At 37.1% G+C, this 72,089-nt stretch overlaps 1 long non-coding RNA gene across 2 annotated transcripts; it reads left to right on the top strand.

Annotated features, from left to right (window-relative positions):
- Positions 1-7,607: 7,607 nt before the first annotated feature.
- On the top strand, positions 7,608-35,744 carry LOC117063022. Of its 2 annotated transcripts, none has more exons than XR_004428674.1 (4): positions 7,608-7,679; positions 12,806-12,928; positions 16,057-16,203; positions 35,584-35,744. It is a non-coding gene; the product is annotated as an uncharacterized LOC117063022 (long non-coding RNA). The 2 variants fall into 2 exon arrangements; XR_004428673.1 differs by lacking the exon at positions 35,584-35,744 and adding an exon at positions 24,036-24,127.
- Positions 35,745-72,089: the final 36,345 nt, after the last annotated feature.

The following is a 72,089-nucleotide window of genomic DNA, read 5'->3' on the forward strand; positions in this document are numbered from 1 at the left end:
AAATACGTTAAGAACAGAGTTGCCTCTGCAGTGTTGTCTGAAAGGATGGAATTTTCCCCTTGTAGGTGACAACAGAGCCATTTCTTCACTGTGAAAGATCAAGTTTCAAGTGCACCACTGGGAGAAGGGTGAATGAGACCCATTGGTGGTGGAGTCACAAGAATGAGCTGGTAGGGGCAGAAGAACCACAAATGAGGGAGAAATCTGCTCATTTCCTTCTTTCTTGCCCCAAAGCAAAGCAACAGAATCTGGTCCAAAGGGCTGGTACAGATGGTGGAATAGCACAGCATATGCTCTGCAAGTACTTCCAAGAACCACCTATATCTTGGCACTTAAATGCTTCATAACAGAGAAAATGTGCTGATAATTTATATATTCAATATGTGTTCATGTGTGTACATGCCCAACATTCACACACACAGAGCCAATGCTCAGCAAACTCTGCATCACTAAAACTTAGCTTATGGGTCCTGCTTCCATTTCTTATGCTTTCCCTATTCCTAGTATCATTGTACTCTCTTCTTTCTTCAGTCTTTAGCCCTGTTCTTAGGATTGTGTTCTTATATCAGTTTCTTACCCCTTCAGTAAACTCCAGGGTTCTTAGGGAGCCCAATTGCTAATCCCCATTACATATAATAAAAAGACCTTTCCTCTTTTTAGAAGAATTTCATGCATAACTAAGTGTGGGAGGGAGACTCTTTTACTGACCTTGACCTCGTAGTATATAGTCCGCTACTTAGTAATTTTAATACTTAGTTTCTGTATACCTAAAGCCAGGCATAGTCATGCGGAGGTACACTGGCATATACACACTCCACCAATACCAAGATCTGTGAGTTAAAATAGACTGACAGAAATGCCTCCTTGTATTCTCCCTCTGCTTCAGTCTTTAGTCCCCAGTGGCTCTGGTAAGTAGGACAGTGGCCATCACTTCACCATAGCAAAGCAAACAAAGGAAGTGACACTAAGGGTACCCTAGATGGGGATTGCCTGTCTTCAGGTTTTAGACTTCTGATTTGGATTACTCTCAGAGCCAGTGTTACTCAACGGACTTGAAAACAAACTCATTCTGTAGTTATTTTCAGGAGGAATCTGTATCCTATCTCCAATATCCATGTGACTCTAAGCAGGTCACCTCTTCTCCCTATAACCTCTTCTACAAAACATCCCCAACATCATTGTCTGCTACAAATTTACACTTATTGTAATAAAGTAGACTAGGCAGTGAGTTCATAAACCTCTGAGCGTCTCCATCCTTTGTCAGCAAATTCTTGCCAGCACAACTGTATGCATGACAACTCCCAACTCCTCCTCACACACTGATGTATAATACAACACACAGATACCCAGACCTACACATTCCCATTGTCCCCAAGACATCCAGAACTGCACCCAGTCCCACATGGATGCATCTGTACACAAAAATGCACACCCTGGGTGCAAACATAGTCTCCACATATATTTATGCAAGTGTTTTATAAACAGCAAAACCTTGCTAATTCACAAGCCTCTTTGGCTGGCGGATTAGTGGAGTGTGCAGATTAGAATTAAAACAAATGATTACAAAGTCAAGGATAGCCCATTGCCAAACACATTCTGTTCTTTTGCTTAGTGTTGTAGTTTTGCCTTAATTTATGGTAATCTTACCCACGCTGCAAGCTAATGTATGGCTGGTTCATAAATGGAGTGCAATCTACTACTCCATTTTGGCTGGGAAGGAAGAGAAGACCGCCAGGTTTTTAAACAAGTCTTTAAAAAAACAAGAATTACAGTTCTGCCACATATTAATGTGAGAATAGATGAGATTCCTCACTGTTCATATATATGGTGTATGTGGACAAATATATATACTCATAATGAAGTCCCAGTTCTGTGAAACTCTTAGAACAGATGTTGAGTTTAATTTCTGTCATAATATGTGATAGTTTGGTTTAATATAAAGGAATTTACAGGCTTCAGTAGCTTCATGTGCAAGGGCTATATCTTTGTGCCAACTGTCATTTATTCCATCATGTCTCTCCCCTTCGTTTCACGTTGGATTTCAGACACATATTGAGTCCTTGACCCTTCTACTCTGTCTTGTGGTTTCTTCTTCCATGACAGGAACTAATGAAACTCTTTAATTGTGTCTATCTGTCCATATATTACACACAGAATTCAATACAAACTCAAAGTAGATTTTCACCAGAACCTCACGCCAACCACTCTTTCCTTCAATTTCCAGCCAACCTTGCTTATACTTCAATCTAGGAACATACCATAAATTTTCTACTTTCTTCAATTTCCTGATTCATTTCCACTGAGTTCAAACATACATGAATTTTTCTTAGCCTGAGTTTTTTCCTTGACTAGAAACAGGTCATAATTTATCTTTCCCATGCATAGAATTTCTGATAAGTAATATATATTTCTTCCCACTGGAAAAAAATCCCTGTTATACCTGAATCCCACCCATCTTATGGAATAGCATTGTTTTAAAACTTTGGATTGAGATATAATATATCTACAGCATGGTACACAGATCATAAGTGTTCAGCTATTTGAATTTTCAGGATTGGAACACACTCATCTAAGTAACTCCCTAGCTCAAAGGAAAGAATATTACTAGATCCATTGAAATCCCCCTGCTGGCCTCGCAGTCACTATCTTCTATTCCAGGAGTTGATAAAAAACTAACCTATTGTCTATTACCACCAATTCATTTTGTCTTTTTGGGAACTTTATATAAGTGAAATAATGCGATATTTATTTTTTCATGTCTTGTTTCTTTCAGTCAATGATGTGTTTGAAAGTCAGCCATATTATTGTATGCAGTTGTAGTTCATTCATTCCCATTGCTGTGTAGCATTCCATTGTATAAACAAACCACATTTTTGTTCCCTGTTGGTGGATAGTAGGGTAATTATTTTTCACGGTATTACTAATAGTCCTGCTATGTACATTGTTATGCAGGTTTTTTTGGTGAATATATATAAATTTTATAGGAAAATATAAGAAATGGAATTGCTAAGTCATAGGAAGTACAGTGTATGTATGTTTAACTGAAGTGCATACACCCAACAGTATTTTAAAGTCAATGACTCTAATAATGTAAGCCCTCATCATCACTGTCTGAGTGCCCCAAGGTCCTACACATACACCAACACACAGTGTGTAGGATCATTTTTTTAAAAAAGCAATGTTGATGATAGTGTAGTGGTATAAACACATTATTACATTTTGATTAATTCACATGTCCCTGACTGAACACAATTTTATACATTTATTCATCATTTGACGGCCTCTATTGTGAAGTGCCTAAGGATTTGAAATTAAGCACCTTTTCATTTGTTTATTGGCTATTTGGAGATCCTCCTTCAAGGAGTTACTGTTCAAGTTTTTGCATATTTTCCTACAGAATCATCTGCCTTTGTATGTGTGTGATTGGTAGGAGTTCTTTATATTTTCTGAATAGGAGCCCTTGGTTGGATAGGCGTATTGTGAATAACTTCTCCCAATTGAGAGTTGCATTTTTTCTCTGTTAGTGGCTTCTTTTGATGATATGAAATGACATGTCAATCATAATACAATTCATTTGTCATTTTAACTTTTATGATTAGTGCTTTTTCTGTCCTATTTAAGAAACTGCTATGGCCTCACTCTAAGGCAGGACATTTTTAAGTTCTTTTATATCCTGTATTTAATTTGATCCTCAGGACATACCTGTGAAGTAGGCAGAAGAGGCATCATTTTGTCCATGTTACAGAAGAAGAACATAGACTCAGAGAGAATAATGAATAAGACAGTTATCAAAGTAAGTCTCTGACTCCACCTTCTGAATATCCTGGAAACCAAAGTATACTCCAATCTCTTATGTTTCCTAAACTAGGGTCACTATTCATGCCAGAACTAAACCTCTTCATGGCATGGCCTGAAAGGATGCCGCTTGGGAAATGTAAAGCCAAGAAGAATGTCATGGTTATGGGAATTTATAGCAAGTGATTCACATTAAAATATGATGGTATTCCCATCACCTAAACCCAAGGCCTCTTCTCTACAAGAGTAGATGTAGAAGTTTTTAAGAAAAAGCCAAAGTCCACTTCTCTTTTAACCATTGAATGAGGCAGAGGGGAGCGAGATCCCTCCTGTTCTCATTACAGCTATTTATTTATTTATTTTTAAATAAGGAGATGAGGTGGTAAAGAGAGAGGGAAATAAGTGAGAGGTACAGAGAGGAGAATGAAATAAGGAAGAGTAGTACAGAAGGAGGGAAAGAGGAGGAAGAGATTAAGAAATGTGAGAGACAGTGAGTCAGAGAGAGACAAAGATGAGTAAAAATGAAGACAGCAGAGATGAAATAAGAAAGATTGAGAGAGGAAGGGAAGAGGAAAAGAGAAAAATAATTCTTAAAGAAAACTAAAGAGCAAGAGGCTTGTCATCTATTAACAGTGCGATCTTGACCATACTGTTTTATCTCTTTAGTTTTCACCTCTTTAAAATGGAGATAATAACACATACGCACTGGGGCTGCTGTTGGAATGAAAAAGAGATAATGCAGGTAAATGTATTAGCTCAATCACCACTCTGTGATGGTGGCTTAAATAAAAAATTTGCTAGACAAAACTACTTTAAAAAGCTTCAAGACTAGCCAAATCATGAAGTCAATGATGGATGGTATGTTTACATCTACAGCCTACCAAATAGAATTCTTCGTTTTGCCATCAACAAAAATTGACTTGATGACTCCTTGTAGATAGAAATCCATGACTACATCTGGAGGTATCTGGACTCACTCCATGCTTAGCTTTAGGGATGATGAACAACTTTAAATTAAGTGCCAAAGCTCAATAAGCCACTGAGTTTCATTAACTCTCTTATTAATGACGAGGTTACATGCTAAGCAGAGAGATAATTACTTTCTTGATGACAAATAGGAAGATGTCATAATCACCAGGTATAAAAAATAATACCCCCAGAAAAAAAGATATGAAAAGGGACCAAAGTGTAGCAATTTTCCTTCATCAGACTCTTAGAAAAATTCTCAACTAAGTAAGTTTTGGCACATGCACACACAAACACAAACAAAACATCTTATTATTCTAGGAGAAATGCCTTCTCTTACAAGGTGTTTGAAATAATTCTGGAATTTTGGAAACTTCTTGGAAATGAACAGAGTGGACTCTCTATGGCTTGATCACAATTTCTGTTTTCATAAGACTACCACCTTCTCTCTAGCCCTGTTTCATTTTTTCACTTTCCTGGGCTCCCTATGTATTTGTCTTTTCTATAGTTGCTATCTTTCTCCAGAATTGTTTCATTCATTTAATCACTGAAAAATTATGTATGATTTAATAAACAATCCTGAGCACCCTGTTAGGATTAGAAATATGAAGTTGGAGGAGGGATGGAAAGCTATGGCAGATCTTTCTTGGTGCTCAGAGCCTAGCTCAGTTGTCCATTCCTGAAACTGATAAAGAGGTAGAAAAGCTCATTCAAAGAGAAAGCAAGGCCCCTTGTTGATATTTTGCAGCTCTACTCCTAATGGGGAATAGGAGGTGTTTTTTAAAAGCAATTTCAGAAGCCTCAGAAACCATATCTTGACCTCCATAAGCATTGTTGCCTGGGGCAACAAAAGTTCTCAGACTCAGTTCTCCTCTATGCTCAGGGAAATAATAATGCCCTATTATTCTGACGTACAGAACAACAAAGAAATGTCTTTGCATTTACTGTTTCTGATGCTTACAAAATCTTCCCTCTCTCCCTGCTAATTCTATTTTCAGATGATAGAAAGAGGGATTAAAAAAAAATAACATATCTTTAAAAGGTCAAAGGACAACCTGAAAAACTGGAAGTCACTTGGAGACATCTAAAGTCTGCTTCTATACATGAAAGTGCATTTAAAAGAGTCTATAAAAGAAATTTTAAAAAATTAGTATATGCAGCTATTAGGAAAACATTCCATACCTTAATACTGATGTAACAGTTGAAAAGTGAGACTTTTAGATGTGCTCAGGGAATACACTAGGGAAAGATGAAGAGCTGCATACACTGATCTCTAAAGCCAAACTTAGAGGGGTCATTGGGGTCCTAACCTCAATAATCCAGGCCAGAAAATGTCAGACGGGGTCATCTCAGGAAAAAGTTGTGTTCTATTTGGTGTCTAGGGAGACGCTCTCTGAGGGTGCCTAGGGAGTAGTATAACTTTAAAGGGGACCCACAGACCTACGGGGAATCCTATAAAAGTGAGGAAGGGATGGAGAGCTATGGTGGGTAGCCTTCCCCATCCAAGTTCCCAGAAGGTCCTCTGCCCAGAGAGAAGCCAGATGGAGGGTCTGACTTCACGGCCAGGCTGTCCTTAATCTTGACCATAGCCCTACCCCACACAGTGCTACCTACAGTCCTCTCTCCCAATGCAGTCCTGGCTCCCTGCTCATCTCTGTGCAGGCAGCACCAGAACATAGTACTGGCTCCATTCTATTCTCCCCAGAAATTCCCCAAATTGACTCTGATTTGCAAAGGTCTGTGAGATTGAGATTGAAGTTACCCTAGAAACATCTCAAAGGTGAGAGAAAAGGAATGAAAAGAACGTGAGTGGAAATTTGGGAAACTTAAGCACAGCATTTGTGTAGGTATTGCTTGTCTATTTGCCTTGTGGTGTCTTGAAAGCACAGTACTCTCATTCTCAAAGCTATCAGGGGCCCATACACACAGTTGCACTCTCTTCTTGTGTATAAACACACAACACACTATTTTTCACACCAGACAAAAGCATCACATTATAAAACTTTTTAACATTGCTTGTGGTGAGTTTTCTATAACTTAACTCCTTTTTGTATACCTACTGATAATTTGTTTTGATGTACCACTGCTTTTTCCTTTTTTAAACAAAGATTATGCCTCTTGATATGGAATTGTTATCTCTTCTTCTAGTTCCACAATGAAGGACACACCATATTGTCTTAAAGGGGAACTAACATCACTTTATCTAACACATGAAAAAAAGATTAAGTTCACAATAGAGATTAAAGAACTTGGGAAGTTCTTGAAGGGAAGTTCTTGAATGGTTTGCAAAGCCAAGTTTGGAGGCACAGAGGGTATATTTTTGGCACTCTAAAGCTGCATTCAACTGACCACTACCTTCCAACCCTGGAGGCTACATCCCTGAAGTAATTACACACTACCACAACTTTCTTTCTGAGATGCTGACATTCAAAACAACCTCCCTTTTCTCCACTATAGTTTCTGCTTTCCAAAGAAAATTTTCTCTGATAATTAATTCTTATTTCTTCTCTATACCAAAACAGAAACACTACCATCTTGTTTATTAACTTTTCACCAGGAAGGGAGGATGTGAGAATCTTCCTGGAAACATAGGCTGGGGGTGTCAACAGGTGCAATCTAGAAAGTAAACATAGGTTAATGAAGCACAAATAGTGTTTACAGCTAAGAATGTCCTTGGGACATTTTAAACCATATCTAAGGAATATGCTTACTGGGAGCTCTACCGGTCTCCTATCCACACAGCTAATATCACATAGGTCATACTGCAGGGTTAATTTCACTTCTGCCAATTAAAGATCCCCCGCCCCAAATTCTAGAATCTCAGCATCATTACATCACACTTGTTTCTTCTCTGGCCCCTAAGGTTAGGCCCCATGCTAGCGACCTCTCTGCTTTGTTCCATTTTGAGTACCAGTTGTGTAAGTAGATACTTGCCTGGTGACTTTTATCAGAGTCTCTGTGTATAATTCTGAAAGAGGTAGGAGCTTCCTTACCTGGGCCCACTTGCCATGCTAGCCTTTCTTTATCATAGAGTATGATGTATCTTAGTGTGATTTGTCCTTTTATTTGTCCTTCTCTAGTAAAAGTCTGTTTGGGAGTTCCCCAGGTAAGAAATGGTGTTTACTCATTTCTATCCTTGGCCCCCAGATTGTTTCTCGTATGGATGTAATAGTCTATTATTAATCACTTTATATATTAACTTTTAATTTATTTGACCCTACATAGCCATCAGCTTTTGAACTAATTGACAGAAGAAGTTAGATCTCACTCACTTCAACAGTAATCTTCAACTTTGTGCTCAAAATTAAGCATACTCCTATCTTATTTAGCAAAACAACATTATAAAAGTACATACTTTAACATCCATTTAGAAAATATCTATGGCCAGAAATATTTGTGAAAGTTAGAAACTCACGTGCTACTTTATTTATAACTTTATTTCATACATATTGAGCCCCTGCTATGTGCCAGACATTGTGCATGTTATTATTTTATTTAATGTACTCACTCCTGAACCTTTCAATAATACAGTGCACTTTTTGAATACAAAATAAAGTTTTATAAGAGAAGAAAACTTCTGGACATTTTAAATACCTGGTTGTCAATGGCAAATATATCAATTTAATATCAAAATTGAGGTAGGAAAAACAAACACCATTAAGGAATCTCATTTTTCATTCCTTTTCCCACCAATTCCCTTGTGGCCTACTCAGGTATTCCTGACATGAATGGCGTTGGAGTGGTCACAGCTCATAAGTGAAGCCTCTCCTATCCAGATTTCACTGTCATTAGAATTTACTCTATTGCCAACAAAGAAATACCGCTGATGGTTGGAGAAAAACAATTGCCACGGTATCCAAGTGTGGGAAAAAGCTTTGTTTGAGCTGGACTCACTTTTCGGAAGAAAGGATAAAAGTCTGCAGAGTTCAAGTGCTCAGGACGTGCCTCGATTCCTGCAAGATAGGGTGCAGAACTCACGTACCTAGCTTGTTAAGAAGGCTCTCCTAGAACAGCCTCCCGGGAGAGTAGTCCTTTAGTGAAAAAAGACAGCATAATATCTCTGAGTGGCCATCCCATGACATGCCAGACTCAGAGAAACAGTTTCACAGGTTGCTAGTACAGTCAGGCACCACCACCTGTTAACATTGTGGTCAATGACGGACTACATATATGATGGTAGTACCATAAGATTATAATGGAACTGAAAAATTCTTATCACTTGGTGATGTAGTAGCCATCATGAAGTCATAATACAATGCATCACTCACATGTTCGTGGTTTTCTGGTGTAAACAAACCTACTGTACTGCTAGTCATATAGAAGCATAGCACATGGAATTACGTACAGTACATAATACTTGATAATGTTAAGATATGACTATGTTACTGGCTTATTTACTCTACTATACTTTTTATGTTATTTTATAGTGTACTGAGTCTATTTATTTTTTAAAAAATAGCTGTAAAACAGCCTTAGGCAAGTCCTTCAGGAGGTACTCCAGAAGAAGGTGTAATTACCTGAGGAGATGACAGCTCCATATGCGTATGGCCCCTGAAAACCTTTCAGTGGACGAGATACGGAGGTGGAAGACAGTGATATTGATAATCCTGACCCTGTGTAGGCCTAGGCTAATGTGTGTTGTTTGTGTTTGAGTTTTTAACAAAAAAGTTTAAAAAGTTAAAAAAACTAACATTTTAAAAAAAGAAAAAATCTTACAGAATAAGGACACAAAAATATTTTTGTATAGCTGCACAATGTGTTTGTGTTTTAAGCTAAATGTTATTACAAAAGAGTCAATTTTTTTGAAAAAATTAAAATATTATAAAGTTACAGCGAGCTAAAGTTAATTCCTTATTGAAAAAAGAAAATAGTTTTTATAAATGTAATGTGCCTTATGTCTATAATGTTTATAAAGTCTGTGATAGTGTGTAGTGTACAATAATGTCCTAGGTCTTCATATTCACTCACCACTCACTAATTCTCCCAGAGCAAATTCCACCCTATACAGGCATACCATTTTTTTTTATCTTTTATACCATATTTGTATCGCACCATTTCTATGTTTAGATACACAAATACTTATCATCGCATTATAACTGCCTGTAGTATTTAGTACAGTAACATGCTGTATAGGTTTTTAGCCTAGGAGCAATCGACTGTCCCCTGCATCCTAGGTATGCAGTAGGCTACGGCATCTAAGTCTGTGTAAGTACACTCTACGATGTTCACACAACAATGTAATCGCCTAATGATGCATTTCTCAGAACATGTCGCCATCGTTAAGCAACACATGACTGTATCTCATTGATTGTGTCAAATTAAAGCCGACTAACCAGAACTGACAGTGATTCATTCAAAATAAAGTGTCAGGAAAAATCAAAGCTTGCGCTTCTTTTTCCTGCCTCTAAGCAATACAGACTTGCCTATCATTTTTAATATATGAGAAATGGGTGGAAAAGTAACCTTATCAATAACCAGTGAAAGGATGAAAGATGCCTCTCCTTAAAGTTTAGAAGTCTGCAATACTTCCCCACCCCCACCATCTAAATGGTACAGTTTTAAAACCTGCACCTTTTCTTAGTATAAGGCCCTCCACAGTCCCCACCCTCTTCCCCAAATTCAATACGAAGCAAACAAGTCATCTCCCTGGAATGTATCTCCTCTCCATTCTTATAATTGTCTCTGTTCCGCTTAACTTGCAAAGCCGATCTCAACACATACCTTCCTATCGTCACTATGCTGACCACAGTATTCACTGAGAACTCACTTTTCTAATTTGTCTAAGCCACTCTTAAACTACCAGGGCAGCCATTGCCCAATACTAGGTTCTGTAGATATGCTATCCTCTCTAAGAAGGTACAAGTCTTTCAAAAGTAGAATCTTCTATTTATTCCTTAGGGTTGGCATAACAAAATTCTGAAACCCAGACATCTTAAAACAACATGAATTCATTCTCTCTTCTTCCTGGAAATTAGAAGACCAAGATCAAGATATCTACAGAGCCAGGCTGTCTCTGGAGGGTCTATGGAAGGATCTGTTCCATGCCTTTCTCTTTAGTTTCTGGTATTGCTGGCAATCCTTGGCATTACTTGTTTACAACTGCATAACTCTGATTTCTACCTCCATCTTCACATGGCCAACTTCCCTCTGTGTCTATATCTTTCTAAGCCCTCTCTTTTTCTTATAAGAACACCAGTCATATTGGATTTAGGTCCCATCCTATCCAGTCTGTCCTCATCTTACCTTGAACAATTACATCTGCAAAGACCCTGTTTCCAAATAGGGTCACTTTCTGAGATTCTAAATACACAAACATTGGGTGAGGGGCGAACACTATTCAACGCAGTACAGAGCTATACCTCATCCTGCTTTGATGCTTAGTGTCTTCCTTCCACTAGAAGAATTCAAGGACTCAGCTGCAACGATGACACTATTTGTGGAGCACGCATTGTATGAGGTGATGTGCTGGACTCTGCAGTCGACCCTTTATGTACCAACACTGACACAGAAGGGCAATGAAAGTACCCTGCCTAGAAGCCTTGATTGTGCTAAGAAAAAGCCAATGACTTTGTTATGATAATTGCTTTTGACCTGCTCCTCTGGGAGGCCTCTGGTAAGGTACAATGGAGTTCACTTAAGCAAAACTTTAGTGGAAGAGATCAGGAATAATTAAGGCAGGGAGGGTGGGGAGAGGAAGCAATCATGGAGAAGTCCCATCTTCAAGCATCGGAAATGTCAAGCTGGATTCACTCTGTGTAAAGGTCAGCCCTAACATGCCAACCTTTTAAATTTTTATTTGAAGGACTGTGTTTAAAATACCATGCTACAAATTTGCTAAAAAAAAAAAAAAAAAAAAAACCATTCACTCTAAGAGAACCATGTATATAGCCACAGAAGACAGAGACACCACATTAGGGCATAAAACTAAGTAAGAACAATGGAAATTCCCCGAATTTTTAGGGAAGCAAATAAAAGAGCAGAGGAACTTTTTTAAACTTGTAGGAGAAAATTTTGGTGAAGGAAAGCAAGCAAACGACAAATAAAACTTCACTTCTCTTGGAGCCAAGAAACTTGTTTTCCTGTTTTAGTTTGCTATTTGCTGGCTTTGTGATATTCAGCAGATAAAGATATTTCACTTTTCTCTACTATGGAGTAACACTTGGCTTACACACTGTAAATGATTGCTTTGTGCAACAAAATGAGTCAAATGCTTTCAGAAATCATTAATCATTCCACAAATACCTGTGATTGTTTTGATACTTTCAGATAAGTAGTTATGTATTATCTTAATGATTACCAACATTGCAACCAAATGTTGTCTGCCATTTTGAAATAATACAAATCTGTTCTTGAGAAAGGTACTAAGGGATCAGCCCAAACTGGTTGCCTAGGAGAGGCATTTTACAAAAGGTTATGCAAAATTGAAAACTACCATCAGACATTTAAGAATAAGGTTTTAAAAGGTGACCTGGTCAGTGAACAAACAGACATGCTTATTTAATACCTACTATGTATGGGTGCTGCCTAGGATTGAAGGAGAAGCAGAGCTGAAAAAAATCAGTATCCCTGAGCCTAAAGAGATCAGAATACAGCCATACACTATTACAAAATGTCAAGGTAATATGTAAAGAAAACAGAGGTAAGGAAAAATAAGAACTGGTTGATTTTAGAGTCAAAAGAGATCCCCATGAATATAATAGTTAAGGACACATTGTAGAGGAAAAGTGGCAAGCTAGAGAGTAAAAGATATCTTGGTCATAATTTTGATTCCATATAATAGAAAAAATACTTAAACACTTGGATGCAGTAGAGGTTGGAAAGTATGAGGATGAGGAAGTAGGGAAACAGAGAAAAAAAGGTTTAGTTTTAATCCTAAAGGCATTACCAGTTTAATCACTTCTCTGTGACTGAGGTTATTATCCACAATATCAGGGTGGACCCTCATGTCAGACTGAAGCCAATGGGATTTTAGCAAATTACCCAGACCTAGAAGAAAACTTAATGAGAGATGTTAATATCTTTGTGGTCTGTTCATTCCAAATAGGAAAGAAGATAGGAGGTGAAGACTGAACCCACTTGCCTTTGAGGGAGCAGGACACTTGGAGAGCATTCTCACTCTTTGCGGCCAGATGAATTAATCCATCTATTTCTTATCATCTTCTTAATGGTAAAATATCTGCATGTGTAAAAAATTATTGTTTTATATATTTACACATACACATATATTCAAATGAATGTATGTAGATATATGACTACACTAGTATCTGTGGGAAAAAGAGAAAAAAATCCTTTATGAGAGATGAAGTATAAAAAATCAGAATGGAATTGAGAGTTGCCAAGTGGATGTTTTTTTAGAAGATTGAACGGAAGAAAATGATCAGACTGAAATTAGCTGGATTGGAACAATGCTTTCTAAAAAGTGACCTGTTCTGAGATGGGAAGATCATACCCCTTCAAGAAGAGGCAATCAGCTTTTGTGTGTTATGTCATTGTAAAAGCCACTTCCAGCAGATAGAAACGCAGCCCAGCACTTGCTTTTGAGAGGAGATGGTAAGACGACAAAACGATGAACTTTAATGGACTATCAGATATTTTTAAATAGCAATTTTCATTTTAAATGTGGATCCAAAACCAATGCTTATAGAACGAGGGCTGAAAGCTTTAGTTCAAACCAGCAAAGCCTTCTCCAGTATCTGCACCGAAAGCTCTGACAAGAATATACTTGATTTTCAACCAGTAAGAGACTAGTTATTCCATTTAGGGAAATGACATCCTGATGACCTAAAATTACCCTTGCAGTTTCTGCAGACTGTAGCTTCAGCAATGTGTCTATTCCAGGTGGCAAAAAAAAAAAAAAGAGTTTCGTTACAGCTTTTGGAGAACCCTTCCTGGGGGGTGTCAGGCTTTTCCCAGCTTCTTTGCAAAGGTGACATGAATGTCTATCAACATGGCACTTACCAGCCACCAGGGTTGGTAATTCATTCATTCAGGAACAGTTTGTGAATGTTTACCATGTGCCAGACTCTGTGTTAGATACTGGTTATACAGATTAAAAATATAGTGTCTGCCTTCAACAGCTTACCACCCTTTGGGAAGAAGAATCAAGTAAACAAACAATTAGAATACAGCAGAGCGATGGCCAGCTAACTGGATTCCTGAAAATGTGTTTGACTTCATCCTACCCTCTCTTTCTTATTCATTTCCTAGCACTGCAGTCTGGCCCAGGCTCCTGCCTGCTACTGATCTTCCAGGACTACACAACCTTCCAATCCAATGGTCAATTTAACCTGCACCACACCCATTTTCCAACAGTATTTGTCACTTGCCATCACCCACTAATTTTCTCAATTATCTCTTTTCTTGGTCTGCAGGACTGTGCAATATCTTGAATTTTGTCCTTATAATTTTGAAAAAAAAGTTCCTTCTAAATTTCCTCTTGTAGAGTCATTTCCATTATTTGGTCCCTAAACGTTAAGACTACATAGAATTTTATTCAGTTCTTTCTATATATGCTTTCTTTATATAATTTCATCTCTTAGCCTCCCAAACAAAACAGAACCTCCAAATCACAACCATATATATTCCATTGTCAGTTTTGTCCATGAGATTTTGGAAATGCCTCCAAGCTTTCATTCAAGATGGTAAACAGAGCTTATATATTTAACTACACCATAGTAAATTTCCATTTATATTCACAGTGTTATGTAAAAACATATACATTTTAGAAAACTGCATCAGTGTTACCAAACAGGGAAGGATGCCATTCACATATTCAATATTGCGAGGGTGTTTTTCCAAGATTTATTATAGGTCTTGGATTACTAGATTGAAAAATTACTAGCCTATGATTCAATGCCTGGGAAGGCAATCCCCCAGATCTCCAAAACACTCGTGGTAACATTGGAGAAATGGGGAAGACCTAGGCAAACAAGAGAGTTCAAATCTCACAATTTGAATGACTTCAGCATGGACATCAGCAAAATCCCTGAGAGTCCCAGGCTTGGACTCCTACTCTGGGGATCTTTGACGATAGATAGTCTCACAAGGAATGCCAAATAAAATGGGGACATTTTCCCAACAAGCCACTGACACTGGCCTGGCTACTCTGTTCTATTTCCTGTACTTTTATGTTGCCAGAGAAGGGCACCAGTCCTTGTAAGTGAGGAGCAGGAAGGGAGCTAAAGTTATAGGCATTCATGCATTGGGAAGGTTTGATTCTTCTGACATGGGTTTATTTCTCTGTTTGCGGATGTTTGTCACTTGCATTTGTTGTAGCAGCCAAAATTTACCAGGGCCTCAGTTATTGTTTACTGGACAATGCAAATGCCCATGTTGTGAGACTCTTACAGGAAGGCTTTCTCCAAACCAGGCACACCAACAGGGCAGGCTCTGTGTGCCTCTGTCCACTGTCTGCTCCAATTACATTTCTAAAAGATCAAACTTGACCCCAGTGCCCCACCTCTTCTCCTCCAGCTCCTGCTGCCTGCACTGATGGACCCTACTGCCTGGTTGGCATATCACTTGGTTTACAGCAACTGGAAAGAGGAATATAATGTAACAAACCTTGCTGCTATTTACAAAATAGTTGTTTCTTTGTTTTTACTCCCTGGAGTAGGTTGTAACACTGAAGTTAGTTGGGCTACTGCCTCTTCTGCCTAAATGACTTTGCTCATTGCTGTGGTCTGAATATGTGTGCCATGGTTTGAATGTGTGTGCCATCATCCCCAAGTTAACATGCTGAAGCCTAGTCACCAATGCGAGGCTATTAGAAGGCAGGGCCTTTGGGAGGTGATTAGATCATGAGGGTGGAACCTTCATAAGTGGGATTATGTCCTTATAAAATAGACCCAGAGGGCTGCCTTTTCTATGTTATCATATGGGGACACAGTGAGAGGATGCCATCTATAAATCAGAAAGCAGAGTCTCAGCAGACACTGAATTTGGCAGTGCCCTGATCATGGACCCTCCAGCCTTCAGAATTGTGAGAAATTTCTGTTGTTTATAAGATACATAGTCTATGGTATGTTGTGGTAGCAGCCCAAATGGACTATGACACTCATCGACAAACCCTCTTCGGTAAAGTCCTACTTTAAATAGTGTGCACCCTATGCCATGGTGTATCAGCAGTTATTACCATAATCATTTTGTATGACAAACAATCTCAAGATCTTAATGGATTACAACAGCAACTACTTATTTTCCTTGCTTCTGTGAATCAGGTATGGCTTTGCTAGGAAAGGATGGGCTTGGCTGCAGGTCAGATTTGCATTGTTGCAACCATTTTTTCTTTTGCAGGCAACAGACACCTGAGCCATGTACTCCTCTTGATAGATCACAGGAGCACAAGATGGTAAGGCGAAACACAGAATATATCACAAAGCCCATCCTTGAAACTGGGACACTGTCCATCACCTACAAGCCCTATGATTAAGTCCATCAAAGGTGAAGTAGATGGAACTCCATATAGACAAAAATAAAGAAGATAGGAAATGGTTGAAGTGGGTGGGATAAAATTCTAACCTTATGAATAATTTCAGGAATATAACAAGTGTCTTTCCAAGTTATGGTTAGCCATGTATGATAGATTTATTTATTTATCCTAATTTTTCCCTCCCTCCAAGCTATGGGATTGTACATTTACCCCTTTTGTAGCATGGCTTCTTAGTTACTGGATCTTGAATTAGTCTAACCTGCAATTTGATACTGTAAACAGGACATTTTATACTGATTCTTTTCTTATCTATGCTGATGCAAATTTCTCCTAATATGTATCTTGGTGTGATACACACACACACATTATTTGACACCCATATGTCTATGTATATATGTATATGTCTGCATTTATATTTGTGCAAACATAAATTTGTAAGGGAAGGGAATTGAATGCACAAGGCTCAAACTGCCATGTTGAACTAGAAGACCTTCGGGTATAATTTTTCCATGTTGTTTAAGTGTGTTTCTCCCAAAGAGACTGTATATCATCCTGGTATCCTAAGCACATAATATTGTTCCTGGACTAGTCATATATTTACACACACACACACGTATATATGTATATACATATACATACACATACATATACATATATACGTGTGTGTGTCATATATGTGTGTGTATGTATGTGTGTATATACATACTCAACAAATGTTCAAATTAAATTATTAATCAAATTAATGATTTGGCTACTCTTTCCAAACATTTTATGATGATAAAAACTTAAATCCCGTACTAAAATCTTGCATCTTTTCATCCTATTCATTCTGTGACCCAGTAGCTTAATCCTGCCTTGCTCACCTTGTATATTCTCTGGTTCCATGATGCCTCCTTTGAGGTGGGGTGAAATAGGTAGCAAATAACTCAGGAGTAAAGGCACAATTGTCTGTTAACAGAATTTAAGAGATATGAGTTTTTATCAGAGATGGTACATAACAAAAGTTAGTATCAGTAAACTGTAGTTCTGTCTTTTCTGCTACCATTGGACTTTTTAAACCTCTTCACCTCTCTAACCTCAGATTTCCCAAAACAAAATGAAAACACGTTTTTAGAAGCTGCCTTTCCTCCCCACCTTACCTGGCTATATCAAATGAAATGTTTGAGAATATGCTATGAATAAAAAGTGTTAGAAAAATATGATATAGTATTAAAAGAGAAATTTAATAAATCCAGAGACTATTGTTTAGAAAGTAATTGTGACTTGTGTCTCTCAGGGCAAAGAGAAGAGAACAGAAAGATATGGAGAAGCTATTTATAGTTCACCCCTGCCTAGATGAAATGACTTTAAACACAGTATACAAAACTCCTCAAGATATAAAATGCTCCCCATATTACCTCCCCCACCACCCACATACAAGAATCCAGGATGGGGGCAGGTAAAGGGGAAAGAAGATCAGCAGCTTCAGAAAGAGGTCTCTATGGGAGGGCATTTTCAGAGTCTGTCAGCCTCACTCAACCTTCGGGGTTCTGGCTAATGCATTTTGACAGGGAAGAGAGTTGATTCTGAATAAATGAATCCTTTCAAGTAGAGAACTTCTGGGGAGCAGTGCAGAGTGAGAAAAACCAACACCCATGACTTCCTCATGTGGAATTCTGGGCTGATGCTCCATCTGACTCCAGGTAATCATGGAGCATTTCTTTCAATGCCATCCATATTCCTGGACTGGAAAAAAAAAGTTTCAAAGACTAAACCCCATGCTGAGGAGCTGATTTCTTATAACAATAGTTAACGATGAGTGTTCTTGAAACCCCTTTTTAATAAAAGGACAGGGATTGTCAGTGCAGATATCACTGTATTAAGGCCAAACTAAAAGCCTGGTCAGGGTTTCTATACTGTAGATAAAACTACTAATAAAGGCAGCTCTAAGATATTTCTGTGAAAGATTCAGAAAGAACACTAATTAACTCAGACAGGGAATCTTCCAAAGATATATTCCTTCTGCTGAAGAATATCCTGTATTGGCATTTTTGTGAATCATTCTTGACATTTTGCCAGTTCTGCTGTCAGCTTTCAAGGGATACAGAAATAGTGAGTAGATTTTTAAAAGCAAAAATCTATAAAACAAAGTCTGATTACAACACTACTGGCTGGCTTAAAAACAAAACACAGAGATGATCATTAAAAAACAAAACTTCTAGCAAAGTCTCCTGTGGTAAAATAGCTTCATCTGGTTGGTCTGAGACCATGTCTGAAAGAGCCAACTTAGATTGAATTATAGTATTCTCTAGACTACAAGTGTAAAAGTGTTTTGGGTTATTGTTTAGTGAACATGTCTGGGTGAGCAGTCATACATATGTACATATATTCATTCAGTGAATATTTATTAAACACCTATTATGTGCCAGACACTGCTCATAAATTCTTACAAGAGCTACTGTTATTACTTTTTATAAAATACTAGTAATTGTTCTAAAAAGAATAATTGCTAAATGTTTAAATGTTTATTTTATGCTTCAAGTAACTGAACATTGTTAGACATAAGTAGTATTTACAAGCTCATTATTAAAAAATTAAAGTAGAATATCGACTATTAAAGTGGAAGTAAAGTATCTATTCATCAGACCCTGACTTCCATAGCCCCAATCACCACTTTCTGTGTAAATATTATTCAGATTTAAAGAGTATTACTCTCAAACATTCTTGCCACCCAGAATTTGCTAATGACATTGAAAAGTGATGTAATACAAGTCACATTTCACACTTGTACTCTTTCTCTTTATTTGCATAGTACATATACTACTCTAGAAAACAGCATTTTAACTCCCTCACTTTAGCCCCTAATATGACTGAGAATAAGAGATCAAAGTCCCCTCCCCTCCCCTCCTTCCCTTCCCTTTCCTTTCTTCCTGCCACTCTCCCTCCATTTTTCTTTCTCATTCTTTCCTTTTTTACTTCTTTCCTTCTTTCTTGTTATTGTTTTTAAATTACATGCATAGGCCAATGTAACACAGACACAAGTTTGCGGGTTGTCAGGAAAATAAGAAAGAGGGCATTTTGCCTAACTCCAAACTGAACCAGAATAGAGGACACAGTGCATTTCTTTGTAACTTGGAAAGTTGGGTTACGGAGAAGCTACTGTGTAAAATATGCATCTAAAATTTTGGCATTAAAGAAGACTCTTGCTCAACCAATGACATGTGGACTGCCTGGATATCCTCAAATTCTGATTCCATATTTGTTTTTATAAAAGAAAACAAATGAACAAGCAACCACCCCATATTCACCTGCTACATGCCACAAAACATGGGCCTGAGAATTTATGAGCAAAGGCAGGATTTTTACTTTAAATATGTTTGTATAGCATTTGGAATCCTCAGAGAATGGGGCCTGAGTAAACAAAACACTACTACTAATAATATTTCACAAAGCTCGGTGAGAGTGTGGCTGTGGACCCTGGACCTTCCCTGGGCATACCCGCCTCTTATCAAACTAGTATCACAGTCTGATGGGGTGTCCCTCTCTCGCGTTTTCCATTCAATAACCCCTGCAAGTGCAGGAAAGAATGGGGATTTTAAGGAAGGGTCAGGATTCTCTGCCCATCTCCATTGTTCCGGCACTCAGCCCTGTGGTCACCTCCCGCAACTAGCATTGTGCAGACCGTCGTGGAAGGAAAATGGTCCCTGGGCAGAGTCTGTCAGCAGGAGTTTAGGCCAAGGAAGAGAGACAGTTCTTGTTCAGCATCATATTTCTTTCTCTACCTTCGTAATAGCCAGAGAATACTGGAAATGACTGGCTGAGTAATTTGCTTTTGGAACAAATGTGCTCCCTCCCACTGGTCTCCTCCTTCTCTTTTTTTGGTTTCTGGCTCTCTCCCCTGCCTCCTCATCTCTTCCTATCCCTCTGTAAGCAGGAAAATCTCTCCTGTCTTTCAGATGAGACAAAGCTACTGTCAAAGCTCAGGAAAACATATGTATGTATATGTGTAATATGTAATGTTTTCCTAACAATTCAGGATATCGCCTTCAGCTTTCTTGGTCATGAAGTAGGTATGGTCTAGGTCAGAAAAGCCATCCATCTTCATATTCATGTAGCCACGCCAGCATGTAAGGGCCACTTGCAAACACCACTGACCCCATAACACGGTCTGTCTCTTGAGAATTATCCACAAGCATTAGCCTGAAGCCCCTTGGCTGGTAAACCATGATCCTAAGCGGAGGAGATAGTTCAGATTCCTGAGTAGGTGCGTTCCATAGAATGAAGTCATTAATGTTGCTGCCACTTCAGCTTCCCTCTCACTCCAGCCTAGGTTCTCCTCCCTGAAACTTGCTCTGGATTCCTTTGAACAAATTTGTTATCAGCTGCACAGATCCTGTAACCCAACCTTCAGGGAGTGTGTCTGTCTCCAGTAGTGGTTAAAATTACACAAAGACACACCTTTATAGGGAGTTACTGCTGTGAACTTCCTTTATACTAGGGAAATAATACAACTTATAAAGCAGGTGTCTGCCAAATTAATTAGCACAGTCTGCACTGCTTTCTGACACCAACAACAAATTCTCCGGCTCTCTAGACATCAACTAGATATCCTGCAATTCAATTCTGTTCTGACACTGTCTACCTAGAGTTAGCATCAGAGCCCGTGAGTTAAGGGCTCAGTCCCACAAGACCGTGCCCACTTTAGACACCAGTCCCAAGTCCCAGGCTGTCACCTGAACTTCTGACTGACTGGATATAAATTCGAGGGTTTCCATTATCCCCTTTTAAGTTTTGCTAATTTTTTAGGACAATTCATAGAACTCTGGAAAATACTTTATTATTATTGTAAAGGATGTATCTCAGGAATAGCCAAATAAAAGAGATACACAATGCAATGTGTTGGGGGAGAGCCTGTGCAGAACTCCCACGATCACTCTGGGCATGCCACACTCCCAGTACCTCAATGTTTCAGCAACTCAGAAGCTCTCTAAAACCCACTGTTTAGGGTTTTTATGCAGGTCTCATTGTATAGGCATAATTGATTAAATCATTGATCATTGGTGATTGGTCTCAACCTTTAGACTCTCTCCCCTCCCTGGGGGTCACTGCTTGAGGCTGAAAGTTCCAACTTCTAGTCATGCCTTGATCTTCTTGGTGAGCAGTGCCATTCTGAAGCTCTCTGGGGCCCCAAGATACCAGTCACATCATTTGCATACAAAAGAGTCCTGGAGATTCCAAGGACTTTAGAAGCTGTGTGCCAGGAATCAGGGACAAAGACCCTCATATATTTCTTATTATGCCATGGGAAATAATATAGTTTACAAAGCAGGGTGTCTGCTAAATTACTCTTAATTAATGAACACAGAGATCTACGATTAGAGGTGTTGCCATGTGTGTCCCCACACTCTCCACCCACATGCACTAATGTCCCTTGGCAAACAGCCTCCTGCGTTAGTTTGCTAAGGGTAATAGCCAAATACTGCATGTTCTCACTTATAAATGGGAGCTAAATGATAAGAACTTATGAACACCATGAAGGAGACAACAGACACTGGAGTCTGCTTGAAGGGGAAGGGTGGGAGGAGGGAGAGGAGCAGAAAAGGTTAACTATTGGGTACTGGGCTTAATACCTGGGTGATGGAATAAGATGTATAACAAACTCCCATGACACATGTTTGCCTATGTAACAAACCTTCACATGTACTCCTAAACTTAAAATAAACATTAAAAAAAAATCTGCACTAATGCAGCCAGGCCTGGCCTTGTCTGGATCTAGGAAAGATTAACTGAGAGGCTGACACCTCTAAAGGTCTGAAAACAAACACTGACCGTCTTTTGCTCTGAAGGCTGCTACCTGTGAAGTATCTACGTAAAAAGACAACCTTACCTAGAAAAACCTCCTCTTTTCTCCCTTCGATAACCTGATTTGTCATCATAACCCATTCTGGGCCATTCTCTGAAACCTTATTTTTTCTGTAACCTGAAGACGGTATACAAGCTTCTGTACCCTGTGGGGGGATGGGGTTGGGTCTTCATTCTGAAGGCTCCTGTATATACACATTAAATAAATTAATATGTCTTTTCTCCTAAAAAACAATCAAACAAAAGCCTCACTGGTGAGTTAACTCCATACTCCAGGACCTACCTCATCTGAGACCCAGTCTTCAGGGACCTCTCTCCTGCCCTGTCATCTGATATCGTTGAAATAGATTAAACTTGACTTTCTGAGCTCCCCTTTTGGCTCCTATAGCCTGCAGCTCTGCTTGCATGTGCCTATGTGATTTCTCATTCCAGTCAGATTACAAAGTAACCGAGACACAGATCTTGTGCAAAAATTTTCTGCTGCCATCTCAGCATCTACTTCAGTGTCTTCCCAAGCATCAGTAAATGTTTACTAATTAATTAATAAATAGATCTATAAGATCACTATTACTGGGTATAATACTACTGACAATAAAAATAATATTTAAGTAACATTTATATCTTGCCAGGAACTTTACTAGACACACATTTAATAATTAATTTAATTTATATGAACCAGCTGCGAAAGAGAGTTAACATATTCTTCACACAGGAAAAAAACAAAGTTTAGAGAAAAATGCTAAAGAAACTGACTCGGGGTCATGCATAGAAGAGGAAAAAAAAAAATAGATTCCTGCCTCATAATCCCCAGAATGTTGAGCCAAAGTGGAATTTTGAAGGTATCATTAATAAGATTTTTCAATGCTCAGTAGGGAAGATTGATTTTCTCTAACAAAATGGAACTCTCTCTTCACAAACTCATACAGAAAGTTCTCTTTATAAGTGATCAGGATTTGCAATGTGCTTATCCAGGTGCTCCTAGATTTTTAGTAAAAGTCATCTGCATATCACAGAATAACTGAGCAAGGAGGACTATAAAAAATAATCCAGTTCCAAAAATTGTTTACTTTCAGCCTCTAGTTGATATCTTTAAGCTTCTGTAGGCAGAAAATACTTCAGAGTATGAGTGCATGAACACACAAATGGTCTCTGACTTTATTTTTCAACTTATTTTTGACTTTATGATGGTACAAAAGTGATACATATTCAATAGAAACCGTACTTTGAATTTTGAATTTTGATCCTTTCCAGGGATGCTATGCTATGATGGCATGCTATTCTGCCTCTCTCTCTTTTGCTGTTTCCATGCTGGACACTGGCAGCAAGCCACAGCTCCCAGTCGGTCACACGTTCATGAGGGTAAACAACTGACACAGCCATTCTGTTTTTCATTTTCGGGACAGTATTCAATAAGATACATGAGATATTCAGCACTTTGTTATAAAACAGGCTTTGTGTTAGATGATTTTGCATAACTATAGGCCAATGTATTGTTCTGAGCATATTTAAGCTAGGCTGGGCTGAGTTATGATGTTTAGTAGGTTATCTGTTTTCAATGCATTTTTGACTTAAGATATTTTCACCTTACAATAGGTTTATTGAAATGTAACCCCATCATAAGTCAAGGAGCATCTATGCTTCAAACAGTCCTGGGCAAGAAAGAGTTGAATTTTGCTCTATACTCCCACTATATTCATGCTTCCTAGTATCTTGGCTGTGTCTACTAATTCGCAATTGTAGGCTTTACTTTAGCGTGGTAGTTTTCAAGATGACCCTTTTCGGGTTATTAGTGTCTTTCAATGTTGTACAGATTAAGTCTAGTCTTGCCTGTTGACCACAGTCTAGCAACTAGTATCATAACCTAACATACCTCTAGCTTCCAATTTGGCTAGGTTATATATGTCTCAGAATCTTGGAAAGATGTATAATTTGTTTATTTATTTCATAAGAAGTGGGAATTAAATTGGATCTTTAATCCACAAGTCATATTTTCTTTCTTCAGTGCCATGGAATAAAGTCAGTCTCTTTGTCAGTGGAGAAGATGCTCGTCAATACAAAGCATTGGTGAGAGGAGGAGGTACAGATGTATGAGATGAAGGAATAGTAGCTAATGAACTATTTTATGTTATCAGTTAGCATTCAATAGTCATAATTCACTTAACGAGAATAAACTAAATCCTATACATTTGATGTTGGTTTATACCTGGATTTAATTATTCATAGAACCTATAAAAATTGTGACTCCATAATTACAGGGATCTTGACCTGAATAAAAGAGGAACAAGGACACATACACAACTGCTAAGGTAGAAGAAAATTGAAGAGATTGGCTGGGTTATAACTATTATCACAAGAACAAAAACAAAGACACAAGAAAATTAACAAAACATAAAACAAATTCAGAAAACCTTTGGTCTGAGGCCTCTTATATTAAATCAGCTCAAACTTCCACCACAACCAAGATATAAAGGTGGATGGACTGCACTATCTGTATCTTTTGGCACCTGTTGTTTGTTCCTCTTCAAGACTCTTATAATATTCATATAAAATGGTGGGTGACCAGAGAGCGCAAGGTCACTTCTCCTAAAGATCAGAGGCACACAATGTCCTCAACCTTCTTGCATAAACATGCACCCACTTATCTCCCTCAACTCCAACCACAAATACACCTGCTTGCCCAAGGTATCAATCACTTAACCAAGTTCAACTGTCTTTAGGTAACAGGTTACAATCTTGTGAGGATGTCAGATTGGGATTATGTGTTTCATAAATGTTTGGTAGAGTTGACCTACAAAATGAATGCTATTTTCTTTGGAGAAAGATTTAATACAATTTTCCTTAATGAATTTAAAACCATCGATGCCTTTTATTTCTTGTTATATCTATTTTTACTCCTTATATTTGTCTAGGAATTTATTTCCTACATATATGTTCTGAATGTGTTAGCATTTCATTACTTTAACCTGTGCTTATCTGTAGTTACGGACCATTTTTTATGCCTAATATTGTTTATTTAGGGTTTTCTATCTAGTTCATAATGAAAATTGAATTGTCTATTTTGTCTTTTCAATGAACACATTTAACCATTCTTTGTTATTCTCTCCATTATATTTTTGTTTTATTCTTTACTAATTTACTACTATTATTTTTTAAAATTATCTCCTTCTTAAGTTTGTGCTCACTTTATGTGGTAGGCAGATTTTGAAAATTGGCTTCCAAGGTTCTGTTTCCTAATCCCCAGAACTTATGAATATGATAAGATAGCTCTCCCGTGATTATGTTACACTATATGACATAGTTGAATATAAGATAGGGAGATTATCTGAATAAATGTAATGTAATCCTATAAACCCCTTTAAAACCAGAGTTTTCTGCAGGTGGTAGTGGAACAAATAGAGATTGGAAGCATGAGGGAAATTTGATTTACAATTGTTTAGATTGAAAATGTGGCTAATTGTGTTTATGCAGCTGAGTTATGAGTTCTAGTCATTAGTGTGAGTGACAGTACTGTAACGAACTTCTCATTTCCACGTATTCTTATTTGAAGAGAGAGTAATATTTAAGTAACACTAGAAAACATATATCAAGAATGGCAGAGGTTTCCTACCACTTATAAACCACTTTTTTTCTAGACTGCTGTGGAAGGAAGATATAAACTTTTTTATATAAACCACTGTATTTTAGGGTCTCTTAATCACAGTACTTTGGACTGTACCCTAATCATTACAACATAGTTAGAAATTGCCCATTTAGTCTTCTGCATTTTAACTCTCTCAATTTTTCTGCTTTCTCTCTCTAATTTTCTGTTTTCTCACCTTTCTTTGCAGCATTCCATTGTCATTTTGTATTGTCAGATCTATCATCCAGTTGGCTAATTCCCTCTTCAGCTACATCTCATTGAATGTTTAATCTGTCTATTGAATTAATCATTTCAATCACTGTGTCTTGCCATTGTAACTAGTTCTTTTGCAAATATATCCCCATTGATCTTAATAGTATCTGTCATTATACTTTAATAGTCTCTTTTATTTATTTAAAAATATAAAATATACTAATCATCTCTGATCTCATAATTAATCTCTGTAATTTGTTATTTCTGTCATCTCTTGCTCACGATGGATGGCTAATTTTATGTTTTGTTTAATAACTTTGTATTGTGAATACATGTTTCTTGGTGCTCTATCTGTGAGTATTTGTTGACATGAGATCTATGTTTAAAATATGTTATTCCAGAGAGGATAATCATTTGCCTTTGACTAATGCCTGAAGTACTAGCAATTTAGAACCAGTTTAAATTATATTTTTGGTGGGAAGGGGGTTGAGAAGCACTGAAAGTATGAATTATAAGGCTTAGAACTTGAGAGAAGTCTTGTGAGTTGGACTTCTCATTAGATTTTTTTTACAATAATTATTATTTAGACACAGTGCCAACAGGGGTAACAGTTCACACATTTCCCACTGTAGGGTGCATTTATACTTTCTTTCAGTCTTCTGAGAAAGTTGGCTTTCAATCCACCTAGATCCGTGTAATTGCTCCAACATTCCATGTGTTAGGTCATCAATAATAAATAAAATTTCCCCAAGCAATATCAATTCTTGCTTTCTCCTGATTTGGGCTTTCTTATATTTCATAAGCTCTAAAACACTTTTTTAACTTTTCTTTTAGCTCAACAATGCATTGAGAAATATACATTCAGGTGTGACTTACTAGAAAAGTAGAAGAGTCTTTCTACTTTTAAGTAGAAAGATTAACTTTCTTTTCTTTTTTTTTTTTTTTTGAGACTGAGTCTCACTCTGTCACCCAGGCTGGAGTGCAGCAGCATAATCTCGGCTTACTGCAGCCTCCACCTCCTGGGTTCAAGTGATTCTCCTGCCTCAGCCTCCCGAGTAGCTGGGATTACAGGTGCATGCCACCACGCCCAGCTAATTTTTGTATTTTTAGTAGAGACGGGGTTTCACTATGTTAGCCAGGCTGGTCTTGAACTCCTGACCTAGTGATCTGCCCACCTCAGCCTCCCAAAGTGCTGGGATTACAGGCGTGAGCCACCATGCCCAACCTACAACTATTAACTTTCATACTTTCAGATAAGCTTTAATTTTCTTCAGAGCATACATAATTGTGTTAAATTGTCTTCTCTTTCTTAAAAATTATTTTCTATCTCTCCTCTATTAGAATGTAACTTCCTGAGACAAGAGGCATGGTAGTCTCATTTACTACTGTATCTCATATGGCAATGCCTGGCACATAGAAAATGCTCAATAAAAATTCCCTAAATAAATACAAGATATATATACACACACATACATATATGTATTATACACATGTGCTATAGCACTATAGCAATACATACACGTGTATGTGTATAATACCTATACAATTCGCATTTGAACACTTTTTTGTTTATTAAACTGCTGTTCTAACTGGTCATAGAATGCTTCAATTTTATTGTGTGATAAGTAAAATATTAAGGTTAAAGATGCACCATACATAATTAAGAAACATTGCATTGACTGCTTGGTGAAAAGGTAAATGGGAATCCTTTGAACAAAATTGGTTATTAACATGACAGAAACATCAGATAAATACCTACTTTTACAATACTGAGTTATTGTAATACACATATATAGTCACTAAATGTTAACTGTAATTTCATGTTGTCATTCCAGTTTGCATCCTTAATGCATCATTTCTCTAGTGGGTTTGAAAGGTGCTGTATTAGAGACTGTCGCTTGCAAGTTTGAGGCACCTGAAACTACTGTAGAATGATGACATGAGCATTGAGCAGACCCTCATAGCCTCTGCCAGCAAGTCTTTACTCTGAGTAAAGGGAGCAGATTAGATCATTGATTGGTTGAGCAAGAATTCCATGTATGTGTACTTGATGGACGCAAAAACACGTGTTCAAGAATGCAAATTTGAGGATGAACCTTGTTTGCTACAAGAAAAACACTGGGAGTGGGGTTTGGAGACTTGAGTTTTAGTACCTATAACTAGGATTTTTACTTAACACTTCTGGACCTCAGTCAATTTATCTGTAAAATAAATGACTGTTGTAGTAAATTTCCCTTCCAATTCTACAATTCTATTATCAAATATTTCTCACATTTATAGGCCTCTCTGAAAATTAAACAAAAATTTTACAATAAATTATTCCTCTTCTGAGAAATTCAGTATAAATTGGGCCTTTGCTGGACTTTTCAACGTCTGAATTATAAGTACTACATGATGCCTGTCTCCAAGTGTTTCCCTAACGTAGTTGATAGTATAACCAAAACTAGAGCTCTACATAGAAAAAAAAAAAAAAAACAACTTTATTCTATCATCTGGAGGGAAGAAAAGCTAGGGAGCCCTCTAGGGCACTTAGGGTTATAGCACTGTCTCTAATCTCGCCTGAGGTTCCTGGACTATGGATGATGCTTCCTAGTTGGAGATTAGCACTACTCACCTTCTGCTTTCTAAATCTGTTTGTCTGTTGTTTTTCACTATCACTTACCTCTCTGGTTTGATTCTATTCCTTCTCCTTTTTCTTCCTCTTGCCAATTATGTCCACCTACTGAATGATAGAGAATGATAGCACTACCTTCTTAACATATGATAATCATAGCCCTTCAAACAGTGTAGCAATACATCAGCTCTGACCTGTTTGCTTCTCACAAGCAGGGTACAAATAACTAATATCAGAAGAGAGAGAGCATCAATACTGATACCATAAACACTGAAGAAGATAGTAAGAAATACTATGAACAACCCTATGCCCACACATTTTATTGTTAGTTTAAATGAAATTGACTAATTATTTGAAAGACATCAGCTGCCAAAACTCACACAGGCTCTGTCCCTTTAACAATATGGGAAGAGGCAAACACTATATTATCGGCCTCTGCGCACCAGCTGATGGCAACAAGAGTTTGAAGTAGTACAATGCCAAGGAACCTAGGGGCACTCTCTTCACAGCTTTTCACTTGTCATCTATCATATTGTCTCATGCTGCTTTCACGTCTAGAAATTGAGATTCTCTGTGACTGCAGCTTTGCAAACATTGGCATTATTTAGCCAATACTTGATCTTCCTCTCACGATCTTTGTCTCATGTGATTGGACTGTGCTATCCGTGCTCTTACCTGTTGATGAAGGCCATGTCATAAGCAGATTGATTGGCCAAGCCCAAAACGCCATCGGTAGTAGCCTCATTCATTAAGTAATAAATACTACAATCTCACAACCAAACTCACTAAGCAATGTGTTTCTTGGATTCCTCTTTGGATATCATAATGTCCAACCAGATCAATTTTTGTCTACCTCCTTGTCCTCCTTTCTGAGTTTCCTTTCTATTGGCCCATCATGACAATTTCTAGGTATTGCCTATATAATGGCATGATGTCTCATATTTTAATCTACAGGCAGAGTAAGAAGCAAAAAGCAGTTTAATGCCTCAACCATTGGAGGTATGTCATAGTGGTCAAGAAGGGGGCAACACTGGAATCAGACCTGGCTTAGATACCTGGTGCTGCCTTATACCCTCTATGTAAAGTTAAGCCATCACTCATTCTCTTTATTTGGTCAAGGCTAACCTGAGGATACAAATGTCAAATTCTTATGGATTCTGTAAAAAATTTATATATATGTGTGTGTGTGTGTGTGTGTGTGTGTGTGTGTGTTTGTGTGTCTATGGAACATATCACAGAAACTGCCTAAATGCTCAACAAATAGAAATTAAAATAAAGCATGACCTAACATTTGCTTCACAAATAACTATATCATCTGTCCACTAGAAGCATTTTATTTGAATTAATTCTATTCCTTCCAATATCTTTTTCCTCCTCTCTTCTATATATAGAACTTAAAAGACTCTCAGGAACCATGTGTTGCCCTTTTTTTAAGGAAGGGGTCGCAGCTTGTTCAATGTCCCATTTTGTGTTGAGGGTAATTATAATTAGAGCCCTAGTCTATATCCTAGACTAAAGCATCTGGGGGGCTGGTGAGGATGGAGTAGTGCCACTGAGAGCTGGAGCCCTCTTTTCCGTGTACATTAGAAAGAAAGAGTAGATCCCCCCATTCCTGTTCTTTGCTGGCCCTGATGTAAGAGAAAAGTAGGAAGTAGCAGAAAACCAGAGAGGCAAGCACCTTGGTTATGTAATATCCACCAAATACAGTTCTAACATTTATTAGCCAATTATATGTTTCTCAAACAGCCTGTGAAGCTTCTCAAAAATATTTTTATCAACATAATCAGGTACTGCAAGAAAAACAGGTATTCTAGAACCTACACACCTCTGCCTGTAAAGCTCTAAAAATTCTAGGGTTTAGTTCAAGGCTAACCTTAGCTAGGAAGCTATTTTTAATTTTAATATGAAATAATGCAAAGAGAAAGGAAGAGAACTTTGGTTAAACAGTTACAATTAATAGGGTGGTGAAGTCTATGGAGAGCTGGCAGGGTGCAAGTGGCTTTCATGGCTAGACATGGAAAAATTACCCAAGGTGGAATGAGTATTCTGTGGCAAACTGCCGTGGGAACCCTAGCCTCTTTGTCTCTATCTGTGTCTAGGATCCAGGCTGAGATTATCTTAATTAGAGCTAAAATATAAAACTGCCTCCTTGATAGATTTCCTCCATGGTCCTCTTCAGAGTAGGTGGAACCAGATATTGTTTTCAGAGGATTGAGGTCATCATTACCATCATCTTGACCAAATGTGTATTTTGATTTTAATGCAGAGAACCACCTAATATCTTCCTCACAGACTAACACAGGGGGAAGTCACATATTGGAATCTGTTAGTTTCTATATACAGGCTGAATACTATCTTAGGCCTGAGAAACAATTTTGTCTTGTTGAGAGAACTAATGAGTTTCCTCTCTAGGAGATGGGCAGTCTAGCACCAAGTGAGCCTGGGAGTAGTTTTGGCTCTGGCTTGAAACCCAGTCCCAGGAGAGAACTTTTTACTATTCCTTATGGGCCAAGGTTTCCTCATCTCTTTCAGGTCCACTTTCAGTAATATGGGTCCATCTGTCCCAGTTCTTCTCCACCTTGGAATTTCCCACCCCTACCATTCTAACTATAGAAACTGCCTTAGCTCTTACCAGTCCTTCTGGGCAATGGTTCCTGAATGCTGCCCTTAATCTTCTATTCATATACCACAACTTTCCATGTTCTTCCTGCCTGGACTCTCTACCTAACCTTAGATCCCACTCCCATGACACAGTGCGTCATCTACTTGGCCAGCCGCCACCTCCAACAAGCTGCCCAGCCTGCAGCCTTCCACCTGTCTGGACTGCTGTCTCCAGCTCTCAGCCACCCTCCTTTCACTTTTCACTTATTTTCCCCCTTCTTGTCACTTTCTTTCTTTGTCCTTCTCCTGATCTCTCTTTCCCCTGTCCGAAGCCCTCTATGTCCCATTTGTCTATGGCTCACAAGTCTCTGCAGTCCAGTTGGACTCTTCAAGGCAAATAATTCCTCCCTCCACAAAAGTTGAATTATGGATCTTGCTGGGTTATAGTAATAGCAGCAGGGCTAAGTAGGAAGGAGCAATTAGGTACACAAATGAACTAAACTCAGCTCTTAGACTGAGTCTTAGTATTTCATTGGATAATGTGGCAATGAAGAAATTAGTTACAATGAAAGACAAATTATACCAAAAGACATTAGAGGTGAAAAATTAAAAAACAAAAAAAGGTCCATGTTTCTAGCTTCCAACTCCTCTGCTCATTTCATTTCTTATATATAGTATGCTCTGAACCCATTTATTTTGCAGAATGATTACAAAACTTCCTACAGCATCATTGTCCACCTCAGCCCTATCTGTGGCACTATACAGAGAGGACTTCCTCACAACAAGAAAATAACACCTTTTACTCTGCAACATACATTTCACTCCCTTTCATTCAGTATTTGGGATCTACATACTGAGTTCAAGCCCCCATACTACATTTTCCTCTTTTTTTTTTTCTTAAATGCTCAGCTCAGCTCATGAGTAAAAAAAAGAATGTTCACTTCTGCCTCCCACATCATAATACAGCACAGAAAGTACTCCCATCCTCCATCTGATGTCTATCTTCTTCAAGAATCTGCACCCATCTACTCCATAGAGAGATATAAAAATTTGACTTAGGTATGAGTCATGAATTGTTCCTTAAAGGTTAGATCGAAGGAACTTGTAAAGCCCAAGCTATTAGAGCATGTGTACAGTGTGTGTGTAAGGCGACAAGTGAATGGTTCAGATGCAAAAAGTCTAGGAATGGGACCTGGACCCCTCGTTGCCGTTACTCCTGCCTACAGATGAGCATGAGTGACAGTCTATAGGGTGTTGTTCTGTATACAACCATATAATTATGTAAGTTTGAGAGAAGGTGGCATGAGATAAACAAAAGTGACAAATGTTAAAGACATCAAAGTCATCTCTTAACCTTATAGTTATTATCAACCACTTACTCCTCTTATTACCTCTTTACGCACTAGATGCTTAAATATAACCCATGGATTGAAATGCTCATGAACCCACTATTAGAATAGACCATAGGGTCCTTTGTATTTCTACCATTTCTTGTACAAATTTCTATCCCCTCTGTAACATAACCATTGGCTTATGTTTTAGTGTTTCTTATTAGGTTGTGAATAATTTGAGGGTAGGGCATGTGTCTCAATTACCTATGCAAAACAGATAGCTAGAACAGTGCCTGATACCAGATAGATGCTCAATAAGCAATCATTGAATGACTGAATGGAAGGATGAAAAATGTGGCATTCATTGAACTCATTCTTCATGAACAGAAGATTACATTTGGTCCAGAATGTTTTATTGATCCTGGAAGTTCTCTATTTTGCAAGGAAAGTGTCAGCAGCAAAGGAAACCATAATTACTGAGGTTGCTAAAAACCTTGGTTCTCCCAAAGAATGCTTTATCTACCACCGTTACGTTTTCCTGGAAGGTGAGCAAGTTTAAGAGGTTTCCTGGTTTGAATAGGAAAATGGACTTCAAAACTGAAAGGAAGATGGCTCCAGTAATTGCTTTGTCATCCCTGCTGGTTGGTGACTTTGAATGATATAACATTTTAATTTCTTGAACACCTACTCCCTTTAGACACTTGCTAAGCACTTTATATATAAGAATCAATTTAATTTTCTCCTAAACTCTGCAAAATAAATATAATTATGCCTGTTTCATAAGATGATGAAATTGAGGTACAGAGAGATTTGAATAAGTTGCTCACAATCACACAGCTAGTAAATGGTGGACTCAGATTTTTTATTTCATTTTGTTAGAGACAAGTTCTCACTCTGTTATCCAGGCTGGAGTAAAGTGGTGTGACTGTGGTTCAGTATAGCCTCAAGCTCCTGAACTCAAGCAATCCTTCTGCCTAGGCTTCTGAGTGTATGGGACTACAGTCGTCAACCACCACACCAGGATCTTTGTTTTCTATTTTTCGTAGAGATGGGGGTCTCGCTAAGTTTCCCAGGCAGGTCTCGAACTCTTAAACTCAAGTGATGCCCCCACATCCTCCCAAAGTCCTAGGGTTACAGATGTGAGCCACTGCGCCAGACCTCAGATTTTTTTTTTTTTTTTTTTTAATGGCTCACATTTACCAACCTCTTCTCTCAGGGATTAGACAAAAAGTTTTGAATGACTTTCAGTGTAAACAGATGGCCTGCTAATGATCTATGATCTTATTTTAAATGGAAAATATTTTCTTTTGACCTAAAGAATTAAATGCAAAGTATTTGCTGTGATAAAAGACTTGGAATCCACAATACAAATATTTGCACCTACCAGTCATGACTGAGCATGGGATGACCAATGGGTTACAATCAGAGTTGGGAAGATGGGTCGTTATGATGTCATCTGGCATGTGATAATATAGATCAGGCCTGCACTCTCATGATTTGGGGATAGCCTGGTAGAAATGACAACCACGATGTTAATACTAACATATGTATTACATGGCTTGTTTGTTCTTTCACTTAGTATTTTCAGAGTACCTACCTATTACAGGCACTGTGTAAGTTGCTAAGGATACAGACATTAATGGTTTATTCATTCAACCTCCTCAGTGTTTCTTTAATCATTTCTTTGCATCCTACACCCACTGTTTCTAACATGGCCTGGGTCCTTAGTTATTCTTTCCCAGAGAAAATTCTCCTGAATTGCCTCTCAACCTCCTCACTGGTCTCTCGACCTCCAGTCTGTGTCCTTTCCAATTTAATTTCTGACTAATGTCAAGAGTTATTGGAGGGTACTCACTGCTCTTTGGGTAATATTCTTAACCCATAACATGACACACAAGTTTCTCTTAAGGGCACCCATATCTCCAAGACCCTCCTGAAACCTTTGTTAGTTAGTTTGGTTGACTCCCTCTGCTCATATACCCATTCCTCTCTGATACTATATGAAGCTGGATTTAAACTGTTAGTTAATTGTCAGTTTCCTAACTACCCTATGGACTTTTCAAGAAAAGGGATTTGAATGCATACACTTTGTCTCCATAACACTTCTCACAAAACCGGGACAACTCACTGTTTATCCAACATCTGCTGGCTAAATAAAGACATGATCTTCACCTTTCGGGATTGTTAATTTAAAATGGTTCCATAAGAGCAATGCAGAGACAGAGATAATTGGCATCACTGCAGTTGATGATTGTGTGACTTTTCACAAGGTGTTATTTTGGATGAGTGATCATTTTAATGATCTTGTTTCAAATGGTCACACTCTACATTCATCAGGACATTCTAGCCTTTTGCACCAAGACTTAGATGTACAAACATGCAGAATTCATAGCAATTAACCCCTACCCTCATTCTTTAGTCTGTTCTCTTTCCTGCCTTTGTGGTTGTCCCTTACCCCTCCCTTCTTTCTCTTTGTCATCCTTTTTTCTTGTCCTGGATAGGATTACTTGACTATTTGATTATTACAATAGAGTTTTCCAAAGATTTACCATCAGAATGATTTAACTGACATTTAAACATATTATTAAGGAAGTAGGATGTTGCTTGAAGGTCATAGTTTGGATTCAAAGTTTAAAGGTTTTCATACTGTTTAGTAAAGGTATCATAAATGCCATCTCTCCAGAACTAGTATCCCCATAGTCAATGACAATTGGATTTATTCAGGACTTAGATTTATTTAGCTTTGCCATGTAATATTTGTCAAAAAAGATTGCAGTTTCCAGGAAGTTCTTGTTTTGTACACTTGCTCTTTGGCTAACCTTGGCAGACACCCAAGGCCTGTGAGGATAGTCTGTGTGAGGTGCTGCACATCCTCATGCTCCTTCTCAGATAGAGTAGAGGCACACACCAGACCATAACTTCCCATTTTCTCAGAGGCAAACATCTACATCACAGCTGTGATCTGGGGTTTAAAGTGGGAGAAGTTTAGTGGGGCAAAGTTGATTTATTAGTCTAAACCCAACTAAATAGCAGACTAAACTCTATCCATGGAAGGGCCATTTGAATGAATTATCAATCATAAATGGGGTCATGAACTAAAACTTCTCACTAAATTAGGTTTGCTGTATACACAACATATTCCAAAGGCTACTGTCTGTATTATGTCCAACAGGTATCGAGGTATGGATGCTTAAATCAGCTGCAGGAAACAAGAAAGAAGAAAAAAGGAGAGATAAAAATTTTAAAAACCAATCTTGGTCCTTCCACCAAGACCCATTAATTTCCATATCATCATCTGCATGAGATGGAAGATTCCTACATAACCAGGTTACTGCAAGGATGTGAATTTTGAATATTAAAATATTATATACAATTGGAAATAACTGAAATCTATGAGTGTTTTTACAATCCATCATATTTACAAAAATAAATCCATCAAGACATCCAATAAATTAGCCTTGATGAGATTTGTAATGAGGCATTAAAGATAAGCTAAGTAAACTGTTAGAAACTTAGAAAAATATATTGTAGCATAACATATCTAATCTTAGCTCACATTTTATGCAAATAATTAGACAATAAATATTTAAAATAAACAATAAATTTAAATCTTAAAAGAAACTAGACAAAGCAAATTTAATATTTTTGATTACCTAGCAGAGTTCAAAGCCGTTATACTCTGAGTAGAAATTACAATAGTTGGAAAGAAAATACTTATTTTTCTTTGTTACTCAAATCTATTGATTCTGTTTTAATCACTAGTGAAAATTAAAGATTTTAGTATAAATGAAGTCATATTTAGCTTTTTAAAATTCCAGGGCAGTGTGGAGTTTAATATACTCTCTGGTTTCTGCAGAAAACTGCTCATTACAGGAGCTAATCGAATAAAAAATAATTATTCCTATTGTTTCAGTTGTGCACCCATAGATATCATTTCACATAACAGTCAGAACTGTTGATAAGATTCCTAAATGGATCACGGAGGATCACTTGTGAGCAAATATTCTCATCTCTTCACAAAGGTCAAAGATATTTTCTTTTTGTAACTGGATGGACTTGCATAAGGTAATGAGCTTCATCTAGTGATAGAAAATGGTTGCAATTACAACTTGTGTTAGGGCAGTGTCTGCCCCAGATGTCATGGGTCTATATTGGACACAATGACACTAGATGAGTAAGACTACTCTGAGATGGAATGAGAGCACTCTATATGTTGCCGGAAGACAACAAAGAGACAGCATAGGGAGTATCACCACAATCCCTCTCCCAGGAAGTCACTACTTTCAGGAAAGTCTCTGTTACTGATGCCTTACCTTCCAAACCCCACTGTATACATGGACATCCCTTTCCTTTGCCCACACAAAAGGTGACATTAGCTTCGTACTATGTCTCTAGCACAAAGACAATCCCACCAATGACAACAATGACCTAAAATCTTGCTACAACACAGCCCCTGTTCTCTACAGATAAAACTTGGAGTTGTGAGAACTTTAAAACATGTGAGTCCTGTGTGTGTGTTTGAGAATGGCTCAAGCATCTCCTTTCTGTGCATGCCTTCCTGACCCCATGGGCAGCTTCAAACCTCCATCATTCACATTCAAACCCACTGAAAACTTCTAAAGGTTTAGGAGTTATTTTCAGCACCCTGAGGTACAAACCTCTCCAATCAACAAATCTGCACTTACATCTGAGGATAGCAGACATCCTCAGGAGATTTTACAAATGTTTTGCTCCCAACTGAGCTGAAGATATAAGAATATAAGAATCTTTTTCAATTTCTTCTCTCTGTGCTTGTATGTATTTTCAATGCAACTTCTTCACTTCCATTGCAGATTATAATGAAAGACAAAATATGTGCTGCAGTTGGGGTGAAGAAATCGAAGGAGAGAAACACAGGTAAATCTAGAAATTTGAGAAGACATCTAAATAGAATATTAATTTTTGCAGGCCTAGTGTTTCTGCTAAATCAGACAAGGTAACATATGCATATGGAAAAGGAAAATGATCTTAAGAACATGAATGGTCTTGTCCTTGGACTAGACATTCAGAGAGAGGCCCTGTGCCAGAGATCGCCAAGCCCACCCCCACGTCTAGTGATTTGCTAGAAGGATTTGTAGGATTCAACCATCATTATACTCACAGCTAAGATGTATTACAGTGAAAGGATACTGTATTAGTCCATTTTCATGCTGTTGATAAAGACATACCCAAGACTGGGCAATTTACAAAAGAAAGAAGTTTATTGGACTTAATGGTTCCATGTGGCTGGAGAAGCCTCACAATCATGGTGGCAGGTGAAAGGCAAAGAGGAGCAAGTCATGTCTTACATGGATGGCAGCAGGCAATGAAAAAGCTTGTGCAGGGAAACTCCCATTTTTAATACCATCAGATCTCATGAGACTCATTTACTATCACCTATCACAAGAGTAGCACAGGAAAGACCCGCTCCCATAATTCAATCATCTCCCACCAGGTTCCTCCCATGACACTTGGGAATTGTGGGAGTTACAATTCAAGATGAGATTTGAGTGGGGACATAGCCAAACTATATCAGATATGAAGCAAGCACAGCAATGGGAAAAGACACTTGTGCTAAAAGCACTAGCTTCAGTCTATGCCAGTGGAAGTCACATAGGACTTAATTCACCAGCAATGAGCTGTGGCAACACAAAAGAAGTGTTGTCCATCAGGGAAGTACATTAGAGACTCAGTGTCCAAGCTTTATACTGCAGGATACTCACATAGACACCTTCTGCATAGCACATTTAAAAATGCCAGGTGCACAGAAACAAAGCAGGTATACAGCATGAATAAATTGTTTATACCATTTCTGCACAGTAAGCCACTCTGACCATTCAGGAAATGTTTAATATCAGTGTGAGCAACTCTTTACCAGTCAAGTTCCCCGACACCAGTCAGTCAAAGATGGACTTTGTAAGAAGGCCCTTCTAAGGAGAGGCAGTCTGAGGCCAGCTGCATTCACTCTTTTCTGCTCAGCCCCCTAGCTCCCAAGCTGCTTTTTTCCCATACTTTGTGCAGAGCTTTAAGGAGACCTCATCTCTACATAGTTTACTATTCACATTTCAAAAATATTCACATTTACTATTCATATATATTCACATTTGGAAAATACATTTCCCATTCTTTATTTAATTGCTTTAAGGAAAGAAGGATTAGGGAATCATGAAAGAGTTGGTATTTATAACAGAAGTTTCTCTTAAGATAATTTTGGCACTTCTGAGATTTCAGGTGTAATTTGAAAGCTTTTGAGACTTTTTGTTTTAACTATGAGAAAATTTACTAAAACTCTCAGTTCAACCTAGAATTCCAGGGGGCCCCAAGGAGTTTTAATAATTTGGACTCAGCTTTCCAGACTTCCTGTTTTATATGGTTTGAGTTCTTCCCATGATAACCTATGGCAGAGCACAGAAGACTCCATGTAGCCCTTGACTGGGCACCCTTATTTTTTCCATCCACATTTTGGGCTCCAGGAGTCAGAAGACAATGCAGTCAGGGACAAGGCTCTAGCGTCGTCAGCACAATTTCCAGTTTCTTCTCCCAAAGAGGAATTAAACAATTTCGGCCATATTCCTCCCTTCTCACCTGGCACGTATCTGTCTAAACACCATTTTCTCTTTTTCTAAACTAACAGATTATAGTTAAATACCTTTTTGAGAACTGGTCCCTGATACCTTACTGCAATTTTCCTACTTCCTCTGAATGTCCTGCCTCTTTTCTCCATGCCTCAAGTAGGACATATAAGACAAGTCACTTCACGGAATCACCATTTTGATATATGCATTCAATTCCTACATAAATGTGAAATTCTACACAACAGAGCCTCTTCAGATATGCAACAATATGCCCTCTGAGAAAGCTACATTATACCTATCACTTAAGTAAGAGAAAGATAAAAACAAAATCAAAATAGGCTTGAGCAGGCAGGCATCAGGAAAGGGTGGGCGGAAACTACACACTTGTCCACAAATTAGAGCTTGGAGTTGGGAAATAGAGGAATGATGTACAGATTAACATAGCAAGAGATGTCTTTTCTGGGGGAAGCTGGAAATCCAACTTTGTAAGCGAAAATTGAGATCAATACTAACAAAATTATTTAAGGAGTCAAGACAGAAAAAATTACGTTTCATTATTTCCCAACTGATCTATGAAATAGTCTTGTTTCATGTCAAAGAAAAAAAAGAAAAATATTCATTTCCGAATAAGTTTGATAAATATTGCATACTACATTCCATTCTTACAGATGAGATATCTGTAAGAATGGAATGTAGTATGCAACATTGTAAGGAATCATCATTTTAAAAGCATCCAGAAGACCTATATTAAATGTCAAATTTATTTCATTAGAAATGCACCATCTTATTTTTTTAAAAAACTTCTTTACTTTGTTTTTTATTAACACAGATTTAGGTTCTATGGAACATAGCTTTGGAAACAGTGTTATCCCCATGCATTCTTAAAACCAGTGTTTTATTATCCTTGGTCTCTATGAAACGTCAATCTATCAGCTGATTTCTGCCCATACAATTCCATGAGTCTTGCCTCAGACTCATAGTTATTGCCTAATAAGTAGTTGTTTTGAGAGTTAAATGGTGACCTAATATTATCAGTGGAGTTGCATAAAAAAGTCAGGCTGTATACTTGGACAATCTGAGTATAAAATGGGAAAAATCCAACCCCAAGAAAGAAAAAAAAAAGATTTATTTCATAATAAAGTCTATTCGAGGGCTAGAAAGCCTTATATTGTCAAAACCACTGACATGTGATTAAGTGAGAGAATATTGGGTCTACTTTCTCAGATGCTGCTGGGTCCCAGGTTTTAAAACCACAGTCTGACCCAGGATCCTTTCCCCAGCTTTGCGACTCATTTGCTGTGAAACCAAGTGTAAGTTACTTGATTTTACTATCTTTGGTTTTCTGATCTATAAATGAGGGTAGCAGTGCACACCCATCACAGGCATGGGGAGGAAATTAACATAAGTGACTTCAGCCTATTTACAAATATGAAATCCTGGTGATCTGTGCTAAAAAGACTAACTCTGTCTTCATGCTCCATTTCCCTTTCTCACTCCCTCAGGGAGACTTATGCTTGTCTCAGGGCACCGGAAAAAAAAATCATCACATAGAAATGTCAATGTGTGTGGCCAACCAAATGTGATATCCAGCTAGAACTCTAGCTTATTCTGAGTGTTAAGTAGAAACAAGGTCTCTCAGACCTCTCAGATCTGTCAGATCTCTCAAATAGCCATTCACTTTTCTACAGATTTCAACTAGGTTTCAAAGTTTATCTGCAGTGGTGATCATTTCTGTCATCTCAACACCTTTGTGACATGAGTAGAACCAGCATTAGATTCGAACAGATTATTTGTTTTTCAAATAATAAAAAGCGAACCCAAAGGAATTGAAGGAATTGATCAGTAACACAGAGTAGAGTACTAACCTTAGACTTGGCTTCTGAAGAGACACTATGTAATGCACCTCACCCTAAGTTGTCTTACAGTGGCCTCATTCAGGATCAGGGCTTAACCATTAGCACACATGGGTGAGGGGAAGAGAAATCATTGTTCCTCAAGCATCCAAAAATGTACCCAATTTTCCATTCTTCATGGCCACGTGGAAGAAAGGTAGGTCCCAAAACCCTAAGCTGTCAAACTCAGAACTAAATGGAAGTCTTTTGAAAGCTTTAGTAGAATCACAGAATCTCATATTTGGAAAGGATCTCAGAGTTTATCTGTGCAGTTTTCAGGCAAATGCATTCTGTATGGTACCTTGTTGCTTGCTCAGTCTTTGTTCCTGCTCTGTCAACATTTTCTCCATCTCTCTATCAACCACCAGAGCTGTCTCAAAGCTCTGCATGTCTAACCCTTTCTGTAGGCAGGGTTGTTTATAAAAGTATGAGTTATTTCACTCAGGATAATGAAGCCCAGTTCCATCCATGTTGCTGTGAAGGACATTATTTCATTATTTTTTATGGCTTCATAGTATTCCATGGTGAATATAAATGTCACATTTTGTTTATCCAATTAATTATTGATGGATACTTAGGCTGAGTCTATGACTTTGCTCTTACAAATAGTGCTGCGATAAACATATAAGGACAGGTGTCTTTTTGATGAAATTTTTAATTTTCCTTTGGGTGGGTAGCCAATAGTAGGATTGCTAGGTCAAATGAGTTATCTATTTTCAATTCTTTAAGAAATGGGTACACATGGACATGAAGATGGAAGTAACAAACACTGAAGACTCTAAAAGGAGGGAGAGAGGGCAGGGTGTGAGGGTGGAAAAACTACCTATGAGGTACCATATTCACTGTTTGGGAGGTAGGTTCATGAGAAGCCCAAACCTCACCATTCTGCAATACACCCATGAAACAGACAAAAAGAAAAAAAAAAAAAAGCCTAGAATATTTTTTTTTTAAGTATGAGTTTTATTTTTCTGTCTCTGTATTCTCAGGAACCAGTCAAAATCTGTTCCAGAAGATGTGTCAACAAATAATTTGACAGCATCTCTTTTCTCCCAAACTAAAGCAATTAAATAGCCTTTTATTCTTTTTCCTACTTTCACCTAATGGTATCCCTTAGTACAGCCTTTTTTTAATCCACAAAGCAAACAAAATGATTTTATAAAGTGCAAAGCAGAATATGTTGAAATTTGTATATATCTTAGAATATACTAATATAAAATTTAAACTCGTTACCATTATCTACAAGTGACATACTTTCCACCTGATATTACCTTTTTTGCTTGGAGTCCTCCCACCTTCCCCCATCACTTGTGATTTTCAAATCAGGGAGGTTGCCTTTTTGCAGATAAAACACACTACCCTTAAGCCAACCAATGGGCCTTACATTTATGGTTCCTTCTGCCTGAAATTCTCTTTCCCTGCATTATGACATAGCTGGATCCTTCCACCATTCAGATCTTTGGTTTAACCCATTTATGCCTAGTGTTCCGCTATTGGAACACTAAGCTTGTGGAAGTTATTTATATCCTACTGCTCAAAGTCATTGCCAAGGTTTGATTTTTCACACACAAAAAATTGCAACCTCTGGCATAAATGCGTTAATGTTCATTTCCCTAGAGGGGTCTCCCCTGACCACTGTAGCTTACACGACTGTCCACAAATGCCTCATCACACTGTTATCTTAGCTTGATTTATTTCAGTGAAGTAAACTTATTTTTGCAATAGTTTACCTGTTTACTGTACATTTCTCACAATCAGAAAAAAACCTGGTAAGAACAGGATCTTGCCTGCCCATTCACCAACCTCTCAATCCAGACCTTAAAAACAACTCTCAGTGTATAGTGAGTAGACGCTCATTTACTCTTCTGAAAGAATGACTAAAGGAATGAATAATTCATTCAATGTTCAAATCCCTCTCAAACATACTTATTGATAGCTTAACCAAGGACTATCCTATTTTTCCGTAAGTAGAAGCAGTGATAAAGAACTCAGTCGTTTTCCATTTTTTAAACAACCTTTGATACTACACAAGTTTTCCCTCATTTAGTGTATGTTTTCTTTCCAATGTGTTCTTCGTATTGATGAACATCCCCACCCTTTGTAAAGACACAAAGCAAGTCTGCTCCCTTTTTCACATCATGGTTCTTTGATTATTGCCTTTTGAATCCCTTGTACAGGATCTTTTATGCAGGCTAAGAATACAAGGCCAATCCTCCATTTTATATTTTGTACTTTTAAATTTCTCTTTTTCCTTATGAGTATATTCATATATGTAATATATATAGACATGTCTCATACATTTTTATCACATCTATAATTTTACTAGTACACAGTGGATAATATGTGTGTGTACATTTGCCTGTGTGTGCATGTGTATATTTGATGCCACCTGTGTTAGTCTGTTGTCACACTGCTGACAAAGACATACCTGAGACGGGGTGATTTATAAAGAAATAGAGGTTTAATGGACTCACAGTTTCACATGGCTGGGGAGACCTCCCAATCATGGCAGAAGGTGAAAGGCACATCTTACATGGCAGCAGGCAGGAGAACTTGTGCAGGGGAACTCCCCTTTATAAAACCATCAGACCTCTTGAGACTTATTCACTATCACGAGAATAGCACATGAAGACCTGCTCCCATGATTCAATTACCTCCCACTGGGTCTCTCCCAAAATACATGGGAATTGCGGGAGACACAGTTCAAGATGAGAGTTGGGTGAGGACACAGCCATATCATCACCTAATATCACATAAGCTTTTATGGCAGATACATCATACCAATAACTTACGCTGTTTACAAACCAAAAACAAAACCAAACAAATCCCCAAACCATTTTTATGGAACTACAGCAAGTCATGTGTGGTGACCAGGCTCCAATGCAAGACAAGGATCCCTTCTGGCTTCAAGCCATCCTGTAGCTTCCTACTATATTGCACGATGATTGGGTAGGTCTGTGTGACATAGAACACAACACAGGTGAAAGTTTATCACTTCTGAGGCTAGGTTATAAGTGATATCTGGTATGCTTCCTCTTGACTTCCTTACTTTGGAAGAAGTCAGAGTCTATGTCATGAGGACATATCATCTTAATGGAAAAGCCCAAACGGTGAGAAACTGAGCCTCTCATCACCAAGAGCCATGTGAATGAGTCATCTGAGCAACAAAATCTTTAGCCCCCGTTAAGCCTTGAATATAACCTTAGAAAGCAGAACCACCAAACTAAACATCTACTGAATCTGTACTCTCAGAAACTGTGTGGAAATATAAATCTTCATGTTTTAAGCTGCTAGTTTTAGACTAATTTGTTATACAGTGATGGATAACTAATAAATCACGCCTCCCCCATCTGATATTCATATAGATTTTTCAGATCTAAATTTTTATTTTCATATATTCTTACTAATATCACATCATTACCTTTGGTTCTTTTCATTCCACTTAGGATTTTTAAAATAAATAACTAAATAATGAACAGATGATGATTTACACAATATCATCCAACAATTTGGAAAGTCTGTTAGCTTTCAAGTTAGTACTGCTACTCAAATTACTGATAAAAATGCTAAAATGGAAAAAGTATTCAACAGCATCCTGCTGGCCTTTAGCAATCTCTCCAGTTCATAATTTTCTAAGTTCTTTTCAAACATACATTTTACAAGCTAATAATTTATTTTTTCTTTGTAGCCACACAATGTCTCTACACTTAATCTACAAAGAAATTAAAATACTTGTGTTATGTCTGTTGCATTTTCTTGAATTATAAGCCTTAGCATTAAGTTAAAAAGGAAGAAAAAAGACTTCAATTTGGACATGACTGCTGCTTAGCCCATTTTGGTTTCTGGAGGTATTTTTCTTTTTCTATTCTAGGGGCTCAAAGGTCATTGTCTTTTACAGTTTTAAAATAATGCCATGAGTTGGCATAAAGCTCATATGCTTCTCCTTTTAAATTAATATGAAAAGGGCATTTGCCCCTTTTTAGTCCTGGGTCACCTCCTCAATCCTGCACTGTTCACTAACAATTACTGCTTGCGGTCCTCAGGTCTGTACACATTGGAAATCTCTTTATGCATTTTGGAATGGTCACCTTGCTTACCAAGGTAGTTACATGTCTATGCACATTTATTTAAATATGTTTCATTACATTGAATTAATCTGTATTTCCTTTTAGATCCTACTTACTGGTACACCAATCAACAAAAAACAAACCCACAATGGATAAGAGAATAGATTAACTATTACATATTTTATAAACACTACAAACCCTGGCAAATAACATTTGTGAAATTAGTGAATGAATGAATTAATAAATGAACATGAGTGTGAAGCATCCTTATGTAGAAAATCCAGTTCTGTTCATTAATACTTAAAATTCAAACACATACATGCATCTGGTTAATACATTCTTTAACACAAGATGAGGGTGGTCATAGCTTCTTTATTTTCCTTCACTTTCTTCTGAAATATATTACAGTTTTCTGCCAAGATTTAAAATCAATAAGCAGAATACTTCTTCAGTTACTTACTGTGCATGAAAAAAACAAGGAGACAGAAATAGAACACAATTTTGAAAAATATAAACCAGTTTTAAGATATTTCCAGATTTGATATTTTCCATTACTACCTTTAAATAAACTCTATCAAAAAAGGAATCTTTTGCCTATCAGCAAAAGAAATTCTGTTATATGCAAGTGATAAGCCAATCTGAGGATATATAAAAGATATATAAAATAAGTTATTATGCAATAAATATGTCATCCCCAATCAGTGTAGAAGGATAAGAACAATAAAAAGAGCTAGGGTAATAGAAACGAAATTTTAAAAAATATGAATCCTGCTATTAGTCTATTTCTCAGAACACACTCCAGATGCAATAAAGTGCTAAATTCTTTATATAAATATATAAAGACACCAGTAAATAAATGGGCAATGGACAAAAAGTCGAATTCCTCAAAACAGAAATAGAACATTTCAACAAACACATGGAAAGAAAGATGCTCACCCCCACAAGGAATCAAATAAATAAAAAAGTATAATATTAATACACACTTTTTAATCTAACAAATTAGCAATTATTTAAATTTAATACACAGACAGCAATGCCAGTTGGTGGAAGATGAAAGAGGCACATTTATATTAGCATAAATGAAAGTATAAATTACTTATAAACCCTACTGAGAAGTCATCTGTCAATATCTATTTTAAAAAGGCTTAAATGTATTAATTGCCTTTAACTTACTAATTCCATTTTTAAAAATTTCACTAGGCTGGGCACAGTGGCTCATGCCTATTATCCCAACACTTTGGGAGGCTGAGGCAGGCGGAGCACCTGAGGTCAAGAGTTCGAAACCAGCCTGGCTAATGTGGTGAAACCCCGTCTCTAGTAAAAATACAAAAATTAGCTGGGCGTGGTGGTGCATGCTTGTACTCCCTCCCAGTTACTCAGGAGGCTGAGGCAGGAGAATCACTTGAACCTGGGAGGCAGAGGTTGCAGTGAACCGAGATTGCATCATTGCCCTCCAGCCTGGGTGACAAGAGCAAAATTCCGTCTCCCCCACCCCCGCCCCCGCAAAAAAAATTCACTAGAATGATCTCTCCTTTTTTGTGTGGGAATGTCTTAGCAAACATTATATCATCTCCCACAGCCATTTCAAGCTTCATTCCCTTTCTGGAGCTTACAGTCCCAACATGGAAAATACCTTCCTCTACCTTGTTAAAGCTGGTCTGGCCTTTCAGGAGAGGTCTCTGATTATTTAAAAGAGAAACCTGCGTGTTTGTGGAAAGGGAAAGGAGAGGGAGATAGGATACAGTAAGGAACTCACATTTCCATCAGGAGTAAATGAGATGCTCTTTGAAATAGCGAAAGGCCCTTTGGTCTTAAGAGCAATATAATCCTGAATTACAGAAGAGCAAGGTTAGAGCTAACATAGCAGAGAATAAAGGAGATGATAAGAAAGGTAAAGGTGTCTGAATGAGAAAGGCCAAGAAGATGAAATCAGGAGTGAAAAAGATCCAGGTTGAAAATGTTGCTTTCAACTGGAGTGATGAGATAACATTTCAGGAAACAACTGTGAACCAACCTTGGAAAGGCAGGCAAGATTGTAATCAGAGTATTAAGCTGGTGGGAAGGAACTGAGTTCCAGGCCATGCTTTTCTAGATACTAAATGAAGGGTCTGATTCCAAGCCTCACAAGTTGGAAGGGAAGGGAAAACTCACAGAAACTTCAGAAAAGGTTTACATAGGCATGAAAATGACCTGAAGCAAAAACAAAAACAAGAACAACAACAAAAGCCGCTGATGGGCTTGCACACACATACACACCCCATCATACACACAGTTCTTATTTCTATGTTGTTCATCTTTCTGAACCTCAGGTACATACAATTGAACTATTCATATTCATTAGTCAATAATACACTATAATTGTTGGGAGAAAAGCTGAGTGTTGGGAGAAGCTGAGGCAGGGCTTGCATGTCTGACACGATATAAAAGAGTTTTGGAACATGTCCGGGTTCTAGGGTCTAAAATCCCTTGTGACTTTTGAAATACCAAGCTCTGTGCCAAAGGGTTGGAAGGCTACCCTGACACACCACAATCTAAGCCCAGGACATAAAATCCCTCGTGGCTTGGATAGAATCCAGGGCTGGTGGCGCTGGCATAGACTTGCTGGCTCCTTGCCCCTTGCTCTCCCAGGATCGATTGTATCTTGAGTTAAAAGAGCCTGCTCCCTATTATCTCCAGTAGCATAACAGATGCTAAACCGTCACAGCTGTAAATCATGTGCTTAATGCAATGCGCCCTTTCGACCCCCACATTCTCACCGTTTCTTTCTTTCTTTGATCACCAATAAGTAGTCTAGGCTTCCAGAGTTTCCGGCCTTTGCAGCCTCCATACACTAGCGGTGGCCCCTGGTTCCACTTTACTTCTCAAACTGTCTTTTTCTCAATCCTTTGACTCCACCTGACTTCATTGCCCCCATGACCTGGTGTTGGGTCTGATCACCCCAACAAAAATTATCAGTTCAAGTAAAGTCACTGTTTTCATGTCCCCTCACCAAGCTCATTACGCCATATGCCTCTCTCTAAGTATACGGATTATGTCTTCATGCCTGCCTTCCATAGATTTAGATATAGATATTTCCTTGGAAAATATAAATCTGATATTCCTTAACTTGAAAACTCATCTAAGAGAATTAGTATAAAATATTAATTTTATGTCAGAGAAGGATAAATGAATATTGTTCTCTATAATTTCTGTATATTTATATTATTTAAAAAATTAAAATACTAAAATTATACATAGTAATGTGTGGTTTACAAAATTCACATAAATGGCATTGTGCTGTAATTCTTGTGCTGTTTTCCAGCTTTTTTCATTAATTTCTATGTTCCTGGGAGTTATGCACACTAGTTTATGTAAATATGTTCCTTGGGATTAAAACATATTCTGGGCCATGCATAGTACACATTTTATATACCAATAACCATGTTTTCAGCCCTTTACTTCAAGTGTCTTGCTATGGATCTAAGATTTTCTGCGAAGTCTTGCTGGGCCCCCCGGTGCACATATTCAATTTCAACAAGCCCTACTGGAATGGTTATACCGGTTTATACTCTTACCAGTAGTGCGTGGAAGTTGCCGCACTATCTTATGCCCTTAATGTTTTGAGGCTTTTGACTTTTACCATCTGGAAGTATGCAAAGGGGTGTTTCAATGTTTTAATTACTTTCCTCTGGTTACTAAAAGGTTGAGTGTTGTCTCATGTTTTTATTAGTCATTTGGATGTTCCTCTCTTTGAATTTCCTTTTCATATTATTTGCTCAATTTTTCTACTGGAGATTTAACCTTTTTTGGCTTATTTAGTGTTGTCCTTTGCCTTTTTTAGATAATAATATCTTCCCAATTTTACACTTTGCAAATGCCACCACTCAGGTTTCATCCTTGTGTTAATTTTCCTCTGCCACCATTTGTTGATCAGGCTTCTTTAATTTTGATGTATATATAATTTGTGTGTGTTTTAGATCTTTTTCATTTTGTTCATACAAAGACCCATTCTTCTACTTTTTTATTAATATCAGCATTTATGTTTCACATTTAGGAATTTAATTTTATTTGCATAAATTGTCACTAGATTAATTAACTAATAATTTCATCAACTTCAGAAAAAGAAACAGCCTTAAGGAAATCTCTATGCAAAGTCACAGAAGTTAAATGGCATTTGAAACAATATAAAATCATGGTATTCTTCCGCAATCATTTTTGAAATGGATCCATGCATTTATTTTTACTCTCAAAAATGAATCATTTGCAATGTGTGAGGTTGGCAGCTTAAGCTAGAGGAGTCTAAGGAAGGGAAAGCTCAAATTCATTAATAAAGTAATAAAAGTAAACTATTAAGTAAAACAATCACTTTTCCAAAGCAGATCAAAATCAAAGATGGATCAAAGGAGAACTGTGGCTCTTTTGTCAGAAACTATAGCAAAGAAAGCAATATTCTAACAACCAAAGAAATTCTGCCATTATGGGTTGAAGATTTTTTTAAATTTTTAATATTTTTTTTAAAAGAGTAAAGGTGGACAACACCATTAGGAGAATGTGATGCCCAAATTATGCTGCCATTCAGAGCACATTATATCTGAGTCACCAGCAGAGCCAATCTTGAGTATGTCGGCGCAGATGGGCAACAGTGTCTCAAGAGAGGCAGCTGAGCACATTTCTGACGCTGGGACCCTGGGCAAGTCCATTCCTTTTCATCTTACTTTTTAATATCTGAGTATAACTTTAAAATTCAGCCTCATACACAGCAAAGGACAACCCAAAGGCTGAGAAAGTAAAGTTTTATCCCAGAGCAGGCGCTCAAGTGCTCTCTCCATGACTGTGCGAGTGGTAGGCGGTCTTCCCGAGGCAGAGGAGCTCGGACGGAGCAGCCTCCTCCATGATATCAGCAGGCCTGCAACAAGCTCCTCTTTACCTGATCAACTCACTGGTGAGTGGAATGAAGTTTTGATGTGAGTCCAATTAATTTTACTTTTTAACTGCAAAGCCTGGCTTCCTTAGCTATGGCCTTGGTGTTTGAATATACTGTTTCTGTGACAGCTGATTGGCTACTATTGTCAGTATGTCCCAGTGAGACTGGTCAGAAGCTGAACCTTGAAATATATGTTCTTCAAATAAACGTGAAAGTATATGTGTGTGATTTACTCAACTAATTTTTAATTAGTTTCAATTAGTTTTAATTGTGGGAATATCTGAATCCCACCATCAAAGGCACTGTAATCTACTTGGACAAGAAGATGATTAGTTAACAACATGGGAATTGAATGATAGGGCTGGAGAATAACAGGCTCATTAATAAATGTAATTATGTTTTTAATTTCTTCCAATTGGTCAAAGAGCAAAGTTGTGTATGTCTCTGTAAGGTACTTTCATTGTGTCAGATGCTAAGTTCATGGCAATGTACCTGACAAACACAGCCCTTGTCCACAGTAAGAACAGATATGATACAATGATATTAATTAAAAATAAGTTTTTAGATAAGTGAACAAACTACTGAGAAAGAGAAATACAAGATGCTCTTAGGCACATCACGTAGACCCTAAGGTAGTCATGGTTGGAAGTGGAAGGTGGCAGAAATCTATTCCTGGGCATTCAAACAGACAGCTGAGAGATGAGGCAGAGTTAGTTATGAGAACAGGAGAAAGAAGAGTATTTCTGGCATCAAAAACAGCAATTGTGAAGCCCCAGAGGTCAAAGAAAATGAAATGTTGCCAGAAAGTTTAACAGATGCTGAACTGCCTGTCCCAAAAGAAAAATCTGATTCACCATTTTTATCCAAGATGACTCCATCATAGGCAGATTTGAATTGACTTTATCCATCCCTCAAGGGTTCAAGTTTTAACATCCAAAACTGTATGTTCAGATCAAATTCATTATTTTTAAACTCTAAAATAGCCTTTCTTATTATTCCTTTTTAAATTCATTTTATAATTTCCCCAACAGAGCCCAATTCTCCTATCTTAGCATAACTCCAGATCAACCACCTAGGATTATTTGATGGAGTTATCTGCATGAAGTAATTACTTTTTTTTTCTTGCAACCATTTCATATTCCAAGATAAGTCTTTAGACTTAAAGGCACGTACTATCTGTTCAGTTTGCAAATTTTCTTGGAAGTCAAAAGAGAAGAGTCAGCAATTTACTTCACTGAGTAAAAAAGAAACTTTAAAAAACCATTCCACCTCTGCATCTTTTGGCACTTAGAAAATCTTCATTAATTCTTTAAGATGTCAAAAATGGTAGTTAACTGTATGTCTTTTGTTGAAGATTAGAAATCTTTGTTCAGGGTATTTGAATAATAGTTTCATGATAATGTTCAATTGTGATGAAGACAAGTCACACTGAATCCTTTACTCATGAGCTGAAACCTAGGAAACTGTCCTGCATGTCAAAATAATAGAAAAGTGACTTCTGAAATGATATTAGAGGTAAGGCATTTTATTTCAAATCTCTCTGATAACAAGTATGAAAGATTGGAATATAATAATTTAGGATATATTTTCTTTTCCTCAGTAATTTGTAAGTGTTTACTACATTGACATTTGAAATTGGACTTGCAGTTGTGTCTTCTTTCACAAAACAGGTGTCTTCCTAAAAAACATATAGAAATTACCGAAAAGGAACTCACATTTTATATGTGCTGGGGAAACTTCCAATTAAAAGACATCTTATGAACTCTCCTTGACAAATATAACCAATATTTCTTCTATGCAAATGATTCATATTAATTGGTTTAGTTCATGAATTAATATATTTATATATTGGGCTTTGTTTAATATGTGCTCAACCAGTGTGGAACATAAATCTGACAAATGTTTTACCTTTTGATACGTTACTTAGACCTTAGGAAAAATATGTCTTTGCTGAAAGAAAGAATTGAAAGGAGAGAAGGAAAAGAGAGTTAGACTGAAGGAAGAGGAGGACGACAAAAAAAAGAGAAAAAAATGATTTGTAATATTCTGCTTGTATATTGAGCTTTAAAGCAGCCACAGGCTGAGAACAACCTTGTCTGTAATCTCTTGGCATTTTTTAAGATTTAAAAAAAAATTTTTTTGAAATTTTTCTTTCAGATGTCAGCATCTTCATGAAGGGCCGTGTTTGTTACTAAAAGCCTGATAAACACTTTCAATGGCCATCCTCTGGCTCAAGCCATCTGCACTAGGCCAAGAGGTGGCATATACTGGGTGGGAAAAGAGATGTTTATGAACTTTGAACTAAGTTGAAACTACTTAAAGTTCAAGCCTTAGGATCAAGGAAAAAAGAAAAAAAAAACCAAGATGAAAACAAACAAGCTCCCATTCAAGGACTCCAAAATCTGCCTTTACGGCCACAGATTGTACAGGTTTCCCTGCCTTTTTCTGCCCCCATTTTCTTAACAAAGACCAATTTCTCACTGACAACACTGCACTGATCATCTGCAATCATCACTTTTAATAACCAGCCTGTTATTCTCCAGTCCTATCATTCAATTTCCAAGTTTTTGCATAATCATCTTGTTGTCCCAAGTAGAATACAGTGCCTTTGATGGTGAGATTCAGATATTCCCACAATTTTCAGAGCTGGAATTATGCATCAAGAATATCATCGTGTTTTAAACAAGGCACTAGTTCATTTAATGCTCACAAACCCTGAAAATAGGTATTATTCTTTCCATTTTCAGAGGAAGCAACTAAGATATTAAGGATTTAAATAACTTGTCCATGCTTTTATAACTTGGAGGCAAAGCATATTTCAAAGGCATGTTTCAAAGCTCTTCATCTTTCCATGATGAAAACATGATGGACAAATAAAGAGTCAATACTTGAGTAAATGAATGTTTGAATAAAACAACTACTCAATAATTATCAAAATAAAGAATTAAAAACCTCTGTGTAAAAAAAACTTGTTTAGCTGGAAAAAGTGACCTCTCCTCTCATACTCATTCTTCAAGTCTTTCCAACTCAAATGGGAAAGAATTTATAAGCTTCAATTTTATGTGCTGAACTTCTCTTTTATTCATGTCTTCCTTCCCTCAACCAACAGCTCTACCTGAAGCTGTCCAAATCCCCCTCCCTTTGGTATGTATTTTCCTAAAGTAGCTCCCATCTAAACTACACAATCTTGTGTCCACCCTCTATATGATGCCTGTACAGTGCTTTCCATTTAGAAGGGTCTCAATTAATATATGTCAAATAAACAAATAGGCAAAGAGATAACATATTTTTCAGTCTTTCAATAGTGTCATATTTCTTAAGAGTAGCATGCACTCAAAGACATGGCAAGTCTCACAGATATGAAGTCCTGTGTGTTGTGTGTTCTTTTCCATTTCCCTCTCTGCACCTAGCTCAGAACTAGGTAAATTTAAGACACCTAAGTGCTGGTCATTTCATATGCAACCTTAAAAGACGCTGGCAGATAGATAGATTCCATATTCCACTAGATGAAGAAACGCCATCACGAGGTCACTAGCACAGCAGTTAGTTATCACAATCTCCTTTCTGACCCCTTTCCCCTCTTTCTTATATTTCCCAAAAGTATCCTCATGCTTCTGAACCTCTTGCCATACAAAAGGTTGTTCTTGGGAACGACCAACAGTAGTGCCATGAGTGGAGTCATTTGAGTCCTGGGTTCCAGCCTATGGTCTGCATTGAAGCAAGGGTATCTCTTCTCTCTCCTAAAGTGAGGGTTTTTAGAATCTATTAGCAAATACAAGAATATTCTGGGCAGTTGAATGTCCCTTTACTGTAGTTGTAAAACAGAATAGCTAAAGTACACAAGGTTACCTATCTTAATTGGAATCTTAACTGGTGGGCTCCAATATCTACTGTTTCTGAAGCAAGAAATGGTCTCTGATCTGTAATCACATGCACCATTTACACTGTGCATGTCATGGGTCACCAGCTATATTCACCAACAATCCTTCTTGATTGAATTAACTGAAAAAAACAAAATGTCACCTACAGTTGACCTAAATTAACCAAGAAAATGTGGCTATACCCTGGTGACAGTGTCTTCATTTGTTTTGTTTTATTTTCCTCAATGAAACCAAAACCTATTCTAAGCATCTGACAGCAAGAGTGTACAAGCTTTCAAGGCTCAACAGTAAAACCAAGACACAACGTCTGCAAATACTTATCTCTAATGGGCTTTGAAAGGCTTAATTAACTCCTGCAGGAGTAGTTCTTTGTAATGTTCAGATTGCATATATTCTCAAAGGTCAAAGATTATGAAGATGGAAAGGAATGATTACTTACTATACATGCCTCAATTGGATAAGAAGAACACTTTTAATACTTTAAATCTTAGTGATTGTTTTATTATTAAAATCCTGGAATTAACTGATTACCCTTAGAAGGTTCAATTCAAGGAATACATCGTAAGTGGTCACATTTGTTTGTTTTGAATATAGTGGTGGATATATTTGCAGGGCAAGGGGTGTGGTGAGGGATTTCTTTTCTGCTCTTTCACCTTGTTTCCATAGATCAGAAACAAGTAACCACACAAATAACACCTGAGCAGAGATTTCAGCTCTGGTCTTTCTTACTGCAAAAGTGAATTCACAATGTTTGCCAAAGAACCTGTATTGTTAGACTATTTTGAATACTTCCATTGACATCATTGAGCTTCCTGGTCAGGCTGAAGAACTATTCTAAAAGGGATTTAAAGTTGTTATTTATTGAGATCCTTTTCATGATTCATTCATTTTTATACAATAAAATAAATATTTTTCAAGAAAATCAAATATCTCCTCCTGACAATCTCTGAGGGGAAAAAAAAGTGTAGGGAAGTTCTTTTTAAAAGTCCCCCAGTTTCTTACAAAACCAAGACCGGTATACAGAGAAGTGTGATATGTGATCAGAGAATACAAAGGGTCATATTGGGGCAAATTAGAAGCATGGGTCAATCACATATTGGTGAGAAAGGCACATGCTGATCAGAGTAATAGACATTTTGGCTAAAAACTAAAGGAAAGAAGAAGCTGACCTGGTAGAGAGGGTTGAAATCACTTTAATCAGAAAGAAGTTATGCAAAATCCTTGAAGTGAGAGAGAGCATGGGGCATTTGGGAACTCAGGAAAAGCCACTCAGTATGCCTAGAGCCTGTATCAGAAAGAAAAGCAAACGGGCCATTCACAAGGAACTTGAATTTTATCTGGAGGCTCGTTGGACTCATTTGAATATTTCCATTTTAAAAGTAATAATTTAAAATAAAATTGCACTTTATAAACCTGATACTGGCTTTTAGAAAAGAGTAGATATGAGGGAGAAAGCCCAGGATGTGTAGAAATTGGTTGGGTAAAGTTCTTGAGGAAATAACACCGTGGTCTCATAAAGTATAAGGCAGAGGGAAAAGCAGAGGGAGTAGGTTTTAAAGATGTTTAGGATATAGAACTAATTGGATATTTGGTAGACTAGACAGAAAGGCAAATGGAGAGACCAAAGATCAATCTAGGTTTCTGGCTTATAGATTATTATAGGTGTTAGAGGTACCATTCACCAGGGATGGGCACATAGGAAGAGCAGGTAACTGTCCAGGGATCATTTGTTGTTGTTGTTGTGAACGGAAGAAGACTGGTATATATCTTCATTTCTCTTTAATTTTTTAAATATGGAGCTAAAATACAAAGTTTGCCAAATTCACTTTTCTAGCCTATTAGTTCCTAAATCCCAAAGCCCTAACTCATCACAGAATCTTTTATAAGGTAGTTCTCTGATCAATAGAGCTCATCAATTAGACCTTGTGGTTTATTACTTATTTTGAAATACAATTAATGTGTAGTATATGAAATCTTTAATAGAGGTTATATGATTCGAACCAAGCTTTTCCTTTTAACAGGGTTAGAATATTTTCAATAATCCAAAAATACTCTGTTTAAATAAGAAACTACATATCCATCTTAGCTTAAATTTGCAACAGCTCTTTGATGAAGACAGAGAGGGTTCTGATATTTGTGGTTATAGTGGAGAGAACACATCTAACAGGTTTGTGACATGGCCAGGGTGACCCACAAGCAGAGACATTGTCTCTGAATCTCAGTCTTTCCTGTCCTACTCTGGGGCTCATTCCTCTTCCGTACGATCTGCAAAGGGCATGCCCAGATGTTGAATTCAGCAAAGATGCATCTCATTGACCATTAGAAATCCAGCACTATCACTACCGTCATTATTTTTTTGCCTTGAAAAGTTTGCTGCTCTGACCAGTCTTCTGACAGGTGTAATTCTCCTTATAGTTTAAAGCAAAATACGTAAAAAAAAATGCAAATGCCATCAACAGTGTTTGTAAAAGTGTTTTCCCTCAAATGAACTTTAGAGCCTAGTTCACCAACAAACTGCCCACCACTGGGAATGCATTCTAATAAAAGCACATGCATTATGGTTGTGAGAATACTTGAAACAGCATTTGCATCTGCTACAAGACTTACAATGTAATGGATTTCTAACTAATTAGCATGATTTCCCAGACTGAATTATCCCACATGTAGGAGTAGCTGGATATAAAAATAAATTTGATTATAATATGCATAAATTGCTCATTTCTTACAGAATTATGGCTTTTTCTTAAGTGAATGCCCAACTTCCCCAAATTGTCAATGAAAATGTATTTCCAAATGGCTGCTCTTTTTGGGTCTGTGCTGCTTTCCGGGAGTTTGGCTACTCGTGGCAGCTGCTTTGTTGAAACATGACATGCACAGCGCATCAGGCAATGAGTGTGACCTACATTCAGGATGTTTATGAGTCCTGCAGAAATTGGGTAATTTCACTCACCGTTTTGTTCTTCTGCTGATGTGAGAGGTCTTGAACATCATTTTGGGCAATAAACCCCTGGATGCTAAAAAAAAAAAAAAAAAGCATAGTATTTACAGAAGAATAAGATTAAAAGGTACAAATCCACTATAGTGTATTTCTCCCAGTTCTATGCCAGGTTTTGTTAGAATGGTATAAAATCAATGACAAACACACTCCTCTACTCTTCAGAGCTGCCATAATGACTCATACACAAGACAATTATAGAACAAAACAAGACAGAATAGAACCAAATGCCAAATGACAGACAACCAGTAGTATATTCTGCAATTCAGAAAATGTATTTGCTATAATTGCAAATGTATAGCACTTAATCTGGGAAAGAAACGAGGTAAGAATTGGATGGCTGGAATGTAAAGGAGACATTTCACATCTGTAACCTAGTATGAAGGTAAGAAAAGCATCATTCTTTCATGTACAAATTTGTCCATTCATTACAAGTTGCTATTACATGAGAACTATAATAATTCTGTTTGTGTGATGTGTCATTATGTTTAATATCCCATATGCAGTTTGTTAATAGGTGTTATACACACAAAGTGTTTCTTTGTCAAATATGTTTGGGAAGCAATGGGTAAACAAAATTAAACATGAATATTTCAAAACTTCTCAGTATTCAGTGTTCTTCATTTTCCTTAAATGAGAAAGAACTTTGTTTTAAATTTTAAACTTCATAGATATTCAAAAAAAATTTAAAAATCATACACTGTTGGACATGGTGGCTTAATCTTGTAATCGTAATATTTTGGGAGGCCAAAGCAGGAAAATCACTTGAGTCTAGACCAGTCTAGGCAACAGTGAGAGCTTACCTCTACAAAAAAATAGAAGAATTAGCCAGGCATAGTGGTGCATTCCTGTAGTCCCAGCTACATGGGAAGCTGAGGTGGGAGGATCACTTGAGTCTGGGAGGTTGAGGCTGCAGTGAGCCATGATCATGCCATCCCACTCCAGCCTGTGCAACAGAGCGAGACCCTATTTCAAAAATAAAAACTACAAAACAAAAGAGTAAAGCTTTCACTTAAGCAAAATAACCTATATATGAGAAGAGGGTAGAGAAAGTTTACGCTGTTAATGAAAATTTAATGTCCCCTCCCATTAATTCCAAATTACAGTAATGTAACACCAACACTTAGTGACACCTTCTTACCTACTTTGCACCAGGCACTGTGGTATGGTACATGCTGAACTTGCATTTTGTACAGCTATCACCACAACTTTCTTTTCTTTCTTTCTTTTTTTTTTTTTTTAGAGACAGAGTCTCACTCTGTCGCCCAGGTTGGAGTGCAGTGGTGTGATCTCGGCTCACTGCAACCTCCACCTTACTGGTTCAAGCAATTCTCCTGCCTCAGCCTCCCAAGTAGCTGGGATTACAGGCACATGCCACCACACCCGGCTAATTTATTTTGTATTTTAGTAGAGACAGGGTTTCACCGTGTTGCCCAGGCTGGTCTTGAACTCCTGAGTTCAGGCAATCTGCTGGCCTCAGCCTCCCAAAGTGCTAGGATTACAGGCGTGAGCCACTGCACCCAGCATCACCACAACTTTCTACATTACCTATTGCTATTCCTATTCACAGATGAGAAAACTAAAGCTCACAGATATTAAGAATTTTGCAAAGGGTTGCACAGTATTTGGCAATTTGGTCAATCACGTTTTGTATCATTCATTCATTGTTCTGTGTATAAATCACAGGAATGAATATTCTAAGAGTAAGGATGAACATGGTCAAGAAGTTTAATACAAGTGATAGTTGAACACTCATCCACAGACAAGTTCAATCAATGTTTATAGATAAAGAAGGTAAGGCATTGCTTTTGTCTAATAGGAGACAAGTACAAGGACTAAGGAAGGTTGCTTCTCGTTCACCTTTTCTTAGGGGGTTATGTAAGGATATGATTCAGACAATGAAGAATTGCTCAAAAAAGAGAAAAACTCTGGATCCAAGAATAAGTAGACCTAGCAAGATCAAACAATGAAAAGAGTTCTTGTATTTATTATTACCACTTCAATTCTAAATCTAACTTTGGAATTCTAGCCCCAGATTTGAAGGTGGTGGAGAACAAATTCTGCTTATCTCTTCACCTGCTCTAATCTCTTCTTCCCCAAACTATAAATATTTGGTATTTTGTTGGTAGTTATAGAATGAAGTCACCTTCTCTTACTCATCTCATAATATATTGGTTCTCATAAATCCCAACTAACTACTAGAAGCCCCGGTTAAAACTTGAGGTTGGAGCACATAGTAGGTTCTATAAAAACCTAGGGACCCCATTTATAACATAGTAGGGCTAAAGTTAGTGCTCCGTGGGACGGAAGGGAACACAGTTAATCAAATGCTCTTTGTTTTCAGAATACCAGTACCTCTTCTTCCAAATCAGCCCTGGCAAGCATGAATGAATAGTTGGTCCTTTGGCAGGCCTCAGCAACAAAGCCTAAAGGGAAATTTGCCTTCAGCCTGGAGTGGGCAGTCACAATCGCTGTGTAATTAGTGGTGACCAGCAGGAAGTTCAATTGTGTTTTTCACATGGTCTGAAGAAGCTGAGTTGCCCTCATTCAACTAACCCAATAGGGAGTGTTGGACATACAAAATCAACTGATTCCCAAATCTCATTTTAATTATTTGTTGTAGGCCCCAGTGGCCAATTTCATCAGAGAGTTTGTTCCATTTGGGTGAGAATGCTTATTCAGAATACCATGGAGACTTATTTCCAGAGATGGCAAAAAACGTGTGTTCCTGAAATGAAACCTTTCCATTATTTGCAGAAAATATAAAGGCACTGCTTCTATTAACTTTCCAGCTATCACTGATTTCATTTAAGCCAAAATATTAGATTTGGTCTATTCACAATACTGTAATCACAGCATAGTTATTGCTTTGAATTGCTGGTATTTCTACCTACTTCATTTTAGTACTTAATTTGTTTCTTTTTTTTAACATGTTATACCTCAGTATTTTAATTATACTCAGCTGAATGTATCTGAATGCTCTCAGCATGCTTCATTATTTATATTAGTGGAAAAGCACATAAAATCAAATTGCATGCTGACATTCTATAATTTGTACTTGCATATCTCTAAAATAGATTTCTATAGATACAGCAACTATTCACAGTGGCTCAAGATATGCTGTGATTTTAAAATTTAACTGAATTTTAATGTACTCCAAAAATAAAATTTATGAGTTTTCACTAGAAAATGTCTTATCTGATTATTCATATTCTACAATTATTAACTGCTCCTATTCTGCATTTGATTGAATTGTAAAAAGGTGAATTTCTTCTCTTCTTACCCCAGGCATTAAGCTGTAATTTCTGCACATTTTCAGTTTTCCATATCTAAATTGGAAATTATGTTAGATCTACTGAAATATCAAGTATAAATAAAATATAAACCTTTTTTTAAATAGAAATGGACATTACCATTTAATTTAGTCAGGAACTGTATGGCCATGTCGCCTTTCTCACTGTAATTTTTTTTGTGTGTGGGTTATGTAGACACCCTTTATCAAAAAATTGATTTAAACTCTTTCCTTTTTCATTTGAAATTAAGAGGCAGATGCCCCAGAAAGTATTATGAAAGCCTATGCTTTTATTTTTAGTACCTCTTCAGAGGACTCAGCTATGTTCTTGGGTTTGGCAAAATCATCTCTCCATCAGCTTGTCTCAGACTAGGATTCCCCAAATAGATGCTTTGGTTTGGTCTTTAGGCTTATTCTCAACATTTAAAAGGCAGATAAATAGTAGAGAACACTTCCAAAATGTGTTTCTTCTTTGCATAATCAGAGGCACAGATGACATTAGTATAAATTTCCTCCGTGATTAGAGTTTTCTCCACTGTGCCACACGTGATTTTGAGAGAAAGAAGAGAAGTGGTCCATGGAGTTGAGGGTGGAAGAGAGAATATAGCGAGCCCTTAAAGAACAAGCAAGTCAATGGAAGGCAGAATGAGAGCTACAAGGACTTTTCAAGTGGAGCCATTTCCTGAAGGAAGAGGAAAGTATATCGTGAATTAAAAAAAAAAAAAACAACGCATATGTAAGTAAAGTATTATAATGGGGCTTGCGATTGGTAAAAATACAAAGCAAGTATGCCTGAGTGATGAGAAATAAGATCTAGCACCTGAGAATAGAGGGATCTTGCACAGGTGAAGATCCTGGCTGCATTTATTTAATTTGACAGGCAATGGGAAGCTCTTGAATATTTGTGTGCAGAGGGCTAGAGGTTGTCCGGGTTGTATAGCAGGAAAATGAATCTGGCAGTGTGTGTGGGATATTGGACATATTACTGGAGATTGAGTAAACAATTTGGAGGCCATTAGAGCAACCCAGGAAATAGCTGATTCAATTTAAGTCCAATCTGGCAATTTAGTGAGTACCTAAATTGAGAAGGGCACAGTGCTAGACAGTGGGTAGGCACATGTAATAAGACAGTTTTTGTGGATCTTTGAAGTCACGGACCTATGATATCCTTAGTAAGTGTTGGGAGAAGAAAGAAAGATCTATCAGAGAGGTGGGAACAAGGGGAGAAGGAAACAGAAAAGGGAGGGAGAAAAGCAGGCAGAAAGGAAAGATGGGACTGAAGAAGACAAGGAAATGATTTAACCATAGATGGAGAATAGCGAATAAAAAAATCTGTGTAACTACTTGCCAATAACTATAAAACTTTAAAGAATTACACAATTTCATAACAAAAAAAGATTAAAATTAATTCATTTGCCAGAGACTATCGGAGTATAGAAATATCTAGTTTCCTCTTCTTTCTGATGACACAGATATATATATGAGCAGAAAGGCTGTGCATTACTTACAGCGTGGTCCGTCTGACCTCCCACCGCAGTTCTCCGTCCTCTTCCGCGTGCTAGCGTAATGGAGTAGATCTCCTGTTTCCTCCTTCCCTTGTTCCCTCTTTTCTGATAGATCTCCCTTCTTTCTTCTCCCAACACTTACTAAGTATATCATACATCTGTGACCTCCAGCCTTCTGCACACAAATATTCAAGAGCTCCCCATTGCCTGTCAAATTAAGTAGATGCAGCCAGGATCTTCACCTGTGCAAGGCCTACAGGAGGACTAATCCACAAAATGAAAGGAAGGTGGAACTGGGAATGCCTGAGTGAAACAAAATCCTTCCATCTCAACATGCTGTATGAGACAGTGGCTTGAATGATGATTACATGATTATTGCATTAAGCCATTTAAATATATTAGTCTACCCTTCCTGAAATGGAAAAACATGTTCAAGAACTACCAATCAAATAGATACTGACTTCATTGATATCATAAGCATGTTCTACCAATCATCTGAGAAAAAGATAATTGCAGATAATAATTAAAGAACCTAGGTTTGGGGAAAATATCCTGACCAATTTTAGAAGTTACAAAAACTGGACAATGTGTGTGTGTGTGTATGAAACAACCTAATTTATTAACATAGATGGATGTAAATGTAACATATGTATAATTTTATACATAAAAGTTCAGAAATTATAATCTATAATTATGCAAAATTATTCTGAGCAAGAAAGGATGATACAAAGTAAAAAAAGGTCTAATATATTTTATTACTCTAATTGGTAGACTAAGAACTACAATATTATCTTGCAGAACACTAAAGGGTGTTTGATAAAAATCAAAATTCACTTCTAAACTTTAAAAAATCCTGTAAGTAAAATTAAAGCAGAAAGTAATTAACATGAAAATATATATATAACTGATAGCAGCAAATATCACAATAGAGGCCTTCATATACATTAAATTCTGTTATAAGGAGTGCTTCCTATCACTATTATTATTTTATAATGTTATAAATTTTCCAGGGGAGTGGAAAGAAAAATAACACAAGAAAAAATTAAAACCAAATTTCAATAATTTTAAGTAATATGATTGCTGACCTATACAATGTGAGATAATCAACTGAAAAATAGTTGGATTCACTATATGTTATGTCAAGATATTAGTGGCTTAAACAATAATATTAATGCACCCTTCAGAAGCTTACTAAGGAACACACACACACACACACATACATGGGAAAATGAAGAGTCATACAAAGTTCTTGTTTAAAGATAGACATGGTTTTACCTCTCCCCAACTTAATTTTCTTAAGTTAAAATTTATTCAAAATTCTACTTGATTTAATATTGGGAGATAATAAAGTGATTAAAAATTTCATCAAGAAGAAAGAGCATTAAGTAATATCCAACATCATTTCTTAAAAGTAAAGTCTGCAGTATACTGAAATTTGTTGCAACATATATTAAAATGCATTGTGGTGTTTTAGTATCGGAAGTAATATGGTAAAGAGCTATTTCAAATAGAAAAAGGTGGGTTTTTCAATGATTATCATTGACATAAACAGCTAATTGTTTATAAAAAGAAATAAAATAACATCCCTACCTCACACTTTTCACATGCAAATTTCTAGCTGGAGGGACATATAAATGTAAAAATGAATGAATCAATTAATAAAAATGGACTTACTCATATAAGAATGAGTATTTCTATAATATTTAGGGTGCAGAAAATAAGTGAAATAAGACATAACAGAACAACACTTTTTAATACTTCAAGTTTAAAAAATCATTAAAATGAAATGTAAAAATATTAAACGTATTTACAACACATATCAAGCAGTGATGATGTTAATACATTATTGTGTTATTATAAAGATCTATTGCTGTATGATAAGATAAACAACAAATCAAAAGAACTGAAAAGGTTAAAAAATAGAAACAGACACTTCACAAAAGGCCTATGAACATGTAAAAACTGCACAAGTATAATCATAATGAAGTGAATGCAAATTACAACCAGAATACACTATTTTTCTCTATCAAGCTGGCAGAAACTATAAAAAGAGAACTGCCAGTGTTGTCAAGGGTTGGAGGAAAACAGAAATGCTTCCACAGTGCTGCAGGTGTATGAATTGGCACAACCTTCCTGAGCAGCCATATGCAAAGCATTTTAAAAAGGACTAAGAATGTGCAGACTTCTGATTAGTAATTTTTCACTTCAGGTAACTAGCAGCACAGATATAAGTAATAATTTACAAACACTATCACACAGAGTTTTCTGGCAACATTTTTTTATAATAGCAACAACAGAAAAAGAAAAATCAATTAAATCTTCAAAGGTAACATCATGGTTGGCTAAATGTGCTCATAATATATATTTAGATTTAAAGGTATAGTTAACGTATATCATAAGGTGGAGCAATCTCAATGTGTATCACAGACAAAGGGAGATGCATAAATTTATGCTTCCACATACACATGATTACATGCACTAAACTGGAATCATAATGGAAGGTAATAATTCCATGATCACTTCTGAGGAGTGGACTTATAATTTTTTAAATTTCTTTGGCTTACATCTATTTTATACTTTTTCTAAGATGCACCAAATAGAATTGCATTTAGAAAAACAAATATGTTATTTGAAGACACAAAGAAGCCCAGAAAAGCTATTATAAGAAAACAGTTATCATATTCTTCTCATGTGGTAAAAATCCCTGACTTGGGTAATGGAAATATCAAATTCGTTGGTGGTCAGGAATCTTTTTCTAACTAGGTCAAATTAGGTTATACCCTATGACAAATCTCTTCCTCTGTGTAAGCCTCAGTTGATTCCTTGGCAAAAGGAGAAGATTCACCTTTATGATTCCTGAAATCCCTTGAGATTTCATGATTACTAAAAGTACGTTGCACACACATGTGATTTATTTGCATTGTTTTAAACTCTCTAATTTTCTCCCTAATATATAAGCTTCTGTGCCCTGATTCTTTGCTGAGGGAAAAATTATACTTTCTCTTTTGTTAACAAAATAGAAGATCTGGTCAAGTAGGAGGATCTAAAACAAAATAAATGAGTCCCATCTCCATTGCTCTGATCAGACAGTGAAGAGAAGAGTCACACAGGGACTGGAGGAATCTTTATGCCTGTGAATGGCTAGTGGAGGAGCTGCTGTGTCACAGGAGGAGAAAAGCAGAGAAGTGTATGGAGCCAGAAAACTTGGAGCAACAGAAGTTGGGTGACCATATAATTTATCTCACAAACAAGGACTTCTGGAGAATTTAAGGAGTGTTTACTAAAAATTATTCTGAAACAATAGGTAAAATGAGACTGTCTCAGGAAAAATAGGACTTAAGATCACCCTAAATATAAGTCCTGGAATTTGGGGAAAAAATATTCTTCTCCCTAAATAAAACCTAAGAAGAAAGAAAAGAAGTTACATTTAAGTGATAAAATCTGTCATTGAGGGACATTTGAGAGAGACTTGCTGGCCACTAAGAAGGCACCACCCTTATACAAACTGTAGATCTGTTAACTTTCCAATGATGTGAGACCTTCCCAGATTCACCTCCATACTCATATGGAGGCCTGCTGCCTGGAGTACAATTTACACTCCTAACAAAATTTTAAAGGACACAATGATTTGTTTATCATATCACCATAATTCCTTGGGTCACTAAACACATTCCTACACTTAACTATACTTGTAGAGTATCCAGCATACGACACTGAGTGACCAACCATTGTCATCTGAGGACAGGATATGAGACTTCCAGTGCTAAAACCAGGATAGTTCCCGGAAAACCAGGATGGTTGGTCACTCTACCAACAGATCAAAACCTCCCTCTGGTAAGGTACTCAGCTGATTTTCTCTCTATTCATTTCCATATTTTGATGTGTTTGTTCTCTAAATTGTGTCTAAATTGTGCAATACATATTGTTGTGGACTGAATTGTGTCCTCCCAAAATTCATGTGATGAAGCCTAATTCCTAGTACCTTGAAATAGGACTATTTGGAGATAGAGTCTTTATAGAAGGAATTAAGGTGAAATAAAGCTGTTGGGGTGGGCCCTAATCCAATATGAATAGTGGCCTTCTAAGAAGAGGAAGAGACAGCAGAGATGCAAAGGCACAGAGAAAAGGCCATGTGAAAACCAGAAGAAGACAGCAATATGCAATCCAAGGAGAGAGGGCTTCAGAAGAAACCAATCTGGTGATGCCTTGGTCTTGAACTCTTACCCTCCAGAGCTGTGAGGAAATAAATTTCTGTTGCTAAAGTCCCCCCAGCATGAGGCACATTGTTATGGCCTCCCTAGCAAACTAATACCAAGACACCACAAAAGTCATTTTGTCCTGAACCTCATTGCCTAAAAGACTTGAAAATCTAAATTCTCTAGAGCAATGGTTTCATGGTGGTTGGAAATGTGGCAATCCATCTAGTTTCAACCTCATTTTTTTTCAGTGATTTGTACTCTAGGAATAGCAATCCAGATTTTTCATAAGCCTTCAAATTGCATTTCATTTCTCCTTCATTAAGAAATCTGTATGATTTGCATTCTGTCCATCTGTCCAAGTTCATTTCATCTCTCTGAGGAGTTGACCTGTCTTTCTGCTTAGTACATCTAATTGGTTTTGATGTCCATGTTAGATCAAGTTTAATTATCAGGTGGCCAATAGTCCCCACTGGCTTAGTTACTCCAAGTTTACTCATTTAGAATATATTGTTATTTAACAACACATCAGAACTGAAATTATTGTAGTTAGAGTCTGTCATTTAAGCCTTTAAATCATACCCACAGTACATTATAGTTTTGTTCACTAATTACTAAGTATATTATGAAAAAGCAAATTAACATTTTGAAACTAAGCATCTAGCATTACATTCATGAAAGTGGAAAAATACTTTTTTCCCTTCTCATCGGGAAGACTTTAAATTTAATTCTTTTTCTTACTTTAACATTTAAATTTCTTGTTGAAATAGAAGCACAAGTTGTTGGTCTCAGTCGACTAGAGAATCACATAATTCACTGAAGAGCACTATTACACCAATTAACTAGTGATCTGGTCTGATGTTAGTTTTAGTCTCTGCTTCAACAACTCTTCTCTGAAGTCTCCTAAGCAGATGGGGTGATCTTATTCCTAATATTACCCACTGTTCTCCTTCCCCTATTTCACCATTTGTTATAATGTGAGACACTCCTGATTCTTTTTTTTTTTTTTGTGAGAATATTCCCTGAAAGCATTATGGACATGGACAAATATTCTCTCATCTATCCAATGGTGCATCAGAGGCTCTCATACTTAAATGTAATTCTCCCCCCCCAAAAAAATATATTAAGAAGAAGAGTGTTGAACATTGTATAAACTGTTCTTTAAGACAGGATCAAATATTGAATTCCTTCTCAGGATTGCTGAGACTGTACAGACCTGAAAGATTCTACCTAGTACCTAGTGTAGCACCTGGCATACAGTAGGCCCTTGATAAATGTATTTTTAATCAACTAAGCTAATATTTTCAGAAAAAAAAACAGCACTATAAGAAAACAATTTGGCAAGGAGAACCATCAAGGTTAGATGTTGCATATATTTTGAACTATTAAAATGGACATGAAGTATGAACAAGAGTCAGATGACATTGAGGAAGAAGCACATTTACCTTCCTAAGAGTCCTGCAGGCAGCTACAAGTAAGTAGGTGCATAGCTTCTGAAATCTTGACAGTGTAGGCAACCAAATTCAAGAGATGCAGTTTCTTTATGATGTCTCCGTTTATGGTTTAGCTCTGATGGAAGTTTCCCTCAAAAGATGGCACTGGCAGAATTTACCCCAATTGCCTCAGCCTGCCCCAGGGATGCACTTTTTGAGGCCTGCTTTGCAGACAATTGTGATGGTGTGATCATTTTCTCTGGGGCAGGCTCAGTGGTATCGTAGTGTTTTGAACTGGAAGCAGTAAGAGTGAAAAAATATAAATACAATTTAACTGTCAATCTCCTTGATCCCTTCAAGACAATATGCTTATGTTACGCTGGAGAACATTCATAATCACATGATATTGTTCTTTAAAATCAAACGTTACATTCTCCTTTGCATTTTCAAAAATATTTTACTCCATATTGCCTTAGAATCCTCTAATAGGATTTCCTATACTGTACTTTCAATTTGAGTTTTTAAATTTGTTTTTTCTTAACTTTTTATATTTACTTATGAGGTAATTTTCATAATGCATCATTTATGCTACACTGAAAGATGGAATCAATGATCTTAAATAGAAATGAAAATGTTTCATGTTTCAAATTTGTTTTGGCTAATATTTTTATGACTATATTATATTTTTTGGACTTTTTTATTTTATGGACCATATTTATAGCTAATTTTTCCTTAAAATTACTTGCCCATTTGAAAGACTTATTTTATTGGCATATGAGATTTCTCTTTTGCTATCTCCTGAAGCCGGTAGACTTGCTAATGTTTACATATCTTTATTCCTCTTCAGAGGGGTATCAGTTAGGGTTACATTTGGCTGCAAGTAAAACAGTCCCAGAAAACAACAGTGACAAAAGATGTCACTGATTTTTCTCTTAAATAAAAGAAGATAAGAAGTAATCCAGGATGAGCATAGTTGGCAGTATGTACTTAAACTGACTCCAGTGATGCACTAGGCTTTGGCATTTGTCCTGAGATCCAAGATGGACACCAGAGCTCAAGACCACATCCACAGCAGGACAGACAAAGAGAGAAAGAACAGCCCACCATCTCCCTCTAACGGAACCTCCCAGAAGTCTCATGTAACATTTTTATGTATATCTTACACAACTTGGTCTCAGGACCACATCTACATTTAAGGAAATTCTGGAAATACAGTTTTTGGTAAACACATAAAAAAATCAACATTACCTCTCATGGAAAATCAGGAGAATAAATGTCAAGAGGAAATCAATGGTTTCTAAACACGGGGATTTAAAGAGATGCCTGTTGTAATTGCAAGGTCATGCTGAATTCCTAGGCCAATGGTAGCCGATGGAATCAGAATCAGTATAACAAAAGTAGGAAGATACATGCATAATAAGTATTTGCTGAATGAAAAACACAGATGATGGAGTAATGTGTTTCTGATGTAACTTAAATGGATGGTAAATATTTGACTTCACTCTGCTCTGTTTCAAGAACTTCCTGCCTATCCCTCAGCCTGTGTTGTTAAATGCCAGGAAGTCTGTTTGAAATTTGACTGGAATAGGGATCAGTAGTTGTCAGCCTGGTCATAGTTTGTGCCTACTCACTAAGTGACCTTGAATTATTTACTTTTATTGAGACTGGGTTTCCCCATTTACAAAATAGGCATAAAATACATTTTTATTGATTAACTCATTCATTCAACAGATATTTATTGATTAGTTTTTAGGTACTAGCCCTAGTGCTGGACACTAGGAAGGTAACCAAAACACAGTGCGTGCTCTCCCAGAGTTTAGCAGAGAAGATAGACTGAAAATAATCTCCAAATTAATGTATTTTTACAAATGATTATAAAATAAATGCAGGGTGGTATAAAATCTAATGGAAGTCCCCAACTTAATTCACAAGACTTGTGAAAGAGCAGTATGCAATGTTCATCATTATGTTGCCTGACAATTAATGAGTGCTCAATGTGTGTTAGTTCCTTCCCCATCCTCCTTAAGTCAGAGAAGTAAAAACATGCACAGCTGAATAAAGTACAGCATCATCTCTATGGGAGTAAGTTCTGACCGTGTTTTACTGCAGTCAATCAGATTCAATGCATGCAGGTGAAAGATTGAGCCTGTTTGGAGGAGAAAGGGGAGTCAAGGAAGATTTGATATAAGATGTCACATTTAAACCAGATCTGTTAGAATAAAGACAGGCAACAGGCTGGGCACAGTGGTTCACTCCTATCATCTTAGCACTTTTGAAGGCCGAGGCAGGAGAATCACTTGAGCCCAGGAGTTTGAGACCAGCCTGGACAACATAGTGAGACCCTGTCTTTACAGAAAAAATTATTTTAATTAGCCAGACATGGTTGCACACACTTATGGTCTCAGCTGCTCTAAAGGCTGAAATGAGAGGATTGTTTGAGCTCAGGAGGTCAAGGCTTTAGTGAGTTGTGATCACACCGCTGCACTCCAGCCTGGGCAACAGAATGAGACCCTGTCTCAAAAAAAAATTAAAAAAAAAAAGATAATAATGGATGCTGGTGAGGAGGCAGAGAAAGGAGAGCCCTTATACTCTACTGGTGGGAATGTACAGCCACTATGAAAAACAGTATGAAGGTTCACCAAAAAATCTAAAAATAAATCTACCATATGATCCAGCAATCTCATTGCTGGGTAGATATCCAAAAAAAAAAAAAAAAAATCAGTACCTCAAAAAAAATCTGCACTCCCATGTTTACTGCAGCACTATTCATAATAGCAAAGACATGGAATCAACTTGTGACCATCAACAAATGAATGGATGAAGAAAATGTGGTATCTTTTGGAATATATCACCACGGAATACTACTAAGCCATAATACAATGAAATTTTGTCATTTACAACAATATGGGTACAATTGGGGGATATTACATTAAGTGAAATAGGACAGTCGCGGAAAGTCAAATATCACATCTTCTCATTCATATGTGGGAGCTTAAGGATAATTGAACTCATGGAGTTAGAGAGTAGAGTGATGGCTACCAGTGATTGGGAAGGGAAGTAGGGACAGTGGATAAAGAGAATATGGTTAATGGGTACAAACATACAATTAGATAGAAGGAATAAGATCTAGTGTGGCAGCACAATAGAGTGACTATGGTTAAAAGTAATTTATTGTATATCTCAAAATAACTGAAAGAGTAGAATTGAAATGTTCCTAACACAAAGAAATGGTAAATGCTTGAAGTGATGAATATTCCAATTACCCTGAGTTGACCATTACGCATTGTTAGCTTATATCAAAATATCTCATGCATCCCATAAATAAGTGTAACTACTATGTAGCCACGATAATTAAAAACAAAAAAATTAAAATAGAATAATGAGGATTAAACCAAGAAGGGAAGTAGAGGAATTTTCAAGAGAGGGAATAGACTGAGATGTGATGATTCTCAGGTGTCCTGGGCTTCCACACAAATGGGAAGCCCATTCCATTTGCTCTCCTTCAGTTTTCTAAACCTCAGTTTTCTATGCCCCCTTCACTCCTTAATGTGCTTCCTTTACACCCATTAAGAACTTAAATTCTTCAAATTGTCCTTCCCTGTCCCTTTTAGGAAAAAAAGATAAATCCATTCACTCTGGGAAGTACATAATATGCCAACTTGAAAACTCTTTGATGGAACAATATAATAAAATTTATAAAATCCAAACAAACAGCCTACCAAAGCCAATGTTATTTTGAAACTAAATGCTAAAAACTTCAAACCAATTATAAGCTAAAAATCAGTGTTTTATTTATATATTCTCTCTTGAAAGCATTGCAAATCTTGTCTTCTTTAAAGCAAAATACAAGCAATATATATCAACTAAATAAAAATTATATAGTTCAATTACAGTTACAGAACCTCATAAATGTTGAAACTATTTCCTAAAATGATTGAACCTAATCTCATGCCACTAAATTAAGTAGTTTTGGAAAATGAGTGTGTGGGTGTGTATTATTTTTTGATAATAATTTACTAAAATTAAGGTTTTTGTCTAGTGGACCAATTTTGTGAGGAAAAAGAAGGATGAAAAGCATACATAAAAATGAGGACATCATCCACCCAGGTATGATATGGTAGCCTAAACAAATAGGTATAAAAGAAAAAGCAATATAAAATCACAGTACCTAAATGAAAGGAGTAAAGTCAAAAAAAATCAGGAATGGGTTTGAAATTGAATGCCATTGGAATTGTGTTGGAAGCCAAACACTATTATTCAAAATGAAATTAAAATTCCAAATCATGTTCAGTCAAGATTAAAGAGTAGGTGAAGCTCTTAATGTTGGAATTTAAGTCATCAACAAAAAGGAGAAAGAGATAGTTGGAAAGCAATGGGGCTTTGTGCCTCCCAAAATATGTTAACATTGATTAAAAATCTTCTTCTGCCATGAGGCTTTGAGGAGTAGCACACTGTAATCCCTGACTGCACTGTTCCTCATATTCTGCTTTGGGTTTTAAAAAGGTGTCCCATAGCATCAGTTGAATGCATGTATGGCGCAGACTATATCAGACACCAGGGAACCTAGGTCATGTAGCCAGGTCATCTAATCTCCTGTATCATTCCTAGGACTTGTTCAGCGCTACTTCAAGTGATGCCTAGGATTTTGAATTGGTGCCACTTGAAACAACCAACTTATTAAATGATTTGAGAATGATTTTAATAACAGAATATGCATAGAACATAGAAAAAAGGGAATATCATTATAGCCACGTTGTACAAATTTCACAAAAACATTAGTCCTCTACATTGCATTCTCCAGATGGCACGCAACCACCCAACCCAACGGCATTTTTCTTCTATACTCATTTTATTATTGAGTTTATTAGTGAATAAAACAGATTATAATGAAATACTGTCACAGGTAAAGGACAAATGGGCATAA

Source organism: Trachypithecus francoisi, unplaced genomic scaffold, assembly GCF_009764315.1.
Source record: "Trachypithecus francoisi isolate TF-2019V2 unplaced genomic scaffold, Tfra_2.0 Lachesis_group17, whole genome shotgun sequence".
NCBI lineage: Eukaryota > Metazoa > Chordata > Mammalia > Primates > Cercopithecidae > Trachypithecus > Trachypithecus francoisi.